At 54.2% G+C, this 70,979-nt stretch overlaps 2 protein-coding genes and 1 long non-coding RNA gene across 3 annotated transcripts in view; 1 reads left to right on the top strand and 2 right to left on the bottom strand.

Annotated features, from left to right (window-relative positions):
- Positions 1-16,432: 16,432 nt before the first annotated feature.
- On the bottom strand, positions 16,433-24,570 carry LOC129387828 (uncharacterized). The gene is made up of 3 exons (XR_008614984.2): positions 24,190-24,570; positions 22,952-23,057; positions 16,433-16,989 (listed from the first exon to the last, which is right to left on the bottom strand). It is a non-coding gene; the product is annotated as an uncharacterized lncRNA (long non-coding RNA).
- Positions 24,571-58,944: 34,374 nt separating this feature from the next.
- LOC126526142 (putative nuclease HARBI1) lies at positions 58,945-64,192 on the top strand. Its single transcript, XM_072289431.1, has 4 exons — positions 58,945-59,373; positions 59,466-59,610; positions 59,721-60,067; positions 64,058-64,192. The coding sequence occupies exons 1-4, from the start codon at positions 58,945-58,947 to the stop codon at positions 64,190-64,192; spliced, it is 1,056 nt and encodes a 351-aa protein (XP_072145532.1).
- The window catches only part of LOC129383446 (uncharacterized), a 16,224-nt gene continuing 8,283 nt past the window's right edge, over positions 63,039-70,979 (bottom strand). Inside the window, exon 4 of the mRNA XM_055068019.2 lies at positions 63,039-70,979. This exon is cut by the window's right edge and continues 4,312 nt beyond it. The gene's annotated coding sequence lies outside the window, so the exon portion shown is untranslated.

Below are 70,979 nucleotides of genomic sequence, written 5' to 3'. Positions count from 1 at the left end.
TGTTTGCAGACGATTGTGTAATTTATCGTAAAATTAACAGCGTTTCCGATAACATGTCGCTTCAAAACGACCTGCGAAGTGTACAGGAATGGTGTAACCTTTGGCTAATGGAACTAAACCCTAACAAATGTAAGACTGTCTCCTTCCACCGCCGCAGAAATCCACTTGTTTTCTCGTACCAAATTGCTGACGTCAACCTTGAATTAGTTCCTTCCTACAAATATCTCGGAGTAACCCTTTGTAGTGATTTAACCTGGGAAACGCACATTATGAACATCATTTCATCTGCTAACAAAACACTCGGGTTTTTAAAACGCCACTTGCGCCACGCCCCCCAACATGTAAAATTACTAGCCTATCAGACTCTCGTCAGGGCGAAATTAGAATATGCATCCCCCATTTGGAACCCTCATCAAGTATATCTCATCAATCAACTGGAATCGCTTCAAAATCGAGCTGCAAGATTTATTCATTCTAAGTACTCCTACAACATCAGTGTATCGGCACTAAAAACAGAATCTGGCTTATCATTGCTTGCATCTCGCCGCCGCCTTGCTAGTCTTTGTCTTTTTCACAAGTTCTTTTACAGCTCACTTGGCAAACCACCATACATTCTCCCCCGGCACGCATATCCAGCCGCACCGGTCACCCGCAACAAGTCGCGCGCCCACGTACACGCACTGTCACTTTTTCGTCTTCATTCTTTTTTCGTGCAGCAAAAGACTCAAACGGCCTTTCCAACGAAATCACAGTCATAACCTGTCCTAGCACATTTTTAAACACCGTAACAAATTATCCTACCCTGTAATAAAAATCTGGCCTTCAATTTTTTTTATGTATGTATGTACCCACCCCTTATGTAATACCCCTTCAATGGGGCCTTTAAGGAAATGAAATGAAACGAAATGTTATGCCGTCTCTTCCGGGTGCCAAGCGCCGTTTGCGGCTTTGAAGAACGTGCGTGAGTTCTCCGACGGTGAAATCAGCGTTGCGCAAAGCACGGATTTCCTCTCTAATACGTTGCGTCGGGAAGAAACGGAACGGTGCAAAAAGCTCGCACCTATTGTGTTCGGGCAGAGCTAATTCTGCAAGATTAGAGTGAGGAATAGTTCGCACTGGGGCAAGGAAGCTGTCCGCCAGCATTTCCGCAGCTTCAACCGCAGTGATGTGGCGAGCAATAGCGAGCGATAGCACAGGGCAGCGTGGCACTTTGGGACGCAGCATGTCGCCGAGAATGCGCCAGCAGCGCGATTGGTTCCGTGGGTCATCGAGGCTGACACACAGACTATACCAACTTTCGTTGCGGCGATGTTTGGAGTGTCTGCGGCAGACGGCGTCGATCCGATTGTAGACGGTCCAATGTTCGGGATTATTCCTGCGGATAGCCTTTCGCTGAGCTCTGCGGCGAGAAGCGCGCAGGTTGAGCTGTTTGATGTCCGGCTCATCCTGCGCGCCTCAACAGTCACCTCACAGTCACCTCACATGTCACGGACGCACGACTGGCACAATCGGCGATGTGCGCGAAAAGGTCAGACGCGACTGGCACAGCAGCACACAGTTCGCGAAGGCGGGGCCAGTTCACTGCACTGTAGGATTTCACCTGTTGGCGCACGTTGAGAAGGGGCTCGAGCAGGATGGGAAAATGATCGGATCCCTGAGTGTCGGGCTTTCGATGCCATTCGCACTGGCAGCGGTCGGATACGAGAGAGAGGTCAATCACGCTGCGTTTCACTCCTCTTCTTGCGAAAGTCGGCTCCCCTGTGTTTATTAGGAGAAGCCCGGCAGCGTGAATGGCGTCGAGGAGATCGCGTCCGTTTGCATCCGTGTGACTGCTTCCCCACGAGGTGTGATGGGAATTAAAGTCACCGCAATTGACGTGGTCGCCGTGAATATGCTTACACAGGCGAGTTACGAAGCGAGTGTCCCATCTTCGAGGAGGGTGCACATACACACTGGCCACGGTGGTGTCGACGTAACCAACGCGAACAGTGGCAGCCACGCATTCCACTCCGGTGCACTGAACACTAGAAGTGGGCACAATTACGTGTGCCAGTTGAGTTCGGATGAACAGCGAAGCACGAGAGTGACCCGGTGGGTGAGTCGGGTCGACGCACGGGGGGGGGGGGGGCAGTACACGTGCTGAGTTCGCAGTTCGTGGCACTGTGATACGAGAGGTATCCGGGCAGAGAGAGCTCCCCCTCGCGAACATGCGTCTCTTGTAGGGCGAGAACGTCGTACTCGTTCAGAAAGAGCTCGTCTACCAATTCCGCGTGACGGCGGCGCAGGGAACGGACGTTCCATTGGAGTATGCGCGGCCTAGGCAAAATGTGATTAGCGCTGATGGGACAGGGCTTCGTGAGCGGCTAAAGGCGTGGTGCACAAGTTGTGGACGGGCGAGTTGGCTGGTACGGAACCGAGCAGAGCCTTGACCGCGGCAGCAAGGGCAGCAATCACGACATCCTTCTGCGATTCCGTGTTGACAGGCTCCGTAGGATGGGGCGCGCGAGGTGGTGTAGGCTTGCCAGTGAGGGCTTGGCTGTGAGAGCGCCCCGGTTGCGTCACGGCGCTCGAACGAGCCTCGTGTTGCCGTTTTGGGGCGATATTCGATGCGCTCTTGACCGCCCTTTCGGCCTCGCGACGACTTACGGGATGCTGAGAGGAGACCATGAATTCAGCAGTCCTTCTCTCTTGCTGCCAACGGGGGCAGCGAGGCTCGGTGGCGAGATGACGACCGCCGCAGTTGGAGCACTTGGGGTGAGCAGCATTGCACTGTGCCGACTCATGAGCGCCACCGCAACGGAGGCAGCGTGTCTGCCAAGTGCACGCCGCTGTAACGTGTCCGTACGTCCCACAGTTGGTGCACTGCACAGGTCGAGGGCGGCGGGCTCGAACAGGGCGGCGCTGCTTGAATATCGCCAGTTCGCTCGGTGCCATACTTCCGGCGAACCTTACCACTATGTTCTGGCCGCTGCGAGAACAGCCCACGACGGGGGCCGCGCTCTCGATGTTCTGGGCGATGGTGTCGCAGTCGAGGGCAGGGTCGACGCCGAACACGACACCGGTGCAGGTGTTTCTCGACGCGATTTTTGATTTCACCTCGACTCCGCCGACAGTGGAAACCGCCAAAAGTGGCGTGAGGTCGACACCCGGAAGGCAGTCCACGGCCACAACGTTGCCCCGCAGGTTGACACTTACGCGTTGGCTGCCAGGTGTCTTCGATAGCTGGGCGGCAATGGCGTCCTTTGTCAGGGAGAGGAAGTTGGCCACCTTGCCCTTCGGTCTGAAGAGGACTGTTTCAGCGGTCACGTTTCTCGGAGCAGGGGGTTGGTCCGGCTGGACCCAATTTCGTAAGCGCCGACGTCGTTTAGGCCCTTCGGAGGCGACCTTGATTGTAGGCGCTCTTTGGTCGCTGTCGTTCCGTATCGAAGGAGCAAGGGCGCGTTTTTGTAGAACGGTGCGCTTGCTTTTTGCGGCTCCCCGGGGGGGCATCTGGTAGTAGTCGGCCTGTGCGAAAGCGTCCTGAATCAAGGGACGCAATGGCCCGAGGACAGAATTGCGTTTAAACTGTCCATTGTGCTCGTTGCGAGAGCCACAGTGAGTTATTTGCAGTTCCCGGGGCCGGCCGAGAGGAGCGTCCTTCCTTCCCGTCGCCTAGCCTTGAGCGGGCTGGGAGACGCATGAAAGGAGGGGCTCCCCGGCGTGTTCAGCAGCACAGGCCACAGGGGCTCTGAAATGAGTTCTCCATCCGCCGCCCAAGTCTTCGACAACTACTTCTTTCCGTTCGAAATAAATGTTTCTACTACTACTTCCGGCGTGTTTATGCTCCGAGTCAGGCGCGTGGGTGGGAGCGTCATTTCCACTCATGTTTTTCGTCACGGCGGCGAGAGTAGTGGTAGCAGGAGGCGCCCCGTTGAGAGAAGGACGGCCGCGTGGAGAGGAGACCGTCGTACGCGCAAGCAGTGACGAACACGGGAGGGCGGTGTGTGAGTGGTTTTAAAGGAGAAAAGGAAGAGATAAGTACAGCGTCGTTACTGCCTCTCGTGCGAGGGCACCTCCACGGCGCTGTACGGGTGAGGGGAAAGGGGGAAAAAGTGTAGCGAAGAAAACAGAGTATAGAGTTGAGATAGCCCAGCGGTAAGGAACGTCATGAAGGCGCGGCGGCTACAGCCGCTCGTACAGTTCGGCGCCGTCCAAGAATTCGAGCAGCGCCGCGAAGGCGCGCGCGGTCACTGATGAATGCGCCGCCGGGAAGAGAAGTGCCTCGGTGCTGTCGCACGGCAGGCCAAGGCGGCGGTAAGCGCTCGTGAGCGTGTCACGCTGCGCCGTGTACTCTCGGCATCGCAAAAGCACGTGATCTAAGTCCTCCACGTCGGCGCACTTTCCACAAAAGGGGCTTCGCGTACCTTGCAGGCGGTGAGTCCTTGATGCGGTGCGGTAGCAGCCGACGCGGAGACGAAGCAGCAGCGCCCGGTCTCGACGATGAAGACCCTTTCGCGGCAGGAGTCTCGGAGGGTTGCCACTGGCGACGCGGGAGTCCGGGTGTCGTGCACGCAACATGCCGGCCACGGTGTGACGGGCGACGTCGAAAGGCGTCACGACGAGTGAACGAGGCACAGTCGCCGTGTGGGCGGCCCTCGCGAGCCGGTCTGCTTCGTCGTTCCCGTGTATGCCGATGTGGGCAAGCACCCACTGCAGAACGAGGTCGCATCCCTGCTCGCACACGCCATGTATTTTCCGCAGGAGGCGCTGGAGCAGCGGGGGCCCATGGTCTGCCCTGGCCAGCATGTGCAGTGCCGCGCGGGAGTCAGTCAGGATGGCCGCAGCAGGGATGCGCCGCCGGTAGATAAGCTCGGCCGCCAAATCGATGGCCGCCAGCTCCGCGTGTGTTGACGATACGGCGCTCAACACGGTGCACTGACTTTGCGCCGGGATGTCAGGAGCGACGCACGCGGCAGCGGCAGCACCGTCCCGCAAGACCGAGCCGTCGGTAAACGCGCGGCCGGGTGCTCCACCCGGCCGGGGAACTCCCGGCCGGCCAGCTGCTCGTTGATGGCTGCAGCCGTCTCCTGTTGCAAGGCGCAGATCGGTGTGTTGCGCTTGCCTCGTACCCCAGGGACGGTCGTGCGGATGAGCAGATGACGCTCTCGGTGCGGAGGCGGGGCGAGCCATGCACAGGTGGCGCCGCCTCGTACCAGGTTGGAGAACTCGGCGACGCGGCGACCCATGCCGGAGCTCGGGAGAGAGTGCAGCCGGCTGATCAGCTGCTGGCCGTGCCGCGAGCGAGGCGAGTTGGCACACGCCGCCACACCGGCCGCGTACTCGTCGACGGTGTTCCACTGTGTTGGCAGCCGACCGTGCGATACCTTGGCCTTACAATAGACCATCGCCTCACTTGGCGTACGGCTGTGCGGCGCCTACGAGCCGAAACACTACGTATTGAGTGCGCGATCCGCCGCCTGCTCGCGCGCGGAGACGGCAGCCCCCCATCGTTCGCGGTCAGTATGTACGGTGCGCTGGCGCTCTCGCGTGTGTTTTACGCGTTGCCGCTGTGTAGTGCGCGCGATTCACAGTGGCGCAACATCGACGGCGACCACCGCAGAGTGCTACGGATGTGCCATGGCCTCCCACGAGCATCACGAGTGGCGGAGACGCTTGCAGAAACCGGCGCTTGGCCTCCCTCACTGACGGCCGATCTCCGCGCGCTCGGCCACATCGAGCGCCTCTCCAGTGCCCCCGACGCGAGCCCTATCCTGTCGCTGCTGCGGCAGCTCCCCGCATCCAGAGTGGGCAAAATGCTGCAGCTCTTCGAGGAAATTGTGGCTGACCCGCCGGCTCCACCACCAGACTGGCCGCCTCCGAGCCTCGCCGCGCCCCTGGACGTGTGTCTCGAACTGCCAGGCGTCCGCTCCAAGCACCGCACGCCTCTCTGCGCCATCATGCAGGAGGCTGCAGCGAGGATACAAGACGACCTGGCAGGGAGAGCGCACCTATACACGGACGGCTCGGTACTCGAGGACGGCTCCGCGGCTGCTGCCTGCTTCGGCCCGAGCCTCGCCATCGAAAGCCTGTGCCGCCTGCCCTGCCGAGCCAACTCCACCATCGCTGAGCTCGTGGGAATAGACCTGGCTGCGGACGCGCTGGAGCAATCGCCGCATATCGCCCGCGCGGCCATCCTCACCGACTCGAGGCCCGCCCTGCAGCAGCTGCTCCTGGAGGAGCGCGCCCCACTGCTAGCCCAGCGTGTTGCGTGCAGGCTCCACGCCTTGCAGCAGCGAGGACTGGATCTACGTCTACAGTGGGTGCCCTCGCACGTTGGCGTCGCCGGGAACGAGGCCGTTGACAAGCTCGCGCGACGCGCACACGATCACAACACGCCGATCGCGCAGCGCGTCAGCTCATTCGACACCGCGCCGCTCAGAATTCGCCGGGACCTCGCGCTGCGCCATCCCGACAGCCGGGTGGCGCGGGGACGCCCGCCACGCCATCTCCCGGAGGCCGGCTTCACTAGGCGCGAGCGCGCCTTCCTCCTCGCCTTGCGGACCGGTTCCGTGTGGCCCGCCGAGAGGAGGCATCGCTTGCAACGAGCGCCCTCTCCCCTTTGTCAGGAGAGAGAAAGATTCTTGGTTTGGGAAGGAAAAACATGGGGTAAAGTGCAGCGCAGTAACTGTCTCTCAGATGAGGACACCTCAACCGCGCTGCACAGGTGGGAAGGGGAATAGATAGAAGGGTGAAAGAGGGGCGGCGGCTAGAGAGAGAGAGAGATTCTTGTTGGAGGGAAGAAAAATTGGGGTAAAGTGCAGCGCAGTAACTGTCTCTCAGGTGAGGACACCTCAACCGCGCTGCACAATAGGGAAAGGGAATTGAAAGAAGGGTGAAAGAGACGCGGCGGCGGCTGCCCAAACAGTGCGCGAGGGCAAGTTGTTTACATTCGCTTATGAGGCGCGGTTTACGCGCCTAGTCGTGGTGAAGCAGAGCTTCCTGCGCGGCGAAAGCCGCGTCGCACATCTGTCGGACGTTGCCGTCGATAGCTGGGCACTGAACGAGCAGGGCACGGAGTGCAGCCGCGAGAGCGGCTATGAGGGCGTCCCTGGGGTCGCTGCTCGGAGCGGTTTGTTTGCCGCGCAATGGCTCAGGGGCGGCCGTCTGCGTGTGGCGGCCACGAAGGACGTCACTGTAGGATCGACCCTGCGGCGAGCGAGCAGACGTCGGCGGAGCGGCTGTATGCGGCTCGCACGATGTAGTGCCGGCCAGCTCAAGCGCTTTTTTCCTCGAGAGGGGCCGCTCAGACGAAGACAACAACACGGCCGCCTTCCTCTCGCGCTGCCACTCGGGACAGCTCGGCTCTGTTGAAAGGTGTCGACCACCGCAATTTAGGCAGCGTGGCTTCTCAGCGGGGCAGTCTCCTGTAGGATGCGAGTCACCGCAGCGGAGGCAGCGGGCGTCGCGGAAACAGGTGGCGCCGGCATGGCCGAAGACGCCGCAGCGGTCGCACTGAAGTGGCCGGGGCAGACAGGCACGAACGGCGCGTAGCTGCTTGAAGAGTCGCACGTTCGGAGGCACGACGCTCCCGACGAAAGTGACGGTGACGCTTGCGCCACTCCGCGAGCACGACAGCACCGCGACGGGTGCCTCCAGGTTTTCGCTCACTGTGCGGGCGTCGAAAGAAGGGTCGACCCCATAGATGATGCCCACACAGGAGTTGCTGTGGAGTGCCTTCGAGCGTACTGCCACGTTACCAATGACGCACACCTCGAGAAGGGGCGCCGAGTCGGCACCGCGTGTCACGTCCACAGCCACCACGTTGCGACGGAAGTTGACACGCACACGCCTCACGCCCGGCACGGCGGATAGCTGAGCGGCGACACTGTCTCGCGAGAGAGCCAGGAACGTGGCTCTGCGCTCGATGGGCCGGTAGAGGATAGTGACGGCGGTATCGTGAGTAACGCCGCCGTCAACGGGTGGGGAATGCGCCTCAAAGTCGACGAACCGTCGGAATCGGCGTCGTCTTCTTGCGGCGTTTTTCGACTTTCCCGCTGCGGGCTGGCAGGCTTGCGAGTCCTTAGCGGTCGCGGGCGGCAGCGGAGACTTCCTGAGGAAGTGCTGCCCTGATCCTTCCGCAACTGGGGTAGGCGTTTTCGGCCGGCTGTGGTTGGAAGCCGGGCCGTCGGCGGCATCCTCGAGAGGCAACATCGCAGTCGCGCACGGACTCTCGTCTGGTGCGGCGTTGAGCGGAGGCGACGAGCAGGCTTCCGTCGATGAAAGCAAGGGGCTCTCCGGGCGGATAGGACTTGTCGCGGGTGAGGCGGTCGCGTCCGTGCGGGAGGACGTAACGTCGGAGCCAATCATACTTGCGGTTGGCAAGTAGAAGGTGCCGGCACTCTCGTTGGTGTCGCCTGTCGACGGGCAGCTGGCACTGTCGTCGGTGGAAGCTGCCGAAGTGGGGGCCTCCGCGGTAGTATCCGTTGAAACGGACGGCGCAGCGTGGTGGTAGCTGGCAGAAGTTTTCAGCGCGTCAATAGGAAATGCGCGGAAGGGTGTATCCAGCGCAGATGGGGCGCGCATGGGTGGTGTCGCGCTCACTGGAGGAGGCGTGCATGACGGCGCGGAGCTCGCCGAGTCCGCCGAGAGCGTGCGTAGCGTGCGAGCTTTCAGCCCCCGCTTCCAACGTAAGGCGGGAGGCGATCTGCCGGAGCGTGACTGCCGGCCACGTGGGTGGAGCTGCTGGGCTCGTCTGGACGCCGGGCCATCGGTGCAGTCAGGAGATTGCTTCGTCGGCCTCTTCCTCTGCTGTTTCTTCGGAGGGTCGCCCATGAGATGGGGCCTCCGCCTGTCATGCGAGCCCTGAAAAGGGCTGCGCTCGTAAGCGCGGTCGAATGCGGAGACGTACGCGCGCAAGAAGTGGCGGGCGAGCCGTAGTCGTCGGAGCGAGGGGCGATGCGACCGCTCGCTTCGAAGGTCCGGGAGCGTCTGCGGCTAGAACGCCGTGCGCGAGCAAGTCGGTGGCCTTCGCTTATGAGACGCGGTGACGCGCCTAGTCGTGACGGAGCAGTGCTTCCTGCGCGGCGAGAGCCGCGTCACACATTTGACGAACGTTGCCGTCGATGGCTGGGCACTGGACGAGCAGGGCCCGCAGTGCAGCAGCGAGAGCGGCTATTAGCGCGTCTCTGGGGTCGCTGTTCGCAGCGGTTGGAGGGCCGCATGTCGGCTCAGCTGCGGCTGTCTGGTTGTTGCGGCCGCGCAGGGCGTCACTGTACGATCGGCCCTGCGGGGAGCGAGCACAAGTAGACGGAGCGGCCGTACGCGGCTCGGTCGGTGCGGCTCCGGCTAACTCGAGCGCTTTTTTGCGCGAAAGGGGCCGCTGAGACGAAGACAGCAACACGGCCGCCTTTCTCTCGCGCTGCCACTCGGGACAGCTCGGTTCCGTTGAGGGGTGACGGCCACCACAATTAACGCAGCGTGGTTTCTCGGCGGGGCAGTCTCCTGTGGCGTGCGACTCACCGCAGCGAAGACAGCGGGCGTCGCGGAAGCAGGTGGCGCCGGCGTGGCCGAAAACGCCGCAGCGGTCACACTGAAGTGGTCGGGGCAGACGGGCACGAACGGCGCGGAGCTGTTTGAAGAGCCGCACGTTCGTGGGTACGACGCTCCCGACAAAGGTAACAGTGACGCTAGCGCCACTCCTTGAGCATGACAGCACCGCGACGGGGGCTTCAATGTTTTCTTTCACTGTGCGGACTTCGAAGGATGGGTCGACCCCATAAATGACACCCACACAGGAGTTGCTGTGCAGTGCCTTCGAGCGCAACGCCACGCCACTGATGTCGCACAGAGCGAGGAGGGGCGCCAAGTCGGCACCGCGGGTGAGATCAGCAGCAACAACATTGCGGCGGAAATTCACGCGAACGCGTCTCACTCCTGGAACACTGGAGAGTTGGGCCGCGATACTATCCCGCGAGAGTGCCAGGAAGGTTGCTTTGCTTCCCGAGGGACGGTATAGAACCGTGACGGAGGTATCGTGAGCGACACCGTCGTCAGCGGGTGGGGAATGCGGCTCGAAGTCGACGAACCGTCGGAAACGGCGTCTCCTTCTTGCGGGCTTCTCCGACTGTAACGCTGCGGGCTGGCAGGGTTGGGCGTCGTCGGCTGCCTCGAGCAGCAGCGGGGGGTTGAGCTCTCCTATTGCCTCGGGTACTGGGGCAGGGGTAGGTGCTCTCGGCTGGCTCGCGTTGGACGAGGGGCCGTCAGTTGGATCGTCATGATCGACGGAAGCGGCCACCGCCGCCGAGTGCGATCCCTCGTCCGCCGCAGGTGCGGTGGGCTCGGTGTTGGTGAGCGGGGGCGACGAGCAGGCCGTCGGCGACGACAACGACGGATAGTCCGGCCGGACAGGACTTGCCTCGGGCGAGGTGGTCGCGTCCGTGCGGGAGGACGTAGTGTCGGCACCAATCATGCTTGCGGTTGGCAAGAAGAAAGTGCCGGCACTCTCGTCGGTGCCGCCGGTCGACGGGCAGCTGGTATCGTCGTCGGTGGAGACAGCCGGTGTGGGAGCCTCTGAGGTGGTGTCCGTTGAGGCGGACGTGGCGGCGTGGTGGCCGCTTGGAGTAGTCTTCGGCGCATCAAAAGGAAACGCGCGGAATGTAGTGTCGAAGGCAGATGGAGCGCACGCGGATGGCGTCGCACTCCCCTGCGAAGGTGGGGATGACGGCGTGGAGTTCGCCGAGTCGGCCGAGAGTGCACGCAGTGTACGTGCCTTCAGCCCGCGCTTCCATCGCAAGGCAGGAGGCGATCTGCCGGTGCGCGGCTGCCGTCCACGTGGGTGGTGCTGCAGGGCACGTCGGGGCGCCGAGTCGTCGAAGTCAGGAGATGGCTTCTTCGGCCCCTTTCTCCGCTGCTTCCTCGGAGGGTCACCCATAAGAGATGGGGCCTCCGTGCGGTAGCGTGGCAAAGAAGGTCGTGCCAGCTGCCGTGCGAGCCCTAAAAAGGGCTGCGCTCGTGAGCGCGGTCGATGGCGGAGACGTACGCGCGCGAGTAGTGGCGGGTGAGCCGTAGTCGTCGGAGCGAGGGGCGATGCGACCGCTCGCTTCGAAAGTCCGGGAGCGTCTCCTTTGTCAGGACTGCGGCGCGACTGAAACGTTGGAACACTTGATCTGTGAGTGCCCCGCTCTCTCGCCCGCGCGATCGACACTTGCGCAAGTGTACCGTGCGCGGAACTTACCCTGTGCGACACTGCACGACCTGCTGCATCCCTCGGGCTGTATTTCGCAACACAGGCGCCTTTTCCGCGCGCTCTTGGTCTTCGCCGAGGACGCGGCACTTCAAAGCCGCCTGTAAACATGCCTCACCCACGGCCTTACCGCGTCGGCTGCCGCCGCCGCGTGTTTCTTTCTCTCTCATCCATCTTTTAATTCCCCCTTTTCCCCCTGTGTAGCGCGGTTGAGGTGTCCTCTGCGGAGAGACAGTTAGTGCGCTGCACTTAATCTCATATTTCTCATCTCCTACTTTAGAATCTCTCTTTGCCGCGAGCGATGCAAGCGCTCCACGTGGTTGAGGGCCCGCCCCTCGCACGGAGAGAGCTGGCCGTCTCCCCCGCCTCGGCGAGAGTGGCGCCGCTCTGCGAAGACCGCGGGAGGCACAGGAACTGGCCTACGACGGCTCGGTGATCCGCGTCCATCACCTTCCAGTGCGTCGGCTGCAGGTCCGCCAGGGGCAGCGCGTACAGGATCCGCGCCGAGGCCACAGAGTTGTATAGGCGCAGCGCGAGGGTCGGCGAACAGCCTTGGCCACGAGCGAGCAGGGAGCGCGCGGCGCCCGCTACCTGCGCGGCACCTTTCCGCAAGGCAGCTACTGCAGCACGCCAGTTCAGCCGTCGGTCGATCACAAGGCCAAGGTAACGAACCCGCTTCTCCCACGGAAGCAGCACTCCATGGAGGGTGAAGCCTGGCGTGCTGTACTGCCCCTCGTACCTTGGGTGCACGATGAGCGCCTTCCTCTTGGCTGCCGAGAGGGTGAGGCCGATGCCGCTGATGTAAGCATCGACCCCATCAAGCGCGCGCTGCACACATGCACGCACTGCATAGCCGACACTAGTGGGGCCGCTCGCAAACAACGCGATATCGTCCGCGTACACTGCGACGCGAACGTCATGCGCGGGGAACTGGGGGATGTAGTCGCGGATGCGTGCCAGCGCGAGGTTGAACAGGAATGGGCTAAGCACATTGCCCTGCGGCACTCCTGTCACAACCGCACGCGGTCGACTGTACGCTCCCCCCACGCGCACCCGCATCGTCCGGCCGCCGAGAAACGCCGCAACGTAACTCCGCATTCGTCCGCACACTCCCAGCGCATCGAGTGCGTCCATGATGGTGGCGTGTGGCAGCCGGTCGAAGCCACTCTCGACGTCAAGGAGGATGAGGTAGCCTGCCTCGCCCCGGCGCTTCGCTGTCTCCAGCGTGGCGATGACGTCGGCCAGGCAGTCCGCAGTGGCCCGGAGTCGCCGGAAGCCGCTCTGCTCCGCCGCAAAGGTGTCGAGCGCCGCCGTAATCCACTCGAGCCGCCGCAGCGCCATGGCCTCGAGCACCTTGCCAGCCGCGGAGGTGAGCGAAACGGGCCGGTCCGAAGCAGGGTTGTTGGCTGCCTTGCCAGCCTTGAGCAGCGGCATGCACACTAAACAAAAATAACGCGAAACGGGAGTAAACCGCTCGTCCTGTATCGCATTCCCGTTTCTGGGTTTTTTTTACTACGTACCAGTCGAGGTAAAAATTTACTACCATGCTGACCAAGTTTTTTGCATGTAGAAACGAGAGTAATTTTTTAATCTGTGGGAAGGTTTTTAGGGACGATAGTGCGACTATATTTTTACTCCCATCACGAAGTTCTAGCGGCTATTCCTGAGAGTTATTTTTCAAGCCCATTCGCGAGTTTCTTGGGTCTGATGTGAGAGTATTTTTTTACCTCCTTCATTAACTTTTCTCAGCTTTATCTGATAGTAATTTTTCAAGCCCATTCTGGAGTTTTTTGGAGGTGATGTGGGATTACTTTTTTACATCATTCATCCAGTTTTCTAGGCTATTCCTGGGAGTTATTTTCAGGCCTATTCTCGAGTTTGTTGGTACTGATGTCGGGGTATTTTCTTACCTCGTTATCAAGGTTTCGTAGCTCTACCTGAGAGAAATTTTCAAGCCCATTCTGTGGTTTCTTGGAGCTGATCTCGGAGTATTTTTTTACCTCATTCATCAGGTTTTCTCGGTTCTTTCCGAGAGTAATTCTTCAAGCGCGTTCTGGAGTTTCTTGGGCCTGATGTGGAAGTAGTTCGAAGACAATTGAAAGATTACAAGGATGATTTCATGGATCCCAAGCATGAGTGATTGTTTATTAGTTGTGACATGTTTCTCATAAAAAAGTCAGGCATGAGTTAATCATCACAAAACTATAGCCTTACAAAATGCTGTGATAAGCATAATAAATATTTGTACTAATACAAAGACCGGGGGCTGGTAACTGCCCATTAGATCTCTCATAGCAAAATAAAATACATCACAACACATTCAATGTGCAATCCCACTAAAGTACAGTGAAAAAAAAAATTAAATTATAGGGTTTTACGTGCCAAAACCACTTTCTGATTATGAGGCACGCCGTAGTGGAGGACTCCGGAAATTTCGACCACCTGGGGATCTTTAACGTGCACCTAAATCTAAGTACACGGGTGTTTTCGTATTTCGCCTCCATCGAAATGCGGCCGCCATGGCCGGGATTCGATCCCGCGACCTCGTGCTCAGCAGCCTACAGTGAAAACAAGCAACATACAATATAAAACCTAACTGATAAATATACAGTCAGTACTAGAGACGTTCACATTAAACCCACTGAATATGCAGGTCATTCCTTCAAACAGGCAGTTGTCCAGAACATGGGTGTGCTGTGCATCCAATGGATTAGTATGAACATAACTATGCAACATAAAAATATTGCACTTAAGGCCAAATGGCATCTGCTGCTAACGGCTATTACTGCGCCAGACAAAATGAAACAACCATGTGGTAAATACAGCAAGCATACGTACTATCACATTAGTGCCGGCAACTGCCCACCACATCTGTCACGGCAAAATAAAAACTATCACAACACATTCAAGATGTAGTGAAGCTAAGTCAGTAGTAGAGATGTTCACATTAGACCCACTGAATATGCAGATAATTTCTTCAAACAGGCAGTTGTCCACAACATGTGCGTGCAGTGCATTCAATGGATCATGAACAATACTATGCAACATAAAAACATTGCACTTAAGGGCAGCTAGCATCTGCTGCTAATGACCATTACTGCCCAGCGAAACATTAGTGTCGGCAACTGCCCACCATATCTTTCATTGCAAAAGAAAAACTATCACAACACATTCAAGATGTAGTGAAAGTAAAGTACAGTGAAAATAAACCAGTGACACAATATACAAAATCTAACTCTTAAGTATTGCAACAAGCAAATGAGAGGGCACTAGAGATTATCATTAGACCCATCGATAGCATGCTGACCTTCAAACAGCTAGTTGCCCAAGACATGGGTGCACAGTGCAATGAATGGATAGTTAGGAAGAAAACTGCAACAACCATGAGCAACATGTTCTATAAACTTTCAAACTTTCTAAAAAATGACCTCACTCAGATAAGGAAAGTGGCGATTGCTAATACACACGACAAAACATATATGTGAAAACAGCCATTAACTGATACTAAAGCCCCTCCATACACGTTTCCGCCGACCAGGTTAAGTACCGCCAACCTACCCTCTTCCTCCACGTTCCTCTGCCACTCGCCCCCTTAGCTTCCGGCGTCAAGCGGAACTTCCGTAGCTGCAGCTTCCTGTTCCGAGTGGAAGTAATGCTATGTTTTTCTTAACGTTGTTTACTTTCGCGTCGATGGAGAGGCTTTAATTGCACCAGCTGCGGTTTAAACTGTGAATGCGATTCCATCCAAGTACCACCGCCTATTGTAACCAGCGATCTGATCGTGTTCGCTGTTTCGCGTCAACCTGCGACGGGTTGTGCCACGAGACAACGTACAGTGGAATGTAGTGCCTGGGCGCTTGGAGACCACTGCCATTTTTCGTGCATTTAGAAAACAGCGACCGAGAATTACTACTTCAGCGGAATACAACAGCTTGTCGCCTTTGCATTCTTCTCATGGTGACTACCACAGCTCTGCTAAGCACGCGTGGGCATCTCACCATCGGCAGTCAAAGCGGAAATTCCCGCAGCACAACTCCAGGAAGCGGTAACGCCGGAACCGGAAACTTTGAAACTGGAAATGCTGGAACCGGATTTGATGTCAGGGGAAAAGGCGGCGTACAACAAAGGTTGTCGCTACTTAAGAAAGCGGCAGTGGCGCGTGGATGGAGGGGCTTTAACTGATACCACTCCCCCTTGTGCTCAAAGAAAACGTATGCAGCCCTTTTTCCACACAAGAGGAACATGTTATACAACTGTATTGCAGTACTTATGGGTACAAGCCAGATGTCAATTTCGTTGCCTAAATATTGTAGTGCTTCTTAGATAGAATAAAAGGTAATTGAGTGTGTTGCCCTTGTCTTTTTCTAGGCATGCAGTTGTGATGGATGCCATATGCTTGTGTGACAAATTGAACATAGTGCTATAGGTACGACTACAAGGATGTATATTCGTAGCTGCCCTCAAACCCCTTCATGTTGCCAGTCAGCATCTATGGTGTATCTTTGTATTGCTCATCTAACACTGTTTACACACAGAAGGCATGTCTGAATACCAAACCACCTTATTCTCCAGTTACTTTAAAGTGGATGCGTTGTGACAAAGTGTAATGTGAGAAGTCCATGATAAAGAAAAAAAAAATAAACAGCTAATTCAACTCCCCCCTGAATTACCAATTTCTGGGCCATTAAGTTTTGCATAATACACTTGTGGTGATTAACACAGAGCCATGTTGGCCTAACCCTAGTGGCACAGGACATCCTTCAAATTATCAGTTGGTACAGAATCACTGAGCATGCTGCTGGTGCTCTTGCCCCCGCTGAGAATACCTGTCGCAAACTAACACACATTTTGTTGCTAAAGGTCCATTACAGAGATACTAAAGAGAAACAATAAATGATTTTAGACTGATAAAACAATCTTTCAGAACTGTATTCATGAACATTGTGGCAATAAGCGGATTAATAGATGAGAAAATGAAGATTTAACTTTCAAGTTTTATGCAGTGCCCGCACATCAGTGTGGAGTCATACTTCAACTAAGTATATTCTTTGACACCTTTACAACAGAATTCAATATTGGCCAGTAGAACATTAGCTAGACCCGAACAGACACCGTCAAATTCCATATCACAGCGAGCTGGTGCAGGAATTATAAGGTGGTGGTGGCGACACCAGTTTTCGTTTTTGCAAGTTATCTAGCTTATCAAGCCAATTCTCTTAGAGGGAGTTGTTTTTTCGGTGTTGTAGAAAAATGATTTAATAACGCTCAAATAAATTTTCCCTTTCGTGTCCCTTTAAAGCAAGCACTGTGCTACATGGCTTGGGCAAGCTGCCAGCCACAGAACCCACGAGTGCTTTTGTTAGGCAAAATAATTTTTACAGAAACTTTCTTGAGGATATGCATCTGAAAATTTTTTTGCCTAGCAATAGTTCTAGTAAATATTGACTAAATCCAATGCTTTCACCTGCAGCTTTGTGTAGCTCAAATCCAGAAAGCAGTGCTCAATAAATGTCAAAACCCTGTGGGCGTTTTCGAGTAGATAACGTGGAAGACCCAGAACGAAGCGAAAAGGCAGGCCAGGCCTGCCAGCAGTGACGATGTCACAAACAATCGCTGCGCATCCATGTGTAGCGCCTCCCTTCAACCTCTTCTTTTGTAAAAGGAGCCTTAAGGAGGCCCCCCGCGAACTGAAAGCCTGAGTTGTTAGCATCCAGGCGCAGCCTCTTCAGCAGGCACTTTTCAACATATACACCGTCGCCGATGTCTACCTGTGAAACAATAGAACAAGCACAGATTAATTTTCTACACTTTTGATCAAGGAAAGGTTAGGAAATAGGGTAAGGTGTGCAAAAACGGAAGTAGCTGCTTCTTGTTGATACGGTTTAAAGAACAAAGTACCCTTACGTATACCATACGTGCGTTGTGCTGAGCTGTGTACTTTCACCTAAGACTAGAAAGTATTGGGAACTTCAATGCGAAAGAAAGACATTCATCTGCCTAGCTCTAAGCGAATGCGTTCCACCCCTTGGCACAGAATGAGATCTGGTGCTGTTCTAGCGATTAGCAGACATTGAAAGCTTCAAGCCTGATTTAGTATTAGGCCAAGGGTTAAGCTGTGCTCGATTATAGTCGGATACAACTTTAGAAAAACAGAGGCGTTTACTCCTCCGAGGCGGATGCACACGAGCATCCACTAATGGTTGCGCACTCTGAACTGATGTCATGCGCCGGACGGCCGGTGGCCCGCCGTCGGAGAAGATGGCCGCCCGGGCTTCGAACTAGGCCAAGTCGCGTCAGCTGTGTGCGTCAATGCCTCGTCACAGTGAATTCCCAAACAGTTTGTCATTGTCTATCATGCCGGAAATATTACTGCGAGCTTACGATGCGGCATCTGTGCTGCGTGCGTGTATTCTAAGCCGTGATCCGGCGAAGAAACATTGCAGCGAGCATTTGATGCTGCGCTATGCTTTGCCTGAAAACAGGATGTCTCGGTGACTGCTGCATACACACATCCTGCCTGTTTGTTCCATGTTTTTTATTTCGCTCCCGAGTGAAGTTAGGACAAGAAAAGTTTGCCCAAGTCTGGTGCCTGCTGTCAGCTGCGGGTGAGTTCGTGTACCGTGTCGCTGCATTTTCCGTCGGACGGGGTAAAGTGATGGAGCAAAACCATTCTGAGGAGAAATTAGAAAAGCGTGCGTGCGTGAAACAAACCTACGAGCGTCTCAACAGAAAATATTTGCAAAAGAAGCCTCCAATGCAAAGATTTGTCGCCGTCAACTTAGCGTGAATGATTGTTGTCAACAGTGAGATAGCCGAGCGTCTAACAGCGGTGTTCGAGCGTTGTGTATAGCACCGTCGATTGATTTCTTTCCACCAGTGCTCACCGCGCACGCAAGCTGTAGAATGCGTGCTGTGGCACAGTCACGCATAAGTTGTGTTGCCAGCGTTCCTGCTTCCATGCGTGTTTGCACTTACTCATATTTGTCCTTTTATTTTATATTAGCATTTGTTTTTGCTAGTTTTCTTTCAGCAAAGTCTTTACACATTTTCATTAGCCAATCTCATTCAAAGCACTAACTCCTGTACACTGCACAACTGGCCTCTTCCATCTCATTAAAACCTTTCTCGCTGGTGTACCTCGTCTTCTCAATCTGCCTACTCGCTGCGTTTTCTGTCCTTGTTTCTTGTGCTGTTGCTGCAATGTGACTAACCAACTTGCTCAAAACAAATTTTGATCGCCTATCAAAACAGAAAGGTTTAGAGATACATTTTCTTAAAAGCGTCATGTGGGTTGCACAGTAACTTTGCCTCTTACCTCTGTTCATGTTTATGCGTCAGTGCATGTGGCAGCTAGCCAGAAGTGCACATGAAAGGCTGCATATTGTGAAACACCTTGCTATGCTGTTGAATTTTTCATGCATGCAGTCTTAGTAAACAAACGGTTTCACTGCCTATCACATATGATGGTGAAAATTTTCAGCATGAATAACAATGTGCAGTGGGGTGTGATTTCTGTCTGACGCTTTCGCCGTTGCAAAGACATTATTCAGTGAATGGAGCCCAGCAAAGCAGTGCACTAAGAGCTTTTGCAACGTTCACCCTTTATTACTTCACAAATGACATTGTCTGAACCTGGCCGTTGATCGACATGCCGATGGCTTGTGAATTAAATAATTGCCTCAATAAAACACATTCAACTTCACTCAGCATTTTTTAGCTCAATGCTAGCAGAGCTATTCAGGGTGAATAATTGTGCTTACATTGGTGTTACTTGCCCGGTCAGATAAACAAATACAACAATGGCTGCGGTATGACTGTGATTTGACATGCAGACTGCTAATGGTGCCTTTTGAGCGTGCCCTTGACTACTGCTATTAATAGCTACCCGCCTGGGTATATTGGGCCTAACTAAGCTAATGATGTTTGATAATTGTTCTCTTATTCGCATTACTTGCCTGGGCCAGGTAACCAAAATAAACAATGCCACCACATGAATGTGTGTTTGCATACAAGCTGCCAACAGTGGCTGTCATTCTCCATTGATTGCTGCCATTTCACCAAAAGTGGCGACGGATTGACTGCGCTTTGACATGCAGACTGCTAATGGTGCCTTTTGAGCGTGCCCTTGACTACTGCTATTAATAGCTACCCGCCTGGGTATATTGGGCCTAACTAAGCTAATGTTTGATAATTGTTCTCTTATTCGCATTACTTGCCTGGGCCAGGTAACCAAAATAAACAATGCCACCACATGAATGTGTGTTTGCATGCAAGCTGCCAACAGTGGCTGTCATTCTCGCATTGATTGCTGCCGTTTCACCAACAGTGGTGACGGCTTGACTGGGCTTTGACGTGCAGACTGCTAAAGGTGCCTTTGAATCGTGCCCTGATGACTGTTATTTCATCACAGGGCCCGTCATGCTCATAGGTGGCTGCCCAATAGAGTATTGGGCCTTCTGACATTGGCATTATTCATCTCAACGGTCTGGAAAAAACAGTAGGGGCAGCACAACTGCACGCAAAGCACAATGTGCTTTGGCGTGCAGGCTGCTAAGAGTGGCTGTCAATTTCATTCACGTTGACTACTGCTTTTTCGTGTGAAGCTGGACAGTGGATGCCCGAATGAGCATTTCGGACCCCACATAGTTATTCAGGATTAATAACTGCATTTGCATTCAGATTTTCCGGCATTTCAGCACGTTTCCATGCCAACGCTTATATTGAGCATGATCTGTGCAGGACGTTGCTTTTTCAGAATTGGGCTTCCATTAAAAGGAATATATCATCAAATGAACTGCTTATTTATTTGAGAGGCCACGGGAGAATGCTTGGCTCCTGTGCTTGACACACAGTACACCGCTTCAGTGATGGGAGATCCATTGTTGCGTTTGCCGAGGTATGTGTGGCTGGCAGGAGGTCTGGACCTCGCTTCACGCAGAGTCAGAGACGAGGAGAGTTTTCTCTGCGAATAATTCTTTATACAATGTTTACATGTTGTCGTCGTTATCAGGACAGAGACCAACAGAGCAGCTGCAAGCTGCTTAAATAACACCCCTCAGTCCAAAGATCCCCCAGACAGTCCCCAAGGACGAAACAAGGTCGAGAGAGAGAGGGTCCGGGCAGCCTCCGGTGTCCTAATGCCGCTCTCGGTGGCCGGCGCTTCCTTGAACCGCGCTGCGGCGTCGGGACGTTTTGGCGGTCGGTCAGAATGGTGCGCCGGTCAAGTTTTATGGCCCGCATAGGACAAAGGGAACCAACTGCAAGGCACTGGGTCGAAACACAGCCCTCCTTTGGAAACTGTCCCCAACACAGCGGGAGTCGTTTGTGGTGCGGGCGACGCCGGGCAAACGAGGGGGAGGGGGGGTTGCATTGCTGCCGGGACGGGGAGGGGCCGAAAAGCAGTCCGTGATCCGGTGGCTGCTTCCGTCGTGGACGCCGTGCAGCCGCGAGAAAACCCGAGCCGTGCACGTAGTCGTGTCCGAAGCAGGCAGGCACCATGCAGGGATGAATGCTGCCTCCACGGTCGACAAACCATAGCACTGGCCTTCCGTCAGGCAAATCCCAGGGCACAAACATAACACCACATACGCTTCGAGAACTCGTTAGTGATCTTCTCGATCGTCGGTATCTCGTTGTGGTGAAAGAAATCGTGCACACGACCTCAGCGCACATGTGTCCTACTTCGTGCCGCTTCTTCTTTTCTCCACATTTTGTGGGCGTTTTCACGAGGGTGTCGACAGTTTGCCACCCGAAATATGCGAAGCTTTGACCTCCCTCCTCACCTTTAACCCGGTGCTTTCGCTGACACTGAGCATCTTGGGTTTGTAATGGTTGCGATAAATGCATTGTTTTATATAAGTACTTGTTCAGTAGCAACTGATTCATTTGAAGCTCGGAACAGGAGTAGTAAATTTGCCGTGTACATGTAAACAAGCACAAATGCCATGCAGAGTTGCTCTTTCTACTTTTGCCACTTGCAATGAAGCTAAAGAGCAGACGACGGGCAGCGTTGTGGAAGGCACGGGGTTATTTTTCTGTCGCGATCTGGCATGTGCTGTAGCACGTGAGAGCTCTACTAATCCAGTCATCAAAGTCTTTATTTATACCGAGAATTGCGCGTTTCCGAAGCACGATTTTTTGAGCGGGATTATTTTAGTCGCGGAAGCAATCAGACGTCGCGCTTCAGTCATCTGGGCGGGGCCTCCCCTTTTTTCTAAAGTTGTATCCGACTATAGTGACGCACAAGTGCTCGAGAACTATTGAACAAGACGCAATTGTTTTCGATTTACTGACTGCACTTGGGTGTAAAGCTTTTGTCTGAGAAATGAATAAACCACATACACAAGCAGCATTTTCATAGTTAGCACAGTCTTTAATAGGTACTGATACCTTCAATTTAGAAAGCCCTGTATATTGGGCCTCATCAAACTAATTTCATAAAAGGTTTGGCAAGGTAGAAGCATAGAATTTTAGAGTCATTAGAAGACAGGTGAAATGAGTTATTTATTGCAATTATTACTCAAATTTAAAATTTAGACCACTCGTCCAGTTTGTACATGCCACATAAGCATGTAGATATCAAAAATGGGGATTAGAGAAAATCTTCCCTTGGAGGTTCATTATTGGAAGCAGTCATGCCCTCGAGGAGAAATAACTTCTTTTTCTGTAGGCAGAAATGAGGCTTGGGTATTTTATTGACACATATATATGCCCATGCATATATGTTATTTCTGCTGTAAACCTTTTTTTCATGTATATGCAAGGTGTGTAACATCTCATTGTGCACAAAATCAAATCCATAAGAACCCGACAAGAAGCTAAACAAACAAGAGAGCAATCCCAGTGACAAGCCATGCTAAACCAACGAGGTAGCCATCCCAGTAACAACCCGTATCAAAAATTTTACTGACATGAATTCTGACCTTTGAAACATAACATGTGTATATGAATACTATCTACATTAGGGCAATGGGCAACTTTAAACAATGGCTACGCCAACATCAGAACTACGTGGATGAGAAAAGAGTGGCATCAAATGCTTTGGCAGAGCATGCAGCAATGACTAAACACAATAGTGACTGGATAGTGTCTAGCATAATCGGCCAGGAAAGAAATTGGAAGCCATGCCTCTACCCGGATTCCCTGGAGATGCAATCAACAGGACACACGTTTATCTGAAACCAAGGAGCCCACGCCCATCTTATGCTAAAACTTACTTAATTAAATATGCACTTCCACTTTTTTTTAGCCTTGTTGTGAACAAGGCTTCCATATGGAAGCCAAAATGTATTGCTTTTAATGTTGTATTTGGTTGGTCTATGTCTTTCTTTGTCATGTTTCATACCGACCACAAAGGCTTCTATGAAACTCTTGATGATACAACTTTTGTGCGAAAGCATTGCTTAAGGCACTTTTGCCTAAACCATGTCTTTAGGCGGTACAACGCATTTTTCGAGACACGAAACCTCAATTCATGGTTCTTAAAAAGGCATTTTGGCTAGATTAATATAGTCTATATGGAGTATATAAGGCATAATTACTCAAGCGTCCAATTATATTTAACTCAGATGAGGCTACTTTAGGTAAATTCATTAAACTGAGGGCACTCCACCAAAACATAAAATTCATGATCAGCCACTAGAAATCCTGAAAATGGCAATACAGTAAAATGATTGCATATTACACAAATGTGTCCTACAACTCGAAAGGCAGCGCCAGTTTTGTACGCACCTTTGAGAAAGCACACAGATCACGTGCTTTATTGTCGTGCTGTCCAGCTTCCAGCAGTGCAGCAGGTTCCTGCTTGATGTAGGGATGCCTCCAGAATCCGCATAGCCTTCAAAAGTAAGAAATGTTTAATTTATTGTGTTGTGAACCTGGGAATTTGTGATTTACCAGTGTCATGTGGAATTGCAAAGAGAGCCTCACACAGCCAGCTGCATGAATTTGCGTCTGGTTGCACAAATGTCTCTTTGTTATATCTAAGGAGGTTACACTGATATTTTGTAACAAGCGAAGTTTCAGGAAGGAACGAAATCAGCAACAACAGGCTACCAGGACAATCAAAAACAAAACTCAAATATGCAGTAAAACGTGGCGCATTGGATTAAACAAAAATATTAAGCACATGAAAAGCATTCTGAAAGCTAGATCGCGATTTTGTAGCGATGCTATTCCTTTTCGTTATTCGTTAGTGGTTTGACCGTCGCCCCGGCCCGTGCTACGTACTGGAACAGCCGGCCGTTTGCGGTGGGCGACAAGAGTGGTATAGAATCGAGGGGTAAGTATCGCTACAAAATCGCAGTCCTTACTTTATTACGCACTGCCGTATAACCTACGATTGCAAGAGCTGGCATCCCGTTCGTAAGAATTGGTTGGTCTATGTCTTTCTTAAAGGCCGGTCTCTGAAATGTCTCGATTAAAAATAAACTTCGTTACTGTAATATCGGCCTATGTCGGGTCTGCAACATAGAAGACAAATACGCGAAGACACTCAAGAACATAAACAATACACAGGTTCTCGCGACGTGGTCATCCAAACCAAACTGTATACATAGAAAAATCTTCATACAAGCTTCTATCTGCTTAAGCGTCAAACATAGGAATCGTGTGCCAACGCGCGAAGCCCATGATACATCGACGGATACATTACACATGTACTGTACTTGCGGGAATGAATATATAACGAATAACTTCTTGCCAGAAAACTACCGAACGAACAGCAACTTTCAGTGTTTTCATAATTGTGTGCCCATTCAGGCATAGCAATCAAGGCGGGTAGCATATATTTTACAGCAGAATGCAAGTACGCTGTAACATCAGAGGAAGGCTTCGTGAAATTGTTTGCTAAATGTGCACAGCAAGACGGCCAACCTACGATCAGAAAGCGCGTTGCTCTAGCTAGTTACACAACGTTCATTACGTAAATCATAAGTTCAAGAATGCGCGCAAGGGCCAAACTTGCTTACCTTTCAAAAAGACTTGGCCAACGCTCCTTCGTCTCAAAGGTACCGAGGCACCGACGTTTTTCTGGCGCAAGCACTGTAGAACTTCCGATGAACTCCAGCTCCACAAAAGCACAACCTTCAACAGTCTTCCATACACTACGATTCGAAGCTCCAGTACCAGACTTTTCACGAGAGCGCGGGCAGGCAGCTCGGCAGAACAAAGGCAGCTCGGACGGGCGCTGTAGTAAGACACTCACTGTCGACACTGGTAGATCGCACGAAACACACGGCGAACTAACGGCGTTACACAAGTCCGGAGGGTTTGCGATGGTTACTGCACACGACAAGGAGCAGATTTTGTCTAGGCACTTCTAAAATATAACTCAAATACCGCCTTACTGCAAGGTGTATTCACTACAACCAACGTGGTATCTCGACCAAACAAATACTGCAGTGGCGCCACTCTACGGTTTTTAGAAAAATGTATCGTAAATGAGAAAATTACGTGTTTTTTCCTAACAACAATCGGTAGGGACACTTTAACAAATTTCTTGGGTCAAAAAGTGTTAACTTTGTATAAATATGCACTTTTTTATACGAAGTTTAAGAAAATGTACTGTATATATTAAAAAAAAAATGAAGCGGATGTCGCCTTCAAGATTCGCAACTGCTTCAGTGGCATGCAGTTTACAAAAGCACGGCCTTCGAAATCGGACTTTGTCGCTCAAATGAAGCCGCAGCTGGGAGGAGGGCAGGCATTTAGGCCCCAATTGTTGGGTTTACAGTGCCTAGGTAGGCTTCCTTATTTATAAAGAATATACAGGGACTTACGCCGAACCATGAGCGAGCTTTAAGCAGGGGACACACGGTACGATTTGGCGTCCGATCCAACGTGCGTGTATCCGAACGGTCGAGCGGCGCGTAAGCTCCGCCCAGGTCCAGCCCCCCCCCCCCCCCCCCCCCGCTTGAGTACATATTCACGGCGAGAAACGCAATATAAACAACTCTGCACAACACTGCTTCGCTTTACGTGAACACTGTCAATAAAATTATGCCCCTGCAAATGACAGAACACTTCACGACGGCGCGTTGTCCACTGACGGCTCCGGTGACAGCCAGCGATACGGCCGGCAGGCATAGCTAGGCGGACGCTGCGGCCGACGGCGCTTGATTCAGCCCGAGCTCGATGAAGAGGGCTTATTTTTGCCAAAACAATTAACGCTGTGCACTTAGGTAGCCCGTAATTAAATACAATTGGTTTACTCGACGCAGTCGTTGCGAAGGGCAAACGTGCAAGCGAAGCGAGCAGCCTCGCTCAGACGGTCGGTGTGTGCTGTTTGCCCGCGGAAAGGCCCTCGCGTCGCGGCTCCCGATTTCGACGGTAGCTTAGTGCTAGTGTACTAGGCGCTGTTTTGCATAATAAGCACACGTTCGAGATAACTTTATTGAACTGGTAACTATTTCGTGTCGGCAACAAACTGCAGCAGGCAAGGAAAAAAAAAGACGGCGCGAAACCGGCCTGCCAGCGCCGCCTCCGTGGAGGGAACGTCAGAGAACGTCACATTAGCTGCGGCCAAACGACGGTGCGGTCAGTGCGGTTGTCGGACACATCAGACGATGAAAATTTGCCCGGTTTGTCGCACGCCGGACGTCCGATCCGGCGGTTCGGCACGGCAAAACACCTCGATTCCGGCTGCCGTTCAGGCGCGTCGGACGCCGGATCGGACACCGAATCGGGCCGTGTGTCTCCCGCTTTAGCTGGCGAACACGAGCCCATCAGCGCGCCGTCCGTGCAGCTCCGTCTGCTTGCAATAGTGGATGGCCTACGGGCTTCTTTGACGCCTACTGAGCACAAATTCATGATCACCCCTCGTATACACGCTTCCTACAGCGCTAGCTGTCGTGTTTACGAGATTATATGCCCTCATCTTGAATTGGTGAGACCGCTCGACATGATCGCATCTATTTCTAGTGCGTGAGGCTTTCCATTGACTGTCACTACAACTTACCAACGTTTTGTTTATTTTGTGCTACAGTGGGTCGTGACGATTCCGTTCACAGCTTCAAAGTGGACAAGAGACAGTCGTTTTCTAGCTCGTAGAAGCATGAAAAAGTGGGCTTGTGCTTGGCAATGAACTTTGACCGACACGCTTGCTTCCGGCCGGAGCAGCAGACGCGACAACTCGCCGTTTGTAGGCTGCCGGCCGATGGCGGTATCCCTCGCGAACGGCAAGATATTTACCTGCCGTAGAGAGGATCGGTCGAGGAACGATTCTTGAGGCGATTTTTGTCGCTGAATGCGAGCATGGCCACGCCGGTTCGCCGTGCAGAGCGGAATCGGAACATTATTTTTCGATGAGTTCGCACTGACGCAATGCAGTCGATTGGCTCGTCGGTCGTGCAACGGGCGGCGCGCCGGCAGGAAGCCGCGTCCACTTGAGGCACCTCTTACGCGACGTACATACGTTCCAAGTTTCCAACGTTCTGCCGTTCCGCTGGTGGATGCACCGCCACGGCATCGATCTTTGCTATTTCTGCCGCGGCCGTGCCTGTCGCCGAGCATAGGCTTAACTGGATTGGGCGGAGCTTGCAATGATCGAGACCTTAGGGAGTAAAGTGGTAGTATTTAATCACGTGATCTTCAGGTTGGTTCCAGATCACGTGGTTTTAAACTCTCAATAGATGGTTTTTGGTCACGTGATCTAAAACTCCGTACGTCGTAAAGCCGGCTCATGACATCCTTTTACTACGTTTCTCAGAGATGGTAGTAAAACGATGTAATGTAACGCATTTTACTGCCTCATGCCAGAGTAATTTTCTGGTGCAAGGTAGTCTTCAAAGCTCATGAGCCGCAAAAACCCCAATGTCGGCTAACTTTTGTTTACAGTGTGACCACCGCCTCGTTTCACTCGTCCGGGATGCTGCCGGTCCGCCATACCTCGTTGAAGGCGTCGAGCAGCAGCAGGAGCTGGTCGCCGTCCAGGTTCCGAAGCATCTGATACGTGACGCCATCAGAACCCGGAGCTGAGCGGCGCTTCCGCGACGCGAGCACTGTGCGAAGCTCACCGATAGTGAAGTCAGTCCCGCACAGTGCCCTGATGTCCTCCAGGATCCCGGCCGTTGGGAAGTACCGCTCCGGGGAAGCAGCTCGCGCCTCGGATGCGGCTGCTGCTGCAGCACGTACGGCGCCGGTGCATGGATGGTGGGCGGCGGGCAGGTCTCTGCGATCAGCTCGGCCAGCTGTCCGTTGGTGATGCCGCGTGCCACGGTGATGGAGAGGGCGCGGCAGCGCGGCACGCGGGGCCGCAGGATCGCCCAGAGGATGCGCCACGGACTCGATCGAGCGCACGCTCTCTCCAGCGACGAGCAAAGGCTTGACCAGCTGGCGTTGCGGCGCTGCTTCGCGTGGCGACGGCATACCGCGTCGAGCCGGTTGTACACCGTCCAGTGCTCGCGTTTGCCCGAGCGCAATGCTATCCTCTCAGCTCTGCGACGCGCGGCGCGGATGTTCAGTTGTTTCATGTCGGGCACGGGCGTCCCGGCCGGCACAACACAGCGAGTTGACGCGGCACGCGCGCACCGTGCGATGTGATCGAAAAACAGGCCGCCCTCTGAGACTGGCACTGTAGCGCACAGTTCCCGGAATCGCGGCCAATTCACAACACTGTACGCACGCGTCGGCAGGTGGGCGGCACGGCGGGGCTCGAGGTGGATTGGGTAGTGGTCCGACCCTCGCATGTCGGGGCTGCGGCGCCAGACGTAATGGCAGCGCTGCGACACTATAGCGAGAGATCCAACACACTTCCCTCGCAGCCACGACGGGCGAAAGTAATACAGCCCGTGTTGGCTACGAGCAGAGCCGCCCGCTGGATGGCGTCAAGCAGGTCCCGGCCACTGCTGTCGGTGTAGCTTGATCCCCACGCGGTGTTGTGGGAATTGAAATCTCCACACACCACGAGGTCGCCGCGCACACGCTGTGATAGCCGCACGATCATCTCCTTGTCCCAGCGGCCGCCGCAGTACGCGTAAACACTCGCGACGCACGTGTCGGTTGTTCCGATTCGCACGGTCACCGCCACGCACTCGACGCCCGTGCACGGCAAATCGTCCACACTCACCACGGCCTGAGGGAGCCCAGCGCGTACGTAAAGTGACGCGCGAGATCGCCCAGCCGGATGAGCGGAATCGGTACACGGAATGGCCGTGCATGACGCCTGCTCGCAGCCAGCAGCACTGTGGTAGCTGACGAAGCCTGGCAGATTGAGCTCTCCCGGGCGGATGTGGGTTTCTTGCAAAGCAAGCACGTCGCATCCGTCCGAAAGAGCCCCATCCGCCAGCTCTGGACGACGGCGGCGCATCGAACGAACGTTCCATTGAACGATGCGCGGCCGTTGCTCCACTGGTGTGCTAGCCATGTTGGATCAGGGCGTCATGCATTTCCAGAGCTGCCACACACATGTGACGCGCTGGCGAGTCGGCAGGTACCGATTCCAAGAGTGCACGCAATGCCGACGCGAGCGTCGTTATAACGAGGTCACGTGCATCGGGTGTTGTCGCGCTGCGGGGCTGTGCAGGGCAGCTCTCGGCGACTGGCTGCGGCGCTGTGTTGCCGGTCACCACGTCGCGGAAGGAGCGTCCCGGCTGGACCGTCTGCGATGGTCGTGGCTCGGGGGCGCGCGATCCGGTGGTGGCCGGCTGCTGGTACCGCGCTGCAGGGGCACTGCTCCTCGCGAGTACCAAGGCTTGTCGGCGCGTGATGCGCGGAACGGTTCTCGCGAGTATGCTCGCCACCCGCCGCTCGAGCTGCCAGTTGGGGCAGCGTGGCTCTGCTGACTAGTGCGGGCCCCCGCAATTGATGCAGCGGGTCCGCTCTGAAGTGCAGGCGCTCGTCGCGTGCGACCCCGCGCACTGGAGACAGCGAGGGTCGCGGGAGCAGGTCGCTGTGGCGTGCCCGAAGAGCCCGCATCGACCGCACTGTAACGGCCGTGGCAGCTACGGGCGTACGACGCGGCGCTGTTTGAAGAGGTGTACCTCCTCCGGGACGTCTCTGCCAGCGAAGCGGAGGGTTGCCACATCGCCGCTCCTGGTGACGGCGAGAACGGGCACCCGAGACTCGAGCCCCTCAAGGATGGAAGGCCCATCGATCGCCGGGTCCACGTTGAAGAGCGTGCCCGTGCAGGAGTCGGCGATGAGTGCCTTCGCCTTGACAGGCACGTCGCATATCACCCGGACGGCGAGTAGTGCGGAGAGGTCCGTGCCGGGCAGCGCGTCGACGGCTACGACGTTCCGCGGAAGGTTCGGCCGCACTCGATGGGTGCCTGGAACACCGGCAAGAAAAGCGGCAATCGCGTCGCGCGATGCGGCAAGAAAGTGGGCCCTTCTTGCCAGTGGTCTGTAAAGGACAGTTTCCCGTTCTTCCGCGGCCGGTGCGGTGTCTTCTGCTGCAGCAGAGGCGCTTGATCGTACGCCACTGGTAGCGACGGTGGTGATCGTCACCGAGCGCATGTTGCGGCGCTTACGCCTGCTGTTTTGTTTTCTCTTGCCCGGCTGCTTCGCGCCGGGGCGAGGAGGCTCCGCGGGTGGAGGCGGGGCTTCGCCTCGCGTGTCCGTGACGTTGCTTGGCGGCGCATGCGCTGTGGGGCAGCTCTCGGGAGCGTCGCTCGCGGCCGCGTTCGTGCTCGCCTCGGTCTCGGCGAGGGCGACTACAGCGGGAGACACACGGTCCGATTCGGCGTCCGACGCGCCGGAACGGCAGCCGGAATCGAGGTGTTTTGCCGTGCCGAAGCGCCGGATCGGACGTCCGGCGTGCGACAAGCCGGGCAGATTTTCATCGTCCGACGCGTCCGACAATCGCACCGTCGTCTGGCCGCAGCCAATGACAGCGCGGCTGGCATGTGACGTTCTCTGACGTTCCCTCCACGGAGGCGGCGCTGGCTGGCCAGTTTCTCGCAGTGTTTTTTTTTTTTTCCTTGCCTGCTGCAGTTTGTTTCCGACACGAAATAGTTACCAGTTCAGTAAAATTATCTCGAACGTGTGCCTGTTATGCAAAGCAGCGCCTAGTACACTAGCACTAGGCTACTGGCGAGATCGGGAGCCGCGACGCGAGGGCATTTCGTGGGCACACATCACACACCGGCCGTCTGAGCGAGGCTGCTCGCTTCGCTTGCACGTTTGCCCTTCGCAACGACTGCGTCGATTAAACCAATTGTATTTAATTACTGGCTACCTAAGTGTACAGTGTTAATTGTTTTGGCAAACATAAGCGCTCTTCGACGAGCTCGGGTTGGATCGTAAGCGCCGTCGACCGCGGCGTCTGCCTAGCTAGGCCTAGCGGCCCTATCTCTGGCTGTTAGCGGAGTCGTCAGTGGATAACGCGCCGTCGTGAAGTGTTCTGCCACTCGCAGGGGCATAATTTTATTGACAGTGTTCGCGTAAAGCGAAGCAATGTTGTGCAGAGTTGTTTATATTGCGTTTCTCGACGTGGCTATGAAGTCAAGCTGGGGGGGGGGGGGGGGGCTGGATCTGGGTGGAGCTTACGCGCCGCTCAATCTTTCGGATGCACGCACCGTGTGCCCCGAATCGTCGTATGCCGCATGCCGGAGCATGCGGCGCCGCACGTCGGATCGGACGCCGAATCGTACCGTGTGTCTCCTGCTTACGGGTGCCGTGGGCTCATGCGACGCTCGAGTAGGCACGGCCAACACTGCTTCAGCGCTTCGTTCGGCATCAGCGGGGATGCCGACGCTTTCTCCTTGCGCGCTGGGCGATGGGGAACGGCTTCTAATAGAATCCGTGGCCAGGGTCATCTGGCTGTCCTCGCTGCTGCTCTCGCTGCTCGACGAGTACGAGCAGGAAGGCGGGCAACTGCTAGAGCGGCGCGAGCTGGCGGTCTCGTCGTCGCTCTCGCTGCCGGTGGTGTCTCCGCCGTCGTCGACGTTGTCCGGGGCAGCACGGCCGCGTCGTCGTCGCTGTGTTGCCGCTGGTGCATTATCCCTGCAATTTCCCGAGCGTAGGAACCTCGGGGATGGGGCAGCAGCCTCGGGAGGTTGCTCCTCGTTCGTTGTGGCGCAAAACTGCCGTCTCGCTTCTGCAAGAAGCAGCTTGAGCGCCGGCGAGTGCGCTGAGGTGGGGCTGCGTGGCCCCTGCACTGGGATGTCGGAGACTGACATCCTCAGTGCAGTAGAAGAGAGCCCTGGATGCTGGGACCTCTGTGTCTGCTCCCTTGGGAGCCCTAAAAAGGGCTACGCTCGAGAGCGCGGTCGTAGGAGCAGATCACGGGCGGCATGGAGGTTCGCTGACCCAAGGCAAGGAGAGCCCCCCCCGCCCCCCAAAAAAAAAGGGAGGGCGGTGACTTCCGTGTTTACATGCGGCGCGGCATTGTCCGTGGCAGACGAGACGGCGACGGGGTGAGGAGCGGGGGAGGCCGCCGCGCGCGGTGGCAATGACTCACACGCATGCGCAGTGGCGCCGCTAGCAGACGACGCTCCGATGTGTTTCGGCGGGCGCTCTTGAGGTGAGTCGCCCGCGTTTGCAGAAGAGTCAGTTGCCCCGTAATCCAAAAGACGTGGTGAATCACGATCGCAAGCTGAGCTGATGTGCAGCACGTTTTCCTCTGCTGCCGTGCCTGCTGCATTGCAGGAGGGCGAAGATACTTGTTCGTTGCAGCGTACGTGCGTGCCATCGTGCCATTCCGCAGCGGGACTGACTGCGGGAGGGGTTGCGTTCTCGGCGCAAGGTTCAGAGGCTAGTGGGGATGATGTGTCTTCACTGGCGAAGGTTGAGGTCGAACTTTCGTCACTGGAAGTGGTGGTCGTAAGTTCGCAACTGTCAGCAGAGGGTGATGGTTGGGGGGAGGAGATTTCGTGAAGTGATGAAACCGGGGATGTGCTGGCATCGCTCGTGGATGTGCCGGGACTTGACACGTTACTTTCACCGCTTTGTTCGCGCTTCTCGTCACTGTCGGAGGAGGCCGGAAGGACGTCCTCGGGAGTGGGAGGTAAGCGCGTATCAGGGGTGCACGGTCGCGTCTCTGAAGCGAGGTGTACCGCAGTGACGGGTGAGACAAAGTAAAAGCTCACTACTGGAGTTATGTCCTCCGCTTCAGGGATGCTGAGAGGTTCACGAGTGGGGGAACTCTGCGACGCTTGCACTGGCGCCGGCTCTTCAGCAGCAGGAGGCTGAGAATGGGCTGGGGGATTTCCTGGCGCTTCTGAATATGACGTTTTCGCCAGGATGCTTCTGGGAGGTGCGCGTCCACGGCCGGAGTTTGTAACTCGGGGTTTTCACGCTCGCTTAACCGTGGAGGACGAGCAGGGTTGGCGGGATCGTAAAATCCTGCCGCTTTCTTTGAGAAGTGCCTCGAAGTTCCGGGAACGGACAAGGTCACTTGCTCCGATGTTGACGGATGGTGAGTCGTTGGCTTCCATGGTGGAGAAGCGCGATGCTGATGTGCTACATATCGAATGTAGCGGAGATGACAAAGCTGAGGCCCGCTCCCTTGGGAGCCCTAAAAAGGGCTACGCTCGAGAGCGCGGTCGTGGGAGGCTGACGGGCATGGAGAACAAAGAGACGTCATGCTCTATTTAGAGCTAGAACAAAAAGTTCCCCAGTGCGTCCGGACAGCAACCGTTCCTGTTTTTGAGGCGTCGGACGGCCCGCGTGGTGTCGGCTGACGAGCCGGGGGAGGCGCGGTGCGGATGCGAAGAACGGGTTCGGAGAACGCGGTCTTACGCGCACTGGGTTGGCATTCGGCCGAGCCGATGGTCATAATCGGTCCAGGCAGACAAACCTCGAGTGGGACGGCTGTACGCGGTGTTGTGGCGCCGGCTGCCGAGTCCCCTGCTGGTTAGAGACGCCGCCGAGGTTTAGAGGGGCCTAGCAATGTTGACCGCGTGTTGCGCGTACGGAGCGGGTGTCCACGCCCCTACGCATCCGGGCGGCAACCACGTGCATTTTGTTTTGAGCGCTGAGAAGAGCCCGCGAGGTGTCGATTGACAACTTGCAGTGCGCGCCGTAGATAGAGGCGCGGTGCGCATGCGGAGATTGCGTTCGGAGAACGTCGTTTTAAAGAACACCGAGTCCGGATGCCGCCAGCGGTCATTATTTTTCCACGAGGGAAAACCTTGAGGGGGACTGCGGTACGCGGTGTTTGTTGGGACACCAGCGCCCGAGCCCCCTGCTGGCTAGAAACGCCGCTGAGGTTCGAGATGGCCTCAATAAATCGTGCGTGCCTGGCATGTTTACCGAGGCCGTCACTGACCACGTGGAAATAGGAGAGGGAAACGAAGTTGAGGGAAGAGGGAAAACAGGGTTGTTTTTCAATGCATTTACTTTTGAGAGTAAGGCCAGCCCTTTGGGTTGTGGCTAAAGCAAACTTTCAACTCTCATCGGCAACTGCTTCTGTGGGATGGACTAACGGTCCTATCGCCCTTTTGCTTTCTCTTTCACCTATAACAATCCACACGAGGTGCTTGTTCTTGAGTCTAGGCTGTAATCACTAAACCTGATAGACCAGTAAGACTCCGTACGATGCAACGCTAGTCTGGGCCGTAACCACTTAGTGGTAGAACAGTGAGACTCGGTTGGTCGTATGTAGTAACAGTTGTCCTAGGCTGTAACTTAAGAAAAAGTAGAAGAGTAAGGCGCTGTTTACTTGTGTGTTTTGCATCAGTGTTCTTTGCATGTGATTGTGTAAATATTTTCGTTGCAATATATCTTCAAGTTTTGTTACCTGCAACCTGCCTCCTGCTTCATCAACGCCGATAATCACCGTGAAGAGACTTTCATCGACTCCATGGAGAAAAGAACAAACCACGGCACCGCCACTGCGATCCTACGCTCACCGCTGATGTTTATACAGGTCCTGCTGCTGATTTTCCTGGGCCGGCCATGGTCTGTTTCTTCGATGCAGCCGGTCCCGATGACACCCACGCGTGAATGGCACAACGATACAAGCTCCCCCTGGCTCGGCGCACTTTCGTCAACGGACTGCGGCCTATCAATACCGTTTTTAGCCGCTTCACCTCTCCTGGATGCTCCGCCACTTCTGGACGCCGCAGATTTTTCCGTCTGGCAACGTGGGACTGAGTCAGCTGAGCGGGCAGTACAAAAGTGCGCGCATTCCAACGCCGCCCTGCAGGCCACGGCACCGCCACTGCGATCCTACGCTCACCGCTGATGTTTATACAGGTTAGCTACTATGACGCTTATTCCTATCGTGACGATGATGTCTGTCTTTTAGCGGTGTCGTGGCCACCCCATGTTTTGAAAAGTGTTCGCGCTTGTGCATCGTATCTGTTGTGCCTGCTTGTTCTGGATGGTGATGTCGAGCTCAACCCTGGACCCATGACCAAGGCTCAAGAGGAAAAGCTAGACCTTGTGGCTGGCTCGATCGTGGGTGTTGAAGCTAGTAATTCTGCGCTTCAAGAATCTGTAAACAAGGTGCTTCAAATGCACGTTGAGTTAAAGAATGATTTAGAAAAACTGACAAAGCGTGTCCTTGATCTAGAGCAGAAAGTTGCAGCGGCCCCATGTGCTCAGTCCATCACGAGCAGTGACAATGGTCTCGTAGGCGTACAGGAAAAAATTGACGACCTCGAAAATCGCTCTAGGCGGTCTAACGTTCTCTTTGATGGCTTAACAGATTCGGCGAAGTCTGAAACTTGGGAAGAGTCAGAACGACTCGTAAGTAATTTCTGTACCGAAAAACTTGGGCTTACCGTGACGTCAATTTCGAGAGCACATCGTGTGGGCCGCTTTTCATCTGAGAAGAAGCGGCCTATCATAGCCAAATTTTTCAATGAGAAGGAAGTTGAACTGGTTCTGAGCCGCGGCCATAAGTTGAAGAACACTAACTTGAGCATCTCGCGAGATTACTCGGAAGCAGTTCGCGAAAAGCGACGGAAACTTCTCCAGTTCTCGCGAGCTATGAAGAAAGACGGAGATCGAGTGCGTCTGGTTTTCAACAAACTGCACTTGAACAATGACGTTTACGAGTGGAACACCAATGACGGCCAGGCCGTTCTTGTTTCTCGGCGCATGAACCAATGATGTTCCTCCTCATTTGTTCCATTAAGCTCAGTTTCATCTACTGGCTCACCCGTAAAATTGCACTGTAGCACTAATAACAAATTTCTCTTTTTATACACCAACGCTAGAAGTATTATCGCTAATGGTATTGCACTCTCATCGCTTCATTCCAGGCTTCTTTAGTGTTACTTACCGAGACCTGGCTTAACAACACCATACACGATAACAACATCTTTACGAGTGAATCCACTTTCAAGTTCTTTCGATGTGATAGGCAACAGCGTAGAGGGGGCGGTGTGCTCATCGCGATAAAGGAAGAATTCATCGCCGCACCCATCATTATCGATTCTTTTCTGGCATGTATTTGGATTTCCTTGAAGGGTGCTGCATTTGGTGTGATAATTGGCGTTTTTTACCGTCCACCTGACATGTCTGGCGCGTTTTCCGAAGAGTGTCATCGAGTGCTGAGCGAGGTGTGCGCGCATTTTCCGAGGTCGGCAATTATCATATTTGGCGATTTCAATTTTCCAAATATAGATTGGTCGACGCTCTCCGTATTGGCCACGGATGCGGCCGCACATACCTTTCTCAGCATTTGTCTTGACTTTTCATTAACCCAACTTATTAGTCAATCAACACGATCCACTGAAACTTCTGCCAATATACTAGACTTAGTTTTAACTAATAATCCTGATATATTATCCGACATAACTCATGAAGCAGGCATCGCTGACCGCGATGTCATAACTGGATGCATTAACTTTTGCTTGAGCAAAAGAATAATTACCAAAAAGAAAATAAGGTGTTACGGTAAAGCCAATTTCAACGCAATTAACAATGAATTAACAACATTTTCAGGTCAAGTTATGCATGCTTTTCATTCACGTTCCATTGAACAGAACTGGGTCCTCTTTAAGGCCACCCTCAGTTCACTCATTGACACCTACATTCCTGTGTTATCCATTTCCTGCAAAAGCAGTTGTCCATGGTTTACAAACAAGCTTCGGCGGCTTAATAACAAAAAGAAAAGACTTTACAGGCAGGCTAAGCTGATTGGTCTAGCGAGTGCCCATGATAAACACAAAGCGTGTGAAAAGGCTTATAAGGCATTGCTAAAATCCAGTCGCAATAACTTTTTTTCTCATGATTTACCATCCATGCTAAAAAATAATACTCGTCACTTTTGGCGTGTAGTGAACCCTGCAATTCCCACTGACATCATTCTTACTGATTCTTTTGGTGTTCCCATCCCCGATTCAGATTGCGCCCAACTTCTTAATGATACGTTTGTAACAATTTTCACTCATGAAGACGTTAACTCATTGCCAACTTTAAAGACATTAGTTGGAATCACAATGCATGAGGTAGACATCAGTGAGGATGGTGTTTTATCCCTACTAACCAATCTTAAAATGTCATCTAGTGCCGACCATCTAGGTTTCAACAATAAAATTTTAAAGAATACATCACATAGTATTTGTCCTATGTGAACAGCTCTATTTTCCCAGTCACTATCAACTGGTGGTATTCCTAATGACTGGCGCATTGCTAAAATAATACCCATTTTCAAATCAGGTGATCGTGCCTCTCCCCTTAATTATCGTCCCATCTCCTTAACCAGCATTATTTGTAAATTACTCGAACATATCATACACAGTCAAGTCATCAACTTCCTTGAAGACCATAACATTATTTTTAAGCATCAGCACTGTTTTCGCAAGGGCTACTCATGCGACACACAACTTGCCGGATTTATTGACGACATACACGCACTAATAGACGCCGGGTTCCAAGTTGACGCAATATTTTGATTTTTCTAAGGCATTTGACCGTGTTTCACACCATAGGTTGTTACTTAAACTTTCACAGCTTAACATTCACCCTACTATAATTGCATGGATCACCGATTTTCTCTCATCTAGAATTCAGTTTACATCAGTTAACAATTCCAACTCATGTTATGCTGATGTTACGCCTGGAGTTCCACAAGGCAGCGTACTTGGTCCTTTATTCTTTCTAATTTATATTAATGATTTATCCAGTTGCGTGTCATCTAAAATCAGACTATTTGCCGACGATTGTGTAGTTTACCGATGTGTAACAAGTAACACTGATAGCCACCTACTACAAACTGACCTGGACGCAATAAGTGCATGGTGTTCTAATTGGTTGATGTCATTAAATATTTCCAAAACTAAACTCATGTCTTTCACCAATAGGCCACGAATTCTAACCACCTACTCCCTTGATAACAACCCTGTGGAACTCGCAACTACTTACAAGTACCTTGGCATCAATCTTCAAACTTATCATGGAATAATCATATTAATCTTACCCTTGCCTCTTCAAATCGTACTCTCGGACTTATTAAACATAACTTAAAAGAAGCCCCAATGCATGTTAAAAAACTAGCATACACAACATTAATCCGTCCTAAACTAGAATACGCGTCTGCCATCTGGGATCCCGAACAAACTTATATCATCAGTAACATCGAAGCCTTGCAGAACCGTGCTGCGCGATTTATATTTTCGGATTATTCACGTTACACCAGCCTCACCTCGTTAAAGAATAAAGCTGACATGGACAACTTAGCACTTCGCCGTAAAATTTCTCGCCTAACACTTTTCCATAAGCTTTATCACCATCCATCACTTCACGATGATTTCTTTCAGTCACCGACAGTTATTTTTCCACGCCGTGACCATTCATACAAAGTCAAACGCATTAACTGCCAGTCACCCCATTATGCATATTCGTTCTTACCACGCACAATAACTGAATGGAACGTCTTACCATAAGTCACTGCCACGGAACCAGACTTGACTAAGTTTCAACATTTAATTCGCTCACGACTTGTCGACTAATCGTATTATTATTCTTTTTTGGGACTTTTACGGTGTTTTCGATGTTTGTTGGTGTTTTTCGTTGCAGTTGCCTCATGTTCTCCTAATATGTACTAATGTTTTCTCTGTAATAATTGTGACCTAATTATCTTGTATATTACCTATGTTTCACTCTATTATTACTTTTGTTACACTCTCTTGTTTTTAGTATGTACTAACTATGACCAGTGCTTGTGATTCCCCCCCCCCCATGTAATACCCTCGTAATGAGGGCCTTTGGGGGTATTTTGAATAAATAAATAAATAAACTGTGAGTATGCAAGGCATATCGACTTCGAATGAATTCTGAGGATGGCACTGGTTTCAAGGTAGGCGCTGTCAAACTTGCGGTAGCAATGCACTGTTCACCATAATTTTTAAGGAAACACTGTATCATGCACTGAAGCACAAGCTAATTGGAACGGCATTGCATTTCGTCGGACACTTTTAAAATTTATCTCCAATAATCTGGAAGGATTTAGAACTGTGCTACCTGCCCCAGGCAAGTATTATAAATTGTGTATTATAGTGATACATATTATACATATTGATGCAAGTTGTTTGCATTAATTGTTTAACTTTGTCCCCTTTCTTTGCAATGACAACGCCCCGTTGTTTTGCAACAACATCACGCTGGCCTTGTCGGCATTCGAGGGGATATGGATAGCAGTTTTGAAAGGTGGTTGGAACTGCTTTATCGAAATTGGGGAAAGAAACGATCAGGGTTCAGTTTGACCTAGTAATAGCCTGGCGAGTCAGGGGTGAAGAGCCTGCGTTTGCACGTGTTGCAGCACTATGTTGTTTCCTTTGTTTTACGTACGTTCTCCAGGGTCCAGGATCCCGAAGATCGTCGCAGGAGGCTCTGCGTGAGTGGTTTTAAAAGAGAAAATGAAGAGATAAGTACAACGCCGTTATTGCCTCTTGCGACGGCACCTCCAGAGCGCTGTACGGGTGAGGGGAAGGGACGTAAAGAGTAGGGGAGAAAATAGTGCATAGAGAGAGATAGCCGAGCGGTAAGGCACGTCAAGGAAGGCGCGGCGGTTACAGCCGCTCGTACGGGTCGGCGCCGTCCAAGTAGTCGAGCAACGCCGTGAAGGCGCGCCCGATCACCGAGGAATGGGCCGACGGGAAGAGAAGCGCCTCGGAGCTGTCGCACGGCAGGCCGAGGTGGCGGTAAGCGTTCGTGAGCGCGTCACGCTGAGCAGAGTACGCGGGGCACCGCAAGAGTGCGTGCTCCAAGTCCTCCACATCGGCACACTTGAGACAAAAGGGGCTCCCGTACTTTGAAGGCGGTGCGTCCTTGCTGCGGTGCGGTAGCAGCCGATGCGGAGACGAAGCAGCAGCGCCCGGCCTCGTCGGTGAAGGCCCGCGCGCGGCAGCAGCTTCGGCGGGTTGCCACTGGCGACGCGGGGGTCCGGGTGTCGTGCTCGCAGCATGCCGGCCACGGTGTGACGGGCGACATCGAACGGCGTCACGACAAGCGACCGAGGTACTGGCGCAGTGCGGGCGGCCTGCGGGAGCCGGTCCGCTTCCTCGTTCCCGTGTATGCCAATGTGGGAAGGCACCCACTGGAGAACGAGGTCGCATCCCTGCTCGCCGAAAACGCCGTGCAGCTTTCGCAGGAGACGCTGGATCAGTGAGGGGCGTGGTCTGCCCTGGCCAGCATGTGGAGCGCTGCGCGGGAGTCCGTGAGGATGGCCGCCGCCGGAGGATTAGCTCCGCCGCCAAGTCGATGGCCGCCAGCTGCGCGTGTGTCGATGGGACCGCGCTGAACACGCGGCACTGGCTCTGCGCCGGGATCTCAGGAGCGACGCAGGCGGCACCGGCAGCAACGTCCCGCAAGACGGAGCCGTCAGTGAGCACCCGGCCGGCCAGCTGCTCATTGATGGTTGCAGCCGTCTCCTGTTGTAAGGCGCAGATCGGCGTGCTGCGCTTGCCTCGAACCCCAGGGACGGTGGTACCGTTGTCAGATGGGAAGAGGACTTGGCACCTTTGAAGGCACCGCGTCCATGAGCGTACATATCTCATCAACCCATCATCATCCGATACATTGACCCCGGTACTCCCCCACAACCTGGGCTGACTGGGTGGGGGGACTTGGTTCGGGCCAACGGTCCTTCCCGGACAAGGGGGCTGTTGTGGTGCAGCAACACAGAGTTACCGCACTCAACACACAAACAGCCATGTCGGTCTTACAGGACTTAAGCCTGAATGACCCTCGGACTGCCTCGGCGCAAAAAAGGCCAAGGCATACAACCATGCAGAGCACCAAAGCCGTCCGCGGAGCAGCGCGACCAACCAAGGGTGCGCCACCACCGGTTCTAGCTCTGGGTTCCGCTGAACCAAACAAAACCCCGTAGATCGACTGGCGCACACGGCCGAGTCGAGCGACCTTAGGAGCATGCATCATAACTTAATGGAAAGCTTTCCGGCTGACTCATCAAAAATCACCGCAGGACGGGCCCACACTTCGAGAAACTTCTTCTCGCCCAAGCGGTGCCGCTCTCGGGTGAGATGGAACCAGACCTCCTTCCGTGCTTTCGCAAGCACTTCGTGAAGTCCCGGCGCCCTCCCCCCGAAAACGGCATCGCGTCGTGCCAACCAAACTTGGTAGGAGCACTCGGCGAGGAGAAGCACGAACTGGTTGACCGCCTGATTAGGCAAAGGGTGCAAAAATCGAACTGTCTGATAAGGGACACCTGGGAGATTAAAGAGACTAGCAATCCTACGGAGAAGAGCTGCAGGAAGCAAACACTGCGTAAAGGCATGAACCGTGTCCTCACGAGCGCCACAGAACGGGCACACTCCACTAACCGGGACGGCAGTGAAGGGCCTGTAGCCCAACGGCAGGCACCCTCGCGCCAGGCGATACATAAAGGTGGCTCGCCTAGCGTCGAGGAAGCTAGCCGTGATGAGCTTCCAGTTTGGCCCGTGAATGGACAGGTCATACATTTGGCAATGCGGAGGGAGGCCTGGGGTAAGGATGTCTACTAATTCTTGGAGTGGAGTTGAAACTACGTCGATGTCGGGGCGAACCGTGCGGAGGCTTACCAAAGAGTTGGCAGCCGCCGCATAAATGGTGGACGGGGTACCTGAACGAGGAACGCAGTGCGAAAAAGTGCTCTGCGAAAACAAGCGGAGTCGGGTGCTAAGGAAAAACGAGGTAAAGCTTCGAGTCAGGAGCATATCCGAGTTAAGAGCGACCTGGGTCCATCTGACGTGTAGTGCGGTAGCCACGATGCCCAGGTCGGGAATTCCGAGTCCTCCCTTATCCCTGGGCAACTTGAGCACCCGCCTAGCTACACAACCATTTGTACCCTTCCAAAGGAAGCGAAAGAGGACCCTCTCCAAGATATGCTTGGTTCGGGTCGGAACAGGAGACACACACGCCACATACGTCAGGAACGAAAACAGAAGTGAGCGCAGGATTGTCGCTCGGGCAGTCAATGGGCATGACAACGCGCTGAACTGCTGAATTCTGGTTTCAAGCTTCTCCTTAGCCTGTTGCCAGTTTTCAGGAGACAGACCATCTGGTTTGAATTGGAAGCCTAGAATGCGCAGCCGCGTTTTCACGGGGAGACCATGAACGGGCTGCGGACTGGACGGAGTGGCTTTATGTGGCCCCTTGGTCGAAAAGGAAAGGAAAAAGAAAGGAGGGGCAAACCCGCACCACCGTTAAGGTATAACGGGTATAAAACCGAATATAAAATAAATGAAAAGTGTCAGACACGCATCGTAGGGCGGTGATAAAGGGAATACCCCGTTTATTCCGATGATGTGCAATATATACAGAAGCACTAGTCACATGACTTTTGTGATAAGTGCGGGATGACAGCCAAAGAAGTGTGCTCGTGTTTTATCTGCAGGCTGACGTCACAAAAAGGGGCCGCCAAGGCAGCCCAAATCAGTTTTAGAGAAAAAGCCAATTGATAAAAGAAAAGAGGCGGAGGCAAGCCGACAATGACGCCAAAATGCGGAATAAACAAATACACTGGAAGAAAAGGGGGAGCAGTAAAGTAAAACTGCCTCCAAGGGTCTGCAAGCAGTGCATGCTCCCAAACCAACCCCGTCCGCAGGGCAACCCAACAATGCCCACGCAGTGACGTGCAGTTGGTTTATTGTAAAAGAACCGAAGCATGTGGGCGTCTTCGTAGGCGCGCTCGTGCCGTTTGGTCTTGTCACGCCGAGGCGACTGGAAGAGTCCGGAGAAAGGTCATCGCAATGAAGACGCCCACGGTCGGCTGGCTGGACAGCTGCACAATGGGTATGAGACTATACAAATGGGGAAGAGAAAATGGAAAAGATGAAAAGGAAAGAAATGTGAATGTAGCATGCAGTTAGGACCATCCTACACGGGGAAGCCCCGCCATAGTTGGCATATGCAGTGTGGATGGCCACGAACAGTCATGCGAAAGTAATATGAAAAGGTGAACCGAGAGGCATGAGCAGAAGGCAAATTAGTAGGCGTCGGGAAGTAGAGGAGGCACAGGAACAGGAGGAGAAGGAACGGAGAGGGTTATAAGCCGGATTAGTTGCAGAAGCAGGGCGCGGGATTGTGGGGTTTTTATGAGTGCGGGGTACAAGTCGGGAGAAAGGGCATCGACATGATGAAGTCGGCGCAACCGCGAAGCAACAAATGCAGTGCGCGGGCAGGAGTTCAAGTAATGAAGGTCATCGACAGGAGAGGTACCACACGCGCACCGATCAGAGGCAGTAAGGCGGAAACGATGGAGGTAGTAGGGAAAATGACCGTGGCCGGTGAAAAAATGCGTAAACAGACGAGGCGGGGGGAACCAAGAGGGGATGGCATAGACACTTCCGACCCATCGATAAAGACTGGTACCTTGTCCCTCGCGCTGCCAGTACAAGTGCCACTGCTGTAATGAAGCCGCAAAGAGAGTCTTTTTGACCGACCGGACTGAGGTCGGGCAGGAACGAAGTATACCACGGCGTAGCGCCGATGACGCGGCCTCGTCTGCCAGTTCGTTACCCACTACGCCCCGGTGGCCAGGGACGTGAAATAGGCGCACGGTGCGACCCACGAGGTGGAGCTGGCGCAGCACTTGCTGAAAGTTCCAGACGCGTTCATCTGTATGATGAAGGCTGGAAATCGCCCTCAAAAGGGACAGGCAGTCAGTGTATAGGTGGGTTATGCGAGCCCCACGCGCGTTCATTATAAACTGGAGGGCCTCTTCGAAAGCTATGGCCTCAGCACCGTATGCGCTAGTGGCATTGTGTATCTTGTATTTGCGCACCGCAAGAAGGCGCCCGCGCGGGCCGAATACCACGTACGCCGCGCCTGCCCCGACTGACGTGAAGGCGCCGTCCGTGTATACATGGTATACCGGCAAGGAAGAATGTAGGGCAGCCTGGGAGGGTGTCAGACGGGTGAAGGAAAAGCGACAGGCCATGCGCGGGTGATGCGACCAGGCGTCGAATGGACGCGCTATGGAGGCCGGGTGGAACGTGACCTGGCCATAATGGGTGATTTGGCGGAGAGTCAGGATGGAGAACTCTGCCCCCAACCTGTCCAACTCCACATTCAAAGGTGGACAGTTGGCCAGGATGTGCAGTGCCGTGGTGCGCGTTGTATGATATGCACCGGTCAGGGCCACGAGAAGGGAGCGTTGAACCGACAATACTCGTGTGGTTAGGAAGGAGGATGGAAAAGCCGGCCACCACACCGGAGACGCGTAAACAATCGCAGGAAGCAGGACATGTCTATATAGACGCCGTATAAGCACGGGACGCAGCGAAAAATGCATGCGTAAAAATTTAAGAGATCGCGCAACCAATACCTTGGCTTTGGTCTTTAGAAAATCAACATGGGCGTGGAAATTAAGTTTGTCATCAAAGACCACGCCGAGAATTTTAATATGGTCTTTGGTTTTTAGATAAGCGCCGTCCAACCTAATGGAGGGACGCCGCTTAGAGGTGCCAATGTGCCCATTGTTGAAAAAGACGAAATAGGACTTTTCGTGACTAATTTTGACCTTGTTTTGCCGTGCCCAATTGCAAACCAAGGTGAGTACAGATTCTGCAAGAGCCTGCAACTGCAAGCGCGACGAACCGGAAACGAGTATAATGGTATCGTCTGCATAAGCCTGGATGTGTACCCCCTGTGGAAATGGAAGGTCTAATAATGAGAAGATGACTAAATTCCACAGTAAGGGGCTAATAGGCGAGCCCTGAGGACTTCCAATAGACGGACGCGCCGACGCGTCGCCCGCGTTCGCGCGGAAGACTACTTGGCGGTCCGTCAGGAAGGATTTGAGAAGGAAGTAAAGATTGGCGGGGCAACGGTGTTGGCGCAGAAGAAACAACACCAAATCGTGCCACACGCTGTCAAACGCACCGGTAAAGTCTAAGGAGATCAAAACCGCCGGGATTTTATCAGCCTTCAGCGCACTGAGGCGACGTTGGAGGACATGCAGAGCCAGAGGGGCGCTCCGCGCATGAGTAAAACCAAATTGTTGAGCGTGAAGGAGGTTGTGGGCGTGGAGAAAATAATAAAGGCGGGAATTTAGCAACCGTTCCAAGATCTTGCCGAATATAGAGTTCATTACGATTGGCCGATATGCGGAAGGAAGAGAAGGGGGGCGACCGGGTTTAGGAATAAAAATAATCCGGCCGACCTTCCACACGGAGGGGAAGTGGCCCAAACGGAGAGAAGCATTAAAGACATCAAAGAAGAAACGCGGATGTAGCCGGTACAGGTGACGGATGAACATGGCAGTAAGCCCGTCTAGTCCCGGCGCCGACTGCGGATTGCCCCGGTAAACCGCTCGTTCGATCTCGGCCCCAGTAAAGGGATAGTCATTCCGCACCGCAGGATACGGACTCTGTACCACAGTCCGGATGCGACTATGATAGTCGCTGTCAACGGTGGGGTCATCTAAAGCGACATGCGTCCGTAAAAGGAGGGTCGCCGAGTCTAAGACGGACGTGGTGAGAGTACCGTCCGAACCCTGTAGCGGAGGAAGAGAGATCATAGGGGGAATTTTGTCAAAAGCGGTCCGAAAAGGGATTCCAAAGAGGGACCATGCCGTGAGATCGTGGCATGCCGCCCGATCAGCCGCAGCCTTCGATTGCCGCAGATTACGCTTATAGATAGCGTAGGCGGCAGCATATTGAGCTCGAAAGTGCGCACGCACGGCAGGGTCGCGCGCGCGCTGAAAACGCCGTCGCATCGCACGCACCCTGGCACGCTCCTCCTGCAAGAGAGGCGACCACCAAGGCTTTGCCCCGTCGCTGCGTGGACGGACCTTTCGAATGTAGCGTCTACAGAGGGTGTTGTAAGTGGTGTAGAGCCCCTCTAACACTATGTCGAGCATAGTGGACATTGAATATTGACAACGGCAGACGCCGCGGAACCAGGTGTGGTCCCGGAGACATTCTAAGATCTGGCCGCGTGCGAAGTTGGTAAGACGACGGACCGGTGTGGTCGTGGCCGCGAAAAGAGTGAATGCAATATAGCGGTGGTCGGACAGCGTCTCTTCCTCGCACACTGACCAGCTATATCCCTGCTCTGTCAAGGAGAATGATGCTAATGAGACATCGATCCATGACCGAGCATAGGGTGTCTCAAAGGTGGGGAGAGAGGCACAATTGTTTAAAATGAGCAAATCGTTCCCGCACGCGAACTGCACAAGTTGAGCGCCGCGCACATCGCTCGTCTCGGGACCCCACAACGCATGTTTCGCGTTAAAATCGCCGCCCAGGATAAAGCTGTGGGTGAGATGTTGAGAAACGACCAGGCTCAATTCATCTAGAATGGGGTCCAACGGGCGATGAGGTGGCGCATAGACTGCGACGACAATGAAAGCCTCCCCAGCACGTTCGCAGCGGATCGCAACGACTAACTGGGAGCAGTGGACAGGAAAGATGTCAAAGTCAGGTGCCCGCGTACGCAAGACAACACGCGGAGTGGAGTTCAAGTACATGGCTGCACTTTTCGACCTATTCAACCTTGCACCACTCGCCCTGCAGTAACTGTCCATGACCTCCAAGACGCCGCAAGCTGATGCTTCGTCAGGGACGACAATGGACAAGTCATCCGCGTAGGCAAATAGTGCAACCGGAGGGGAACCTGGTGGGAGTAGGAACCTGCCAATTCTGCTGTCACAGGACAACCTCTGCAGAAGCGGTTCAAAAGCGAGTACGTAGAGGGCAGGTGAGAGGGGGTCCCCCTGCCGTACACCACGCCCCACAATGAACGCCTCCGAGACGCGGTCCCGTATGACAACAGCAGAAGTCGGTCGAGAATACAAAGCTTGGACCATCTGCCGAAAACCCACACTAAAACCAGCCTCTTCCAAAACACGGAAAAGGTACCTATGGCTAATGATGTCGAAAGCCTTCTCCTGATCAAAGGAGCAAAGAATACCTGGAAGTTTCCTGGTGTTTGCCCACAGGAGAAGGTCCCTCACTGCTAAACCGTGAAGCTGACAAGAGCGCCCCTGGACACTACATGCCTGGTACGGACCCAAAACAGTGCTGAGTACTGGCGTGAGTCGCGTGCACAGGCACTTTGCTATGAGCTTGTAATCGCAGTTCAGAAGCGTGATTGGACGCCATGCTCGCAGATCGGTGCTCCTCGACTCGTCCTTACAAAGGAGAGTGATTAGCCCCTCTCGTTGAGACGCTGACAAGGTCCCTTCACTGAGTAGCCGGTTCACTAGTGATGTGAACGGCTTCCCTAACAGTGTCCAAAATTTAACATAAAACTCGACTGTAAGACCATCGGATCCTGGACTGCGATTACGCTTCATAGACTTCAAGGCGGAAAATAACTCGTCCTCATCTATGGCTGAGTCGCACACTTGCGGCGGCTCAGCTGGTAAAGCAAACGGAAAAACAGCTGGAGAGGCAACTGGTTCGGCATACAAGGACATGTAGAACTGCCTCGCCAGTGCGAGAACTCCATCTGGTGAGTCGACTATGCTATTATCGCTTGGATCTATTAGGGAAGAGAGAGTTGTGCTCTTCCTTGAAAGATGTTTACGTAGGACGTTTCTGCTGCACCACGCTTCCATTTCCCACAGCTCTGCTCGGGTTGTGGCCCTCAAGCCATCCCAGCGTCGCTGCAGGAGAATCCGAAGTTCCTTTCGGAGTGAGGCCAGTGCCGGAGCAACTCCAGGCCCGCCGGACAGTGGCCTCGAGAGGAGGAGGATCGCGTCGGAGACGATTTTTATCTCCTCACGCTCCTCGCGCGCTCGACGCTTGCCCCAAGACCTGAAGCACTCACGCACCCTGACCTTCACGTCATCCCATTCCGTACCACTAAGATTCGCTGTGTTATGAAGCGATCGAAATAGTATGGATGATACCTCTGCGGTTGCCTGCCTATCTTTTAGGAGACGTGGATTTAAGCGCCACGGTCTCTTTGCTTTTGGTACTAAGCTAGAATCGGCAAACCGCAGAATTAGGAAGCTGTGGTTGCTAAGAGCAGAAGGAATTAACCACGAGGAATGCACACTGGAAGCCAGTGACGATGAGATGTAAAAACGGTCGATGCGGCTCTGCCCACCCCTCCCTGCCCATGTCATTCCTGACTGTCCAGAGCGAAGTACGCGCCAAGCATCGACCAGTCCCAGCCCATCGACGAGCTGTCGCAGTGTAGCAATTGCACGCTTATCTTTACGTATTGGAGTCCCTCTACGCGAGAGGCGGTCAACCAGTTCTAACACACAGTTAAAGTCGCCTACTAGAACTAGGCGAGAGGGACCGACCAAATATGGTTCTAACGTATCGAAAAACTCTCTCTGTTCTCTAGCCCGGGTTGGAGCATAAACATTAACAATTCGAATGCCACAATCAAGATCCACCGACAAGACACGGCCCTCGGAATCCCTGGCATGGCGAATAACAAGGCCGTCGAAATTCGGCATCAAAACGATGGCCGTACCTCGGCTGCCCGACGCGCCATAACTCCAGTAAGACCGAGTGCGAAAAATCCGGTCGAAGTGGCTGATCTGGCCTAGCCTATGAACGTAAGTTTCCTGAAATACGAGAACAGCTACCTTTTTGGATTTAGCCAAATTTGTAACCTCTAACTGCTTAGAAGCGCGCGACAAACCACGACAATTAAAGGTAGCTATAGTGAGAGAAGGAGCCATTTTTAGGGGGAAGGAATTTAGCTAAAAGCTAGTAAAAACAAAGGAGGACGAAAAAGCTAGGAAAATTAATAAAGAGCAGGCTAGTATTAGGGAATAGTAGCCGCTAAAGACAAATAAGCAAAGACTACCTATGAGAGAGTCTCCGAAATTGGAGACCCCTCATCAGTAGACTCATAGTACCTGTCTGACATCTCAGAGCAATCGCACCGAGCCAATTTGCAATGCGGACAAGGAGGGGAACTCTCCGTGTCCGATGGAACGTCAGTATCAGAGTCGGATGTCTCTACAGCACTGCGCTTAAGTTCTGGAGGGCCAGTCTCCGAGCTCTGGGAGCCACCTTCGTCCGAGCTCGACGCACGCTCCGCGGCCGCCGCCCTGGCAGCGGAGCCAGCGCGGTGAGCGCGCCGGCTCTTACGCTTATGGCCCGACCGGCTAACAGTGCCAGTCGTGCCAGTCAGCGGTTCCAACGCGCCAGGGGTAGCGGCCGCTGTAGCGACAGGCATACCAGCCACGGAGGCAACAGCGATGCCCGCTTCAACCTCCTCGCCCGCTCCCCCATCGCACGTTGCCGTGACAGACGGGGAAGCGACCGCGGTGGCGTCCACGGAATCGCCGCCGCACTCGGCAGCTTCGACCACGCTCGAGGAGGCCTGGCTATCTCCTTCATCCAAGGCAGAGACCGTATCAGCTACCGGCGAAGCAACCGCTTCCTCAACGGCAGGTACCTGCTGCTCAGGCCTCGCGGTCACTGACGAGTAGGTGCGGACACTACACGCCGAAACCGCATGGTCACCACCGCATCGTACGCACGCCGCGTCGCATGACGCGTGGCCGAACTGCTCGCAGCGCGCGCACTTAGGTGTGTCACACGCGGCGGCGTGGTGTCCTGCCAGGTTACACCTACGACACAACCTAACTACACCCTCGTACTCACACTGAACGACGCGCTCACCTACCCGAAGAAGGTTAGTAACGGGCCGCGCCATCTCTATCCGAATGCGCCGGTTTCCCGTGCCAACGGCAGGGAACCCGGGCACGCATTCTTCGGAGATCCCGTGGACCTTTCCGAAGACCTCTAGCTCGGAAACAAGAGCTTGGTCCGGAAGATCCGCGGGGTAGCCAAACACCCTAACCAACTTCACCCGCACACCTCTGTACTCAAAACGAACTTCCACATCACGAACCTTCAGTGCGGGATCAGCTGAGAAGCGATCAACCGCGGCCTTAGTCTTAAACGTTATCTCGAACCTTCCTGCACCAAAGTCCTGTACTGCCTTAAGGTCATTCAACGAAAAGCGCTTTACGAGCGCCTTGCAAACATCTACATTGGACGCGCCTTTTGGAACTCGCCCGAAAAACGTGAGCGGCCGAAGCCGCGAAGGGGCCACCATCGCGGTGAAAACCACGTGGCGCCCGCGCCTAGCCGAAGTTTAAGCTAACACTACGCAAGGTAGGAAGCTAAAAACCCTCAGCTAAAGACTGGAAAAAACCAAGGACAAAAAAAGCCACCGGAACACCTCACCAAATCGATGAACAGCGGGTTGGAGTCTAGAAGAATCCGCACCGTACACCTATCCAACCATTCCGAGTGGGGCCCACGTGGAGGGGATCCGCAGCACCGAAGCTCGAACGCACAAATCACGCCACCACCGCACCTATCACACCACCACCGCAGCAAGCAGCATGGCAAGACGGAGACAGAGAAAAGCACGACTTGCGCACTCGCGATCTGTGAGCGATTTGAGCCGTGGTGCGGATGAGCAGCCGGCGTTCTCGGTGCGGCGGCCCATGCCGGCGCTTGGGAGAGGGTGCAACCGGGTGAGAGAGAGAGATTCTTGTTTGGAAGGATGAAAAATTGGGGTGGAGTGCAGCGTTTAGTGCAGCGCAGTAACTGTCTCTCCGTAGAGTACACCTCAACCGCGCTGCACAGTGGAGAAAGGGAATTGAATAGAAGGTGAGAGACACAGAGATGCATCGGCGGTGGCCGGAGCGGAAGGGGCGTGCGGGGCAAGATTATGGCCTCGGCATATATGGCACTATGTTGCGCCTTGTCGTGGTGGAGCAGTGCTTCCTGCGCGGCGTGAGCCGCGTCACACATCTGGCGTACAATACCATCGATATTTGGGCAGTTGTCCAGCAGGGCACGGAGTGCAGCAGGGAGTGCGGCTATGACCGCGTTTTTGGGGTCGCTGCTCGGAGCGGTTGAAGGGCCGAGTGATGGCTCAGCTGCGGCTGTCTGGGTGCTGCGGCCACGCGGGGCGTCACTGTAAGATCGGCCCTGCGGGGTGCGAGCAGACGCAGACGGAGCGGCTGTATGCGGCTCGGTCGATGGGGCGCTGGCCAGCTGTAGCGCTTTTTTGCGTGAAAGGGGCCGCTCGGACGACGACAACAACACGGCAGCCTTTATCTCGCGCTGCTCCTCAGGACAGCTCGGCTCAGTCGTAGAGTTCGGCCACCGCAATTAATGCAGCGTGGCATCTCTGCGGGGCAGTCTCTTGTGGCATGCGACTCATAGCAGCGGAGGCAGCGGGCGTCGCCGAAGCAGGTGGCGCCGGCGTGGCCGAAGACGCTGCAGCGGTCGCATTGGAGTGGCCGGGCAGTCGAGCACGAACGGCGCGCAGTTGCTTGAAGAGCTGCACGTTGGTAGGCACGACGCTCCCGACGACAGTGACGTTTGCGCCACTTCGTGAACATGAAAGTACCGCGACGGGGGCTTCAAGGTTTTCTCTGACTGTGTGGCCATCGAGGGAAGGGTCGACCCCATGGATGATGCCCGCACAAGAGTTGCTTTGTAGCGCCTTCGAGCCGATGTCGCACACTTCGAGGAGGGGCGCCAAGTCGGCACCGCGCGTCACATCTGCAGCCACCACATTCCGACGGAAATGGACGCGAACGCGTCTCACGCCTGGTATAGAGGACAGCTGGGCAGCGATAGTGTTCCTCGAAAGGGCCAGGAATGTGGCTTTGCGCCCGATGGGCCGGTATAGAACCATGACGGTGGGATCATGAGCCACACCGCCGTCAACGGGTGGGGTTTGCGGCTCGAAGTCAACTAACCGGCGGAAACGACGTCTCCTTCTTGCGGAGTTCTTGGGCTGTACCGCTGCGGGCTGGCAGGCTTGGGCGTCCTCGGCGGCCGCGAGCGGCAGTGGAGAGATGCTCAAGATGTGCTCCCCTGTTCCCTCAGCAACTGGAGAAGGGGTGGGCGTACTCGGCCGGTTGTCGTTGGACGAGGGGCCGTCGGCGGGATCCTCGTCATCGACGAGAGCAGCCACCGCCGTCGAGCGCGAGTCCTCCTCCGCCGCAGGTGCGGTGAGCTCGGTGTTGTTGAGCGGGGGCGACGAGCAGGCCGCCGGCGACGAAAGCGATGGGTAATCTGGCCGGACAGGACTTGTGGCGGGCGAGTTGGTCCCGTCTATGCGGGAGAGTGTGGTGTCGGCTTCAATCATACTGGCGGTTGGCAGGAAGAAAGTACCGGCACTCCGGGTGACCAGGTAGTAGTAGTAAGTGACTTTGGAATGAGAAAAGAAGAGAAATGTGCAGTACCGCAACTGTCTCTCGCTTAGGAGGTCACCTCAACAGTACTGCACGGGGGAAGGGTAATGGGAGTAAAGGATAGTGGAGAAATAAAGATGGAGGGAGCCGAGCGTAAGTCCGCTAAGGGACCAACAACAAAAAAAAAGGAAGAAGCGAAGAACGGGGCCTATGGCCGCGTGTATAGGTTGGAGGCCTCAAAGAACTCTATCAGAGCCGGAAAGGCTCTTTTGAGTAAGCCCACAAAACCCCTAGGGAACAGGAAGTCCTCACGACGGGCTGTGGGGAGACCAAGGCGTCGACAGGAGGCAGTTAGGACTTCACGAGCGGAGCTATATGCCGCGCAGTCGAGAAGGATATGACTCAGAGTTTCATTCACGCCAGCAGTGCAGTTATGGCAAACAGGTCTGCTTGCGCCTGAGTGGCGGGAGATCCGCTCTGCTGTGTTAAAGCAACCAACGCGGAGGCGGAGCAAAAGGGCCCTATCGGCGCGTGGTAGTCCGAGCTTTAGTAGCGTCCGCGGTGGATCGCCGGCGGCGACGCGACTGTCCGGGTGTTTGATTTTAACTGCATTTGCTACCAGTTGCCGTGCAGTGTCAAACAGCGAGACGAAGTCGGAAAGAGGCGTGACACGAGAGTGAGCCTCTTTGGCGAGGTGATCTGCTCGCTCGTTACCTTCGATTCCGACGTGTGAGGGAACCCATTGGAAAATGAGATCACAGCCCATTTCTTGCGCGTAATTAAACTTTAGGGAAAGTCGTTGCGCGATGAGGGGGCCTCTCTCCGCTTTCGCGAGCGTGAGTAGCGCCGCGCGGGAGTCCGTGAGTATGGCGACTGACGTGGGGAGCCGCTCGATAAGCAGATCTGCAGCCAGATTAAGGGCGGCGAGTTCGGCGAGGGTTGAAGAGCAGCCGCGGCATAGGCGGCACGCCCTATGCAGCGAAAGTTCCGGAACCACACATGCCGCGGATGAGGAGCCGTCATCAAGAACGGAGCCGTCGGTGAAAACTAACACGTGACCCGACAGTCGCTCATCAAAGGTAGCGGCGACCTCCTGAAGAATCGCGCAAGTGGGAGTGCCCCGCTTGCTTTTCACCCCCGGCACTGTCGTGCGGATGACAAGCCGGCGGAATTTTCACTAGAGAGTGAAAGTCAATTGCTCGCCGTCCCATGCCAGAGTGCGGGAGAGAGTGAAAGCGCGTGACTAGTTTTTGCCCCTGCGGGGTGCGTTGAAGGCGCTCGACATGGTTTAGGGCGCGCTTTTCCGCTCTGAGAGAGAGGGGGAAGTCTTTGGCTTCAGCCAGAGTGGGACCTATTGGCGAAGTGCGCGGGTGGCCATAAATCTGACGGATGACGGTTCTGTGCTGCAGGTCGAGTGACCGCCACAGAGCAGGTTTGAGAGAAGCCGAGGGGAGACCGCACAGGATTCTCGAGGACGCGACCGCATTGTACACTCTGAGAGCAAATGTCAGAGAGCAGCCGCGGCCTCGAGCGAGGAGTGAACGTGCGGCGCTGGCGACTTTAGTGGCGCTCTTGCGGAGGGCGATCACAGCCGGCCTGAAGCAAAGACGGTGGTCTATAAGGACGCCAAGGTACCGAACTTTGCGAGCCCACGGGAGAGAAACGCCGCGCAGACTGAGACGAGGAACCTCGAAGCGCGCTTTAAGACGAGGGTGTACGAGTAGGGCCTCGGTTTTGGTGGGCGAAAGATTGAGGCCTATGCCGGAGAGGAAGCCTTCGACAGCATTGAGGGCGCATTGAATGCTTCCACGAACCTGCCGGCCGCGGGAAGTGGGTCCGGTGGCGAAAAGGGCTATGTCGTAAGGATAAAGTGCGATGCGGACCTCGTGCGGAAGAGCGCGCGGAACGAAGTCCCTTATGCGAGCGAGAGCCAGATTAAACAAGAAAGGGCTAAGTACGCTGCCTTGGGGGACTCCGGTGGTGACGGGACGGGGTGCACTTAATGTGCTGCCTATTCGTACTCGGAAAGTGCGACCATTCAAAAAAGCGGCAACATAGGAGAGGAGGCGGTCGCAGACACTCACTGCGCGAAGGGCATTTGCAATTGAAACGCGGCAAAGAGTCAAAAGCATTCTGCACGTCCAATAAAACAAGATACCCTGCTTCTCCGCGGTGCTTGGCGTCCTCGAGGGTGGCGATGCCATCGGCGAGGCAGTCGGCTGTCGATCGTTGTTGTCGAAAGCCACTGAGTTCAGGAGGCAGGAAGTCCAATGCGGCACAAATCCATTCGAGGCGACAGAGGGCCATGGCCTCGAAAACGTTCCCAGCGGCGGATGTAAGTGAAACGGGCCGGTAGGAAGAGAGTTCTCGTGAGGGTTTGCCTCTTTTTAGAAGGGGGACCACGATGGCTTCCTTCCATGAGGGTGGCAAGGCTCCGGCACGCCAAACTTTGTTGTATTCTTCAAGAAGTTGTGGGAGCTGCGAGCGGTCGAGATTGCGTAACATTTGGTACGTTATGCCGTCTCTTCCTGGTGAAGAGCGCCGTTTGCGACTTTGAAGAACGTGCTTGAGTTCTCCGACAGTGAATTCAACGCTGCACAGGGTGCGGATTTCATCTCTAATGCGTTGCGTCGGGAAAAAACGGAACGGTGCAAAAACCTCGCACCTGTTGCGTTCAGGCGGAGCTAATTCTGCAAGATTAGAGTGGGAAATAGTTCGCACTGGGGCAAGGAAGTTGTCCGCCAGCAGTTCAGCAGCTTCAACCGCAGTGATGTGGCGAGCAATAGCGAGCGATAGCACAGGGCAGCGTGGCACTTTGGGACGCAGCATGTCGCCGAGAATGCGCCAGCATCGTGATTGGTTTCGTGGGTCCTCGAGGCTGACGCACAGACTATCCCAACTTTCGTTGCGGCGATGTTTGGAGTGTCTGCGGCAGACGGCGTCGATCCGATTGTAGACGGTCCAATGTTCGGGATTATTCCTGCGGATAGCCTTTGGCTGAGCTCTGCGGCGAGAAGCGCGCAGGTTGAGCTGTTTGATGTCCGGCTCATCCTGCGCGCCTCACCAGTCACCTCACATGTCACGGACGCACGACTGGCACAATCGGCGATGTGCGCGAAAAGGTCAGACGCGACTGGCACAGCAGCACACAGTTCGCGAAGGCGGGGCCAGTTCACTGCACTGTAGGATTTCACCTGCCGGTAGGATTTCACCTGCTTGTTGAGAAGGGGCTCGAGTAGGATGGGAAAACGATCGGATCCCTGAGTGTCGGGCCAGCGATGCCATTCGTACTGGCAGCGGTCGAAGACGAGTGAGAGGTCTATCACGCTGCGTTTCACTTCTCTTCTTGCGAAAGTCGGCTCCCCTGTGTTTATTAGGAGTAGGCCGGCAGCGTGAATGGCGTCGAGGAGATCGCGCCCGTTTGCATCCGTGTGACTGCTTCCCCACGAGGTGTGATGGGAATTAAAGTCACCGCAAACGACGTGGTCGCCGTGAATGTGCTTGCACAGGCGAGTTACGAAGCGAGTGTCCCATCTTCGAGGAGGGGGCACATACCCACTGGCCACGGTGGTGTCGACGGAACCAACGCGAACAGTAGCACCCACGCATTCCACTCTGATGCACTGAACACTAGACGTGGGCACAACGACGTCTGCCAGTTGAGTGCGAATAAACAGCGAAGCACGGGAGCGACCAGGTGGGTGAGACGGGTCAACGCACGGGTGCGCAGTACACGTGCTGAGTTCGCAGTTCGTGGCACTGTGATACGAGAGGTATCCGGGTAGAGAGAGCTCCCCTTCGCGAATATGCGTCTCTTGTGGCGAGAACGTCGTACTCGTTCAGAAAGAGCTCGTCTACCAATTCCGCGTGACGGCGGCGCAGGGAACGGACGTTCCATTGGAGTATGCGCGGCCTAGGCAAAATGTGATTAGCGCTGATGGGACAGGGCTTCGTGAGCGGCTAAAACCGCGGTGCACAAGTTGTGGACGGGCGAGTTGGCTGCTACGGAACCGAGCAGAGCCTTGACCGCGGCAGCAAGGGCAGCAATCACGACATCCTTCTGCGATTCCGTATTGTCAAGCTCCGTAGGATGGGGCGCGCGAGGTGGTGCAGGCTTGCCAGTGAGGGCTTGGCTGTAAGAGCGCCCCGGTTGCGTCACAGCGCTCGAGCGAACTGCGAGTTGGCGTTTTGGGGCGACACTCGATGCGCTCTTGACCGCCTTTTCCGCCTCGCGACGACTGACGGGATGCTGAGAGGAGACCATGAATTCAGCAGTCCTTCTCTCTTGCTGCCAATGGGGGCAGCGAGGCTCGGTGGCGAGATGACGACCGCCGCAGTTGGAGCACTTGGGGTGAGCAGCGTTGCACTGTGCAGTCTCGTGAGCGCTACCGCAACGGAGGCAGCGTGTCTGCCAAGTGCATGCGGCTGTGACGTGGCCGTACCTCCCACATTTGATGCACTGCACAGGTCGAGGGCGGCGGGCTCGAACAGGGCGACGCTGCTTGAAAATGGCGAGTTCGCTCGGTGCCGTACTTCCGGCGAACCTTACCACTATGTTATGGCCGCTGCGAGAACAGCCCACGACGGGGGCCGCGCTCTCGATGTTCTGGGCGATGGTGTCGCAGTCGAGGGCAGGGTCGACGCCGAAAACGACACCGGTGCAGGTGTTTCTCGACGCGATTTTTGATTTCACCTCGACTCCGCCGACGGCGGAAACCGCCAGAAGTGGCGTGAGGTCGGCACCCGGAAGGCAGTCCACGACCACAACGTTGCCCCGCAGGTTGACACGTACGCGTTGGCTGCCAGGTATCTTCGATAGCTGGGCGGCAATGGCGTCCTTTGTCAGGGAGAGGAAGTTGGCCGCTTTGCCCTTCGGTCTGAAGAGGACTGTTTCAGCGGTCACATTTCTCGGAGCAGGGGGTTGGTCCGGCGGGACCCAATTTCGTAAGCGCCGACGTGGTTTGGGCCCTTCGGAGGCGACCTTGATTGTAGGGGCTTGTTCTGTGACGGACGAAGCAACCTCTTTTATCAAGGTTTGGTCGTTGTCGTTCCGTATCGAAGGAGCACGGGCGCGTTCTTGTAGAACGGTGCGCTTGCTTTTTGCGGCTCCCCAGGAGGGCATCTGGTCGTAGTCGGCCTGTGTGAAGGCCTCCTGAATCAGGGGGCGAAGCGGCCCGAGGACAGAATTGCATTTAAACTGTCCATTGCGCTCGTCGCGAGAACCACAGTCAGCTGTTATTTGGGCTTTCAGGGGCCGGCCGAGAGGAGCGTCCTTCCTTCCCGTCGCGTAGCCTTGAGCGGGCTGGGAGAAGCATGAAAGGAGGGGCTCGCCAGCGTGTTTATGCTCAGAGTCGGGCGCGTGGGTGGGAGCGTCATTGTCATTCGGATTTTCCGGCACAGAGGCGCGAGTAGTAGTAGCAGAAGGCGCGCCGTTGTGAGGAGGACAGCCCCGTGGAGGGGAGACCGTCGTACGCGCAAGCAGTGACGAACACGGAAGGGCGGTGACTTCCGTGTTTACATGCGGCGCGGCATTGTCCGTAGCAGACGACACGGCGACGGGGCGAGGATAGGGAGGGGCCGCCGCGCGCTGTCGTAATGAGTCACACGCATGCGCGGGGGCGCCGCTAGCAGACGACGCTCCGATGCGTTTCGCGGGGCGCGCTCGAGGTGAGTCACCGGCGTTTGCGGAAGAGTCTGTTGCCTCGTAATCCACAAGACATGGTGAAGTACGATCGCAAGCTGAGCTGATGTGCAAACCTTTTTCTTCCACTGCCGTGCTTGCCGCGTTGCAGGAGGGCGAAGATACTTGTTCGTCGCAGCTTACGTGCGAGCTATCATGGCATTCCGTGGCGGGACTAGCTGCGGGATGGGTTGCGCTCTCGGCGCAACGTTCAGAGGCCAGTGGGGATGATGTGTCTTCACTGGCGTAGGTTGAAGTCGAGCTTTCGTCACTGGTTGTGGTGGACGTAAGTTCGCAACTGTCAGCAGAAGGTGATGGTTCTGGGGAGGCGGTTTCGTGAAGTGATGAAACCGGCGATGTGCTGGCACCGCTCGTGGTTGTGCCGGGACTTGATACGTTATTTTCCCCGTTTTCTTCTCGCCTCTAGGCACTGTCGGAGGAGGCCGGAAGGACGTCCTCGGGAGTGAGAGGTAGGCGTGTGTCAGGGGTGGATGGTTGCGTCTCCGAAGCGAGGTGCTCCGCAGCCAAGGGGGAGACAAAATAGAAGCTCACTACTGGGGTTGTGTCCTCCGCCTCAGGGACGCTGAGAGGTTCACCAGTGGGGAAGCTCTGAGACGTCTGCATTTGCGCCGACTTTTCAGCAACAGGAGACTGAGAGTGAGCTGTGGGATTTTCTGGCGCTTCCGCAAATGAAGTTGAAGCTAGGATCCTTCTGGGAGGTGCGCGTCCACGGCCGGAGCTAGGAACTCGGGGTTTTCGCGCTCGCTTAACCGTGGAGGACAAGCAGGGTTGGCGGGATCGTAAAATCCTGCCGCTTTCTTTGAGAAGTGCCTCGAAGTTCCGGGAACGGACAAGGTCACTTGCTCCGATGTTGTTGACAGACGGTGGGTCTCTGGCTTCCATGATGAAGCACGAAGTTGATATGCTACATATCGAATGTAGCGGGAATGACTAAGCTAAGGCCCGCTCCCTTGGGAGCCCTAAAAATGGCTACGCTCGAGAGCGCGGTCGTGGGAGGCTGGCGGGCATGGAGAACAAAGAGACGTCATGCTCTGATTAGAGCTAGAACAAAAGATGCGGGTGACCAGGGGACGTATTCTGAAACGTTCGCCGCGGCGAAAGTTTCGCCCTGGCCACGCCTCCGCCGTTGCGGCGCGCGCTGAATGGCTGATTTGACAAAACCGGAAATTCACTTGCGCCACCTGGTACTTCCTGTCTACGTCATTTTAACGTCACGGTGTCATTGGGTGCTCCGGACATTTATTGAATAAGCGAACACGTCTTTTGGCGTTCGGTTGCTGGTGGAATCTAGCGGGGTAGTTAGGTGGTAGTTTATAGCAGAGTTTTTGATGGCGTAGTGCACGTGTAGTTTCCAGGCGATTGTTGTTGTTCGTTGTTTCCAGGCTGTGTTCCCTTGCGCAAGTGACACGTGTGGGTGGCAGTGCTTTTGAGCAGCGCCATGAACAACGCACTGCTCGCGTGGTTCCTCGCGCGACGGCGGGAACAACATACCCGCTCCAGCCGTGACGCCTTCGCCATGAGGGGAGAAGCGTTTCGGCGCCATTTCCGGATGACGAAGAGCGCCGTCCGGCTGCTTTGCAGCGAGCTTGCCCACTTGCTGGAGCCGCCGACCGCGGGGGGCCTGAGCGTTGAGGACCAAGTCCTCTGTACCCTCAGGTTTTTTGCAACTGGCAGCTTCCAGTCGTCAGTCGGCAGTGAGGCGGCCATCGACATGTCCCAGCCGTCAGTGAGCCGCTGCATTGCAAAAGTCGCGCGGGCCATTGTTCAGGTTGGGAAGGAGCAAGGATGGGTGGCCTTCCCACGCACCGCCAGCGAGCGAGCTGTAATTAAGCAAGGATTCTTGCAGCGCGGCAGGCTCGGCGGCGTGATTGGGTGCGTTGATGGCACGTTCATCGCCATCGTCGGCCCGAACCTGCCTCCTGCGCAGAAGGCAACGTATTGGTGCCGGAAGGGCTATTACGCCCTGAATGCAATGGTGGTAAGTTGTAAAGGAAATTGCATGTAATGGAACAACAATTAATGGACAGCCATTGGCATCACCGTAACACAATTGTCTGCAATGTGTTTCAGGTGTGTGACTCGGACTTGAGGGTCCTTCATGTTGACCCGCGATTCGCTGGGTCGTGCCACGACGCGCACGTGTGGCGGTACGCGTCGCTTCGTCGGCGCATTGCCAGCGGCCGCATTGCCGTCCAAGACGGCGAGTACCTTCTCGGTGAGTATTAACGAAGTTGCTCTCAAAAGGAAAACTACTCGATGCGTGTGTGTGATGTCCTATGTTGCGTAAGATGCCGGAAATACTGGCTTCTATCTGTCTATGTGCAGGCGACAGTGCGTACCCCCTGGAGCCGTGGCTCCTGACACCTGCGCCCGGCCACCCTGCCCCGCACACACCGGAAGGGCGCTACAACGCCGCGCACACTTCCGCAAGGTCAGCGGTGGAGCGCTGCATCGGAGTCATGAAGAGCAGATTCCGATGTCTGCAGCGGCACCGCGCCTTGCATTACGGCCCCAAAAAGGCAGCTACGATTGTGGCAGCCTGTGCGGCGCTGCACAATCTGTGCATTGATGAAAATGTGCCGCATACGGGCCGCGCGTACTCCGACGGAGACGACGACGGCGACCGTCCGCACGCCTCAAGCAGCTCAGCAACGCAGGGTGAAGCACCTCGGGCCAGGCGGGCACTGTATTTGCGCGGGAGGGCGGCACGTGCAAGGCAGATTGCAATACTCTCGATTGCTCGTAATCGCCACTTGCAGCATGTACAGAATGCGGTTTGCCACGCACGTCGCCTGCAACGCTAGGCCGTAGCAGTTTGCCCGTTGCTGCCTCCCCTGGCCGCTCCCATGTGCAGGCACCTGTCGCCGCCCCCTTCTGCCCGAGTAGTGTGCGTCGCTTTGTGCCAGACGCTCTCACGTGCTGACACTTGCTGCTCCTGTGCTGGCTGTGCTTGTGGTTTCGTTGCTGCCTCCCCCTCTGCCCGAGTAGTGTGCGTCGATCTGTGCCAGACGCTCTCACGTGCTGACACTTGCTGCTCCTGTGCTGGCTGTGCTTGTGGTTTCGTTGCTGCCTCCCCCTCTGCCCGAGTAGTGCGCGTCGATCTGTGCCAGACGCTCTCACGTGCTGACACTTGCTGCTCCTGTGCTGGCTGTGCTTGTGGTTTCGTTGCTGCCTCCCCCTCTGCCCGAGTAGTGTGCGTCGATCTGTGCCAGACGCTCTCACGTGCTGACACTTGCTGCTCCTGTGCTGGCTGTGCTTGTGGTTTCGTTGCTGCCTCCCCCTCTGCCCGAGTAGTGTGCGTCGATCTGTGCCAGACGCTCTCACGTGCTGACACTTGCTGCTCCTGTGCTGGCTGTGCTTGTGGTTTCGTTGCTGCCTCCCCCTCTGCCCGAGTAGTGTGCGTCGATCTGTGCCAGACGCTCTCACGTGCTGACACTTGCTGCTCCTGTGCTGGCTGTGCTTGTGGTTTCGTTGCTGCCTCCCCCTCTGCCCGAGTAGTGTGCGTCGATCTGTGCCAGACGCTCTCACGTGCTGACACTTGCTGCTCCTGTGCTGGCTGTGCTTGTGGTTTCGTTGCTGCCTCCCCCTCTGCCCGAGTAGTGTGCGTCGATCTGTGCCAGACGCTCTCACGTGCTGACACTTGCTGCTCCTGTGCTGGCTGTGCTTGTGGTTTCGTTGCTGCCTCCCCCTCTGCCCGAGTAGTGCGCGTCGATCTGTGCCAGACGCTCTCACGTGCTGACACTTGCTGCTCCTGTGCTGGCTGTGCTTGTGGTTTCGTTGCTGCCTCCCCCTCTGCCCGAGTAGTGCGCGTCGATCTGTGCCAGACGCTCTCACGTGCTGACACTTGCTGCTCCTGTGCTGGCTGTGCTTGTGGTTTCGTTGCTGCCTCCCCCTCTGCCCGAGTAGTGTGCGTCGATCTGTGCCAGACGCTCTCACGTGCTGACACTTGCTGCTCCTGTGCTGGCTGTGCTTGTGGTTTCGTTGCTGCCTCCCCTTCTGCCCGAGTAGTGTGCGTCGATCTGTGCCAGACGCTCTCACGTGCTGACACTTGCTGCTCCTGTGCTGGCTGTGCTTGTGGTTTCGTTGCTGCCTCCCCTTCTGCCCGAGTAGTGTGCGTCGATCTGTGCCAGACGCTCTCACGTGCTGACACTTGCTGCTCCTGTGCTGGCTGTGCTTGTGGTTTCGTTGCTGCCTCCCCCTCTGCCCGAGTAGTGTGCGTCGATCTGTGCCAGACGCTCTCACGTGCTGACACTTGCTGCTCCTGTGCTGGCTGTGCTTGTGGTTTCGTTGCTGCCTCCCCTTGCCGCTCCCATGTGCCGGCACCTGTCGCCGCCCCCTTTCTGCATTACAAGTGTTCGCCGCATTTCGGCTGAAAGTGCCTCCCCTTCCTGCTCCCTTGTGCTGACAGGCGTGTTTGTGAGCTCGTAGTGTGTATGGTTTTCTGTGAAGTGGTGCCTCCTTGCTGCTCCAGTGTGCCGACACCTGCCACCATCTGCTGGGGCATTAGAAGTGTGTGTGGTTTTGTGGCAGTTGGTTGCCCCACCTGACCTACACGTGCCAACATTCCTTATTGTGATAGAGGTGTTTGTGTTTGTGGTGATGTTTCTCGGCTTTCTTTTAAGGGGGAGCTTCTTGTGCAGTGTCTAGGCCACGGCTTGCGCTGCTCAGCCTTGCCTTATGCTAGCTGCTGCCTTGTTCAAAGGTGTTGTGGAATGCAAGGGTTGAAGCTACATTAATGTGTTCTGGCTGCCGTGCCACTGGTATCTCCGCTACTTCCTGGCTGCGTCATTGTGGCAGCGCTAGGCGCAGGGCCAGGAAACGCTGCATTCAGTGGGAATGGGAGCAGATCAGTGAGGCAGGTGATGTGAATGTGATTACACGTCATCTCCACAACCAGCACGCCATCGTTCGTGTGAATCCGTTTGCATCATGCAATTTCGCCATTCTCACAGCATTGCAGCCTTGCTGTCATGGATGATGATGTGCCATTGCACCACTAACGCCACACCCTTGTGTGCAGGGTCAGGAAAAGAGAAGTTCAAGATTCGTGTGCATCATATGTAGTGTAAACACTATATGTACCGTGGAAGGTGGCAGTTTGTGATGACATGGTGCAGCGAGGCGTGCACCACATCTGAAAACAAAACGCTGTTTTCTCGATGCTGTCAATTCATGATAGTGCACGACTGCAATACCACATCTTTAGATGTCATGCCATCGTAACCATATCGTAGCAGTTATTCCACCTTCGTAACACCACTGCTATCATCCACTTGTAACATTGCAATAACTTCAGCATCACGTTTCTGTTGTCAGAATTTCCACTCCAGCGTAGTCTTGCTCGCACTGCCATTGTAATGGCACCGTTATGTTACCATTGGCATTTTTGCATTCCCAGCACAGCATTGTTGTCACGTCTCTGCTTCTTCTCTTGAGTTGGCAGTATACATTCACTGCTGTCACTTCCACGCTGCTTTGCAGGCATTGCGACTCGATAGCAGTTGTGCAGTCATAACAGTTGAGTTATAGCAATACTGTATCGAAGACGAACTTGATCCATGTGACGCTGAAGCTCACCTTCTGCCGTTGCATCAGTGATCATTCGGGATCCTCTTGTTCCTTTCACTGTGGCTGGCAGCCACCTTTCTTCCTCTCCGAAGTTTCGGCTCCGAACAGGAGTGCCCGGGATCAGCTTGTTTTCTTGATCTGCCGGTGGACTGATAAGGAAGGCTACAGGTGGTGGAAGGCATGCGTCCAACCGAGAACAGATCTGGCACCCGAAAAGTTGTTGAGACAGTGATCATCCAGGGGCGCTATAAGGTAGCTAAAGAGCAGTTCAGCCAATCGCTCAGACAAGTCACCTGACCCAACCTTCTTGAGGCCATCTTTCAGCGTCCGCACGGCGCGTTCACCAAGCCCGTTCGATTGGGGGTGATGTGGTGCCGTACTAAAGTGCTTTATGTTGTTTCCTGTCACAAACTTCGTGAATGTCTCTGGCGTGAACTGAGTTCCGTTGTCTGCCACAATGTTTATTGGTATGGCCAGCCTGCTGAAGATTTCACGCAAGGATGTAACTGTCGAATGTGCTGTGGCATGACGCACTGGAATTGCTTCGATCCATTTTGAATTTGAATCTATGGCCACTAGGATCATGGTGTTGCTCACTGGACCAGCATAACCCAAATGGACACGTGACCAATTCTCGTGCGTTAGTGGCCAGTTCACTAGTATTTTTGCCGGTGACATTGCGTTTCCTTGCATGCATGTAGTACATTTCCTACTGATTTGTTCGATAGCTCCGTCGATGGCGGGCCACCACACGAAAGTACGGGCCAACGACTTTATTGCTGACATTCCCTGGTGCGCCTCGTGCAGGAATTGCAGCGTGTCACCACGAGCAGCCTCGGGAATCACGCCTCTGTGACCCCAGTAAATCAGCCCTTTGTATACGGTTAGCTCACTTTTTCGTGCAAAGTATGGGTCCAACTACGGATCGGGTGCTACATACTTCTTTGGTCAACCATGAAGTATGTAGGAATTGACATTTCCAAGTACTTCACCTTTCTCGGTCAACTGTCTCAATGCTTGTGACGAAAGGGGCATGTCATCTAGCTGCTGCAGCGAGTGCACGAACTCGTGTAGCTCCTCTGATGTGTCATCAGTGGTTTCTAGAGGAGGCCGACTTCGTGCGTCAGCATTCAGGTGCTGTGAACGCCACCCTCGTGCAGTGCAGCAAAAAGGTCATTGATTACCGGGAGTGGGTACTGCTCCGTCACACAGCTGGCATGTACAGTTAGCCTGTCCTCGCCACACAATTGAACTGTTCCGTCTTCATTACCGGAACTATCGGCGTCGCCCACTCTAAGTGAGCCACCGGGGACAGGACTCTGAATTTATCAAGCCTGTCCAGCTCGTATGAAACGTTTTGTCGCTATGCATATGGAAGTGGCCTGGCTTTGAAGAGCTTTGGAAGTGCATCCTCCTTTATGTATAGATGAGTGGGCGGAACCTTGAACACACCCAGTTCAGGTGCAATCACTTCCTCGTACTCATACAGGATCGCTTGCAAGTTTAGCCCTTGCTCCTTAATGCTGCACACGCTCAAAACCGCGGCCCTTTCGTTGTTCAGCGCCTGGATGAGATCACGGCCACACAGGCTCGGTCCCGAGATGCGAACAACGGTCAGTGACGCCGTGACAGTGGTACCGCAGGATGAAACTGGGAGCGTTAGCTTCCCGGCTATAGGCAACGGACCCAAGTAGCATGACAACCTCAAGGTGGATTTTTCAATGCGGGGCTAGCTTGTGTGATGTTGGCAGTAGACGTCCCAGGGCACCACGTGCACGAGTGAGCCGGTGTCAATTTCTATCACGATGTCGGCTCCACCCCAGCAAAAATTGCATCGTACCGGGCTGACGATTCCGCTGTCTGCGGTTGGTTGCGGCTTTAGTGTAAACAACTGTGCAGAGAGCTCAGCCACGGCATTTTCCATTGACCCGCTGCTCAGCGCCAAGCTCTGGTGCGGTCGCTTTTCCTTAGATCGACGCACGGCAGCTAGGTGCCCATTTTTCCTACAGTTGAAACATTAGGCATGTTTAAATGCACAAGTCGCCTCGCCGTGCTAGCGGATTCACCACCGATGACCATCAACATGGCCCCGAATTTGCATTTATCAGCCAGGCGTCAAAGCTCTACGATAACCTGTTGAGCTGATTTCACTTCCCTTTGAATGCGGGTGAAGAACTTGAGGCTTGCGGCTATCTCATTTGGCGGGGGTGTGCAAAATTATTCGAGCATGGTAACCGCTTCCGCGTCGTTAACTCGCTCACCTTTCGCAGGGCACAACGTCCACTCAGTGCGTCGATAGGCTTCGAGCTCAGTGCCGAGATGAGAAGCGCTCTTCTTTTAGCGTCGTCGACGATGTCGTTACCCTCGAAGTACGACTCGACTCTGGTGTAGTACGACGACCACTTGTCCTTGGCGTCGGCGAAATGTGGAACTTGGTGCGCCATGGCAGGAGTGTTCGCCGTCATCAGGGTTCTGGTTCGTTGCTCGTCGGCACTGTTATAAATAAACTGTTATGACTGCTACCAGGCGAGAACAGCATCCGGCCGGACGGCCAGGAGCATAATAAGGGCCACACAAGAACGGGAACACTGCGCCCGTTTATTCAGTGACAGCACTTTGTTCAGATGTTCTCAAGCTGCTCCGGCACACGCAATGACGCCAGTCTCGCGCCACGGCAAACGCGGTTTTCTCTGTCTTCGTTGTCGTTTTTCTCTTTGCAGCAGTTGTGAACACTGCATTGTCGTCACACAAGTGTGCCTGTTGCAATAATGCAACTGTGATCATACCATTGTGGTTGCCCTAATGGTGGTGTCGTTTCAATACCCTTGTAAATGCAGCATTGGTGCGCTTTCGACACGTTTGCATTCGTGGCTGCTAGCCTGTCGCATGTGTGTTAATGTTGTTCTTTAGCCTTTCTGATGTTACGGTAGTGGCAGCGTTCCATCATTAACATTACGTTGGTGTCATTCCGTGACATTTATAGTGCTGCTGTCATTGTGATGTCTTGCATGCTTCTTTTCATGACAGCGCCCAGCTACTGAACGCCGATGATAGTGTATGCTAGAGAAAATTAGCCCAACTAGGACATGTCATGTGCATTTGCCACTGCTTGATGGGCGGCAATAGTGTTCCTCGTGAAATGCCATTAAAAGTGTGATTACGCGTACTTTTTTAAGCACGTAAGCATATTTTTCACAGCTTTCTACCTCCCGATGCTCCTATGCCATGAAACCGGCTCTCTCATCCTTCTGCGTTCCAGATGCATGTGCTGTTGTGGGACTTGTTTAGTCATACGCATATTATGTGTCATTGACCGATGTGGTCTTGACCAAGCAAGAACAGTCAAGCAGATCCTAAGGGGATGAGAAGCATTGTGCTCCTACGTGAAGACAGGGCAATGGTAACATTGCTTTAGGTGCTGCAGTTGTGCAACATTGTTGAAACTGCTCGCAACATGTGGATAGTCAATGCTATAGCCTCATGCTGCGGAATACGAGTACGAAATTAATGCAGCTGTGCACCCGTATGAGAAATCTTCGCATGAAGGAATTCAACTAAGTGGAATCGCATGTATTGCCAAGCATACAACACGTGCACTGTAAACAAGGCACAGTCTCCATTTGCCAATCGCTGTTGAGCCTTTCCTCGTGTGGAAGCTATTTGCGACAGTGCGACTGGTCGTGAAGGTCTGTTTGCAAAAACAAACATGGCTGCATAGCACCATGGCAGTGACAAATATTTTTGAAGCGACCGTAGCAATCGAAGAATCATGACTGGCTTCCAGCACCATGCTGGTGAAGTGCCTTAGCCGCAAAGACAGACCTTCCGCATAGTCTGCAGCGCCACCATGCCATGGAATGATTCTGGAAACGTAGACGCTTATTATACCAATTCCAGTACTTCACCCCCATAGCGGTGCCAATGACGCACAGAAATTGACTCGTGTTTGCTTTTTCCTACAATGGGCTGTTGCACAAGTTGTCGAGCGTCTTCTGTGGCCCCACACTTGATACAAGAATGCAATCGGGTTCTACAGCTTTTGCAATGCTGTTCAAGCTCAACGTGGCTCGTTTGGCGAATGACATAGCGTCAGATGATTTCTTTCCACCATCGCCGCCTCGTTGCCCTACAGCTGTTACCGTTGGCAGCAGTGAAGGTGCACCAGTGCGCATTGCAAGTTGGACGTGACGCAAGGGAGCTCTTTTTCCCAGCAGCACTAAAGGGATTTTGCACAATGCGTGGGGACACACATTCTACGTTTCTGAGGATGTGGAGGCAAAAATACATTGTTAGCAATAGAATTTCATGCGTCGTTGGCGCTACAGACCTGCTCAGTGTGTGCTGCACACCTCCTTGGCACCTGATGAAAACGTGAAACTATGCCTTTCCCTCGTTCAGTAAAAGCAGGACAAGCCTTGGCCCCAAGGCGGTTAGGAATGCAACTGTCCACCTATACAAGCAGCTGTCATTACACAACCGTATGCAAGTGGGATAGTGTAGTGGACATGTTTCCCTTGACACATTATGTTTGGGGTAGTGTAGGAGTGTGTGCGACACAATTCAATGTGAAGGAAACGTAACTAAACGTGTACGTTGCCTTGCTGAGGTGCTGACATGGGAAGGTAGAGCATGAATCAAGTGCGGTTCTGCAGACGTTACTTGGACAAATGTGCCACTACACGATATGTGTCTGACATCATGAAGGCACAGCACGCATGCGACATTTTGTAGCAGCTGAGGAAACAGAACCGAGGTGGGAACGAATGCAACAGCATCCAACAGCGTTACATGCATATCTTGCAAAGCGCATAAACATTACACACTTGCTCATATCCTATTCCATAATAAATTTTGACAAACAAACAGCGCAAATGCATGTGCTTCCACCGATTGTTCTATTCAGCAGGTGCGTAGAAGATGCGAGGCAGACAGTTCCTGGCAAGCGTGTGTGAACCTCCTCGTACATTCGCTAATTGGAGGACACTGGACACTCGTTTAAAGATCATTCCGGCACATACCTTGTATGTGACATTCTTGTATGAAGTCCTACACCACGCTATGGATACAGGAACGTGACTGCAAGAAAGGTGCACAAGTGCTTGCGGCCCATTAAGGAAATTTTTGCTGTGAGGAGACGCCGCAGCATTTCTGACCACGTGACACGAAGAGGAGTATGGCACACTTCAAGAGCGACCGCCATTGCCCTGTGATGGGGCCAACTGCTTAGTGATGCACTCTCAGAATGGGGCCTTTGGGATTTCTGAAAATAGGCTAGGCCCCATTGAGGCGCGCTTTCTTGTCTGTGGCGCAAACGCAAAAGTGAACTGCGCTTCAGATTACGTGCCATATTTTGTGCCATGTGGCACGAAGCAGCACACTACGAAATAATCGGGAGGTGTTGATGTGCAGACAAAGAAGTACGCATTGCCCACTCGAAGTACGTATGGCCACTGTCATACACTGGCGGATGACCCTTGCCAGTTAAGTTGGACAATTGTGTGAAGCGACAGGGGGCGAACCATTTTGCCATAGCTGCGATAGGGCAACACGTGTGGCATTACAAGCGCACCGCAACTTATACTGCAGACAATTCGCTACACGTATCATACAGTGGTCATCTGAAGCGATTCACTTGGGAAGGTGGTGCAATGTAGAGCGAGGACGCTTGAAGAGAAATGTTCAACTCCGGCTGCGCCTCCATGAGAAATGTTGCAACAAGCTCGATTGCAAGATACAAAGTTGAAAAGCATGAAGCATAAGGACAGCTGCAAATGCGATCCCAGCAAGGAATTTACATGCAATGCACTGTATTGTATGTTCCGCTTTACCCAGAAAGAATCATTGCTGCAGTAAGCATGTGCATGGTGAAGCAATACAGTTCGCATAGAGCAAAGCTTCCTGTTTTGTGTAACGATGATGCTACATGTATTGCGACATCGTGAGGACCATCGCATTTTGAATCTCACTTGGCAGCTAACTTAACGACTCTGAGTCGACAGTGTGATGCACGTGCATATGGCACGAAACAACCCCATCAAGTTCACTTTGTGCACCAATTGTCTAACGAGTAAACTGAAGGGTACAGTGATACAAAAATGACTTCACGCCAGGTATCACACACATGTTGTGCAAAAGACGCCGCACATGTAGATCACATGGTGTTTTAATGTGTAACAAATTATGTTTAATACCTTTCCCACTGCAGCACTGCCACTTTGTCAGCATGCATCGAACAGTTCTCAGTTTGCATGCGTGACAGGACCTGCCCTGGATTGTGATCACAATTTTCCAATAGGCACTCCATGGTTCAGGCGAATGTGTCACGCGAACAGGTCAATGGTACTTAGCTTGCACGTTTACAATTTAAGAAGATGCATGAAGTTGCACGCTGCAGCCACACAAAGTGGCCACCACACCGTGCTGCACATTGCATACCTTACAGCAGGAGTCCAACATAACGTTGGGGCCGAGCACACATGGCAGCTCGTGATCACAGTTCATATCACATCTGAAAACCTCGCAATGCAAACTTGGCAATACATTCATTGTGCTGCAACGTGTTCGGGCCGTGTTCAAGGTCGTGTTAAGTGCTACGTCACACGTGGTGGAGGTTGCTCCTAGGTTCCTGAACGTCTTCTCGCCTGCTCTACATCCTGGAGCTTCGCTCAGGTAGCCGTTTGTGCCAGCTAATCGCCCTCAAGCTGCAAGACGCTCCATCACACACACCAACATCTACAATCTCGGCTACGTCTGGTACATGCTCTCCTTGGATTATCTCTGGGCCCTTGCACGATCCCCATCTGCTCGCTGGCCTTCACAGTGAAGATGTGCAGGATTGGCGTGACAACTTCGCCCGGGTAAGTTCACGCAACCGGTGGGGGCAAGGCGATTAGGCTACGCCGCATATACTTCTCACTCAAGGGCGTGGCGAAGGCTTCTTCATTCAACCACAAGATCGACTTCCCCGACTGGAATTCTGTGAAGAAGGTTGTCGTCCTCCGGCAGTTTGTTGCGCACTCGAAAGCAGCAACTAGGCAAGTCCCCCACCTCGTATGTAGATGATGTCCTCTCATTTCACCGACGTGTCAACGCTTCGATGATGGAGACCGACAGAGTACGCCTTGTACTCAAAGGCATTGTGACTGCAGCCTTGAATGTGTTGGCCACCAAGGATCCTACCTGCATTGCTGATATTATATGCATGTGCCAGCGCCTTGCCGACCACGAATTTCTGCGAATGGCGCTGGACACCTTTGAAAGCGAACCCACAGCCGACCCCTCTTCACGCGCACTGGAGCGCACCATCACACCGCCACAGCTGTAGCCTCTTGACTTCTCGGCACGTTCCATCCCTACCCAGCATCTACACCACGTGTGGAGGAGCACTTAACGGAACCTAAAATGCGCCCCGACCACGTGGCGGTGCAATCACAGTGCAGGCACAAAGCAATCTCATGATGGGTGTCCACATGCAATGAAGCCTAAGAACCTGATGTGACCACAATGAGGTGCACACAATGAGCACGTGCATAAGAAATGGCCATAGCACTTTGTTATCCATTTTCAGTGTGTCAGATCGGACAACACCAATTACAAGCAATGTGCAACCACTCTGTTGTAGTGTTGCGTGCTCTACACATTCACATTTGCTGCGCGCACGTGATGCACAACATTGCAGTCTTCACAATTTGCTAATTTTACAAGCAGTACCTGAAAACATATGTGATTGTTATCCTCTGAAAACGTGCTATTTTCCCCAATTGTCCCACCCTTCCACGCATGCACGTCTTCAAGTATGCAACGTTTTCAACAGCATGTATATGTACCGGGTTCGCGAGGTATTTGAGAGCACACTGTTGCCTTCACGCACAGGAGAGCATCTATAGCAAAGCACACATTTTTGTAACGAAACTGTGGGCAATACTTCTGTAATGCTTTATTCCCACAATTGCTCAATGGATTCACCGTCCTCAGCAACGACACATTCAACTGCGCACGAGGCAGCGTGAAGGGGTT

This window comes from Dermacentor andersoni, chromosome 7, assembly GCF_023375885.2.
Source record: "Dermacentor andersoni chromosome 7, qqDerAnde1_hic_scaffold, whole genome shotgun sequence".
Lineage (NCBI taxonomy): Eukaryota > Metazoa > Arthropoda > Arachnida > Ixodida > Ixodidae > Dermacentor > Dermacentor andersoni.
The sequence above is the reverse complement of the archived record's forward strand: the minus strand, read 5'-3'. Positions and strand labels throughout refer to the sequence as shown.

What these genes read in the sequence shown, in the direction of transcription:
- LOC126526142 (XM_072289431.1), top strand. Translation starts at nt 58,945, where the DNA reads ATGACGAAGAGCGCCGTCCGGCTGCTTTGCAGCGAGCTTGCCCACTTG. An exon ending in ACGCCCTGAATGCAATGGTG is followed by an intron (nt 59,374 to 59,465) that starts GTAAGTTGTAAA and finishes AATGTGTTTCAG; the next exon opens with GTGTGTGACTCGGACTTGAG. An exon ending in AGACGGCGAGTACCTTCTCG is followed by an intron (nt 59,611 to 59,720) that starts GTGAGTATTAAC and finishes GTCTATGTGCAG; the next exon opens with GCGACAGTGCGTACCCCCTG.